At 41.8% G+C, this 71,758-nt stretch overlaps 2 protein-coding genes and 1 long non-coding RNA gene across 6 annotated transcripts; 1 reads left to right on the top strand and 2 right to left on the bottom strand.

The window, feature by feature from the left end:
* Nucleotides 1-4,776: 4,776 nt before the first annotated feature.
* LOC138427781 (uncharacterized) lies at nt 4,777-30,885 on the bottom strand. 2 transcript variants are annotated; one of them, XR_011252176.1, is made up of 6 exons: nt 30,641-30,885; nt 14,132-14,201; nt 7,408-7,534; nt 6,672-6,757; nt 6,448-6,535; nt 4,777-5,979 (listed from the first exon to the last, which is right to left on the bottom strand). It is a non-coding gene; the product is annotated as an uncharacterized lncRNA (long non-coding RNA). The 2 variants fall into 2 exon arrangements; XR_011252175.1 differs by lacking the exon at nt 30,641-30,885 and adding an exon at nt 19,325-20,247.
* On the top strand, nt 16,230-25,867 carry ANKRD1 (ankyrin repeat domain 1). The gene is made up of 9 exons (XM_069567711.1): nt 16,230-16,559; nt 17,231-17,410; nt 18,302-18,439; nt 18,806-18,913; nt 20,388-20,486; nt 22,023-22,121; nt 22,225-22,323; nt 22,451-22,549; nt 25,033-25,867. The coding sequence occupies exons 1-9, from the start codon at nt 16,533-16,535 to the stop codon at nt 25,141-25,143; spliced, it is 960 nt and encodes a 319-aa protein (XP_069423812.1). The 5' UTR covers nt 16,230-16,532; the 3' UTR covers nt 25,144-25,867.
* A 4,206-nt stretch (nt 30,886-35,091) lies between the features above and the next one.
* On the bottom strand, nt 35,092-62,969 carry RPP30 (ribonuclease P/MRP subunit p30). Of its 3 annotated transcripts, none has more exons than XR_011252174.1 (11): nt 62,818-62,946; nt 61,271-61,326; nt 60,693-60,749; nt 59,355-59,429; nt 56,481-56,552; nt 50,205-50,294; nt 41,298-41,414; nt 40,717-40,746; nt 40,269-40,306; nt 39,833-39,928; nt 35,092-35,637 (listed from the first exon to the last, which is right to left on the bottom strand). XR_011252174.1 is itself a non-coding variant. In XM_069567712.1 (11 exons), exons 1-11 carry the CDS (start codon nt 62,897-62,899, stop codon nt 35,528-35,530), a joined length of 807 nt encoding a protein of 268 aa, XP_069423813.1. In that variant the 5' UTR covers nt 62,900-62,969; the 3' UTR covers nt 35,092-35,527. The 3 variants fall into 3 exon arrangements, 2 of the variants coding, with proteins under 2 accessions (XP_069423813.1, XP_069423814.1); XM_069567712.1 differs by having other exon boundaries at nt 39,833-39,912; nt 62,818-62,969; XM_069567713.1 differs by having other exon boundaries at nt 39,833-39,912; nt 41,298-41,410; nt 50,201-50,294.
* Between the last annotated feature and the right edge of the window lie 8,789 nt (nt 62,970-71,758).

Raw genomic sequence — 71,758 nt, 5'->3', positions numbered from 1 at the left:
GTTTAAGCATTGCCTGGCTACCATGACCTCAACTCTGATTGAAACCTGTTACCATATTTGTTCATCCTGAATGCTCACACCATTCGTAGAAAATGCATCACAGCAGCAGGGCAAAAGGCAAAAGTGAGAAAGAGGAGGGAGACAGAGAGAGCAAGAGAGAAGGGCAAGCAGCCTGTGACTGAGAGCAATACACGGAGCTCCATGGAGACACATGCAGAGAAAAATACGTGCTGACCGACACACAGGGAATGCAAACAGACGCAGAGTTAGATCAGACAGAGGAGGGGAAAGAGAAAAGACCATGCAAGGAATGGAGAGGGAGAGATAGAAATTAATATCCACCCACCTACAGTTACACACACATATAGACATGCACACATACAATTAATTACACGTGTGTGTGCGTGTGTGTGTTTAACCCATTGAGACCAAAAAGTCATGTTGGTCAATGACCTAGTAGGGTCTCCATTCTACATCCCCACAGAGTTTGGAAGTATTTATGGGGTTTGGCATAGAACACAAAAGGCTCGTGATCTCACCTACATTCATTTTCCTTCGAGTGCTTGCAATTTATTCATTGCCTAATTTAGGCTTACCAGACTAAATATTCTAGATTTGTACTTCCTAGCTCTCAGTTTCCTTTATGATCAGCTCAAATTGTGCGCCCCTCAGAAGACATCATTTAGAACCTAGGTGCTTACTCCACAGACAATCTTCCCCCTTACTAGGGGCCAGTGGGCCCCTTTCCTCCAGTGACCCAAGCCCTGCTGACAAGATGAGGTTTGTTCAAGAACTGAACACTTTAGTTCCTTTCTTTTCCTTACTTTCTTCTCACCTTTGAGAAGCTTCAGCTGCACCCTCACTCTCTTCACTAAAGCGCGGTAGATGTGAGCAGAAGTAACTGGGTTTCTGTCTTTATTTCCATTTCTGTCAGGAAGGGGTTCAATTTTCTGGCATAAATTCCTTCCCTGGATTCATGCCTATGGTCCTGGAAGAGTTTAGCCATCCATCCTTTAAAGTTTGATTGATTTGTCATTTTCTGATGCTGGAATGAGTTTGTTAGGGGAAATTTATGAACACATTACCCTAACTGGCAAGGGCTTTGAGTGCTTGAGGATTTCCTGAAGAGACACTCCAAGAACCTTCTGTGGCTTTTTGTTTTTCCTTAGGATGTGGTGCGATTTTCACGGTCTATTTGTTATAATGCTTCCCTGACGTAAAATACTCATACAGGGTAAATAAACTCTCCCTGAAATACTTCGAGTCTTTCCAATCTAGAAATCTGAGCTTAAGCTCCTTGCTTTAAACACACTGCACACAAATTACACACTGGAAGAGACAGCAAGTTCCTCTCGGACCCAGACAATACTTTTTACTGAGTGTACCCATTCTTAGCAGGTCTGAGTACACAGATTTGGTTTTTAGACATTTTGCTGCTATACTGTTGACTGTATAAAAATTAATTATTGGTATAAATTCTCGCTGGATGGTGTTTTTCATCCTTTTCAGTCTCATTTAGTGCTTTTTTGCTTTGACTTTATTTTGTCTGATACTAACATTGCCCCTTCTGCATATTTTGGTTGCATTTACATGGTATCCCCTTGTCCACCTCTTTATTTTCATCCTCTCAGTGTCATCCTGGTATAAATGTGTCTCTTAGAAAACAGCAGACGTGTACGTCCATGCTCAGTTGCGTCCAACTCTGTGCGATCCTGTGGACTGTATCCCGCCACGCTCCTCTGTCCATGGGAACTTCCTGGCGAGAATACTGGAGTGGGAGGCCATTTCCTCCTCCAGAGGATCTTCCCCACCCAGGGATCGAACGCATATCTCCTGAGTCTCCTGCACTGCAGGCAGATGCTTTACCACTGAGCCGTCAGGGACACCCTCACAAAACAGCCTGGTTCATACTGTTCTACCCCATATAAGAGCAACTCTCTTTTAAAAGAGGCATTTAACTCCTTCATATTTATTGATTCGGGCATATTTCTGCCACTTCATTTCATGTTTACACCTATTTATTTACTAATGTGCTTAGCAAATATTTTCTCTGCTTCTTGTTGCTTCTCAGATATGGAGCCTTTGTAAATTGCATTTAAGTTGTGGCTGGAACCATGGTGATGTTGATGAATAATGAAAGTGCCGCTTTTGCTAGCATGCCTTGAAGAAAGAAAACTTGTCTTAAAGTTCATGATGTCTGAACTTGGTAAATCTTCTTGAAAGTGACTGCCATTGGGGTCTTGCTTAGTTGTGACGGGATTTAACTACAATAAAAGTGGTTTGGACTTAGAGCCAGCCTCGGGTTTGTATTTGCCCCTCACCCCCAACACACAGTTATGTGACTGTGGATATTTAATTAACCTCTGTATCCACTAATTTCTTCATCTGTAAAAATCCTGGGATGTGGAGAAGATTAAGTGAAGCAACAGGAGAGAGCGTTTTCCACAATTCTAGGCTTACTGCAGAGTCTTAACAATGTCTATATAAAAATAAAAACTCCACCTCTCTTGGTTTGTGGTGTGTTTCCTTTTCAGAGCTGGGGTCTGGTTGGTATGCAAGAAAGGGAGAAGGCATGTGAGCTATGTTATCTGCTTGTCATCACAAGAGGAGCCAAGTGGCAGGCCCTGCATTGAAGCGCATCCGGAGCACTGGGGTGGGCCTGGGAATTCCACGGCAAAGACTCTGAGATAAGCAAGCGCCAAGGGTGGGGCCTGCTGAATGGTTTGGGCTTCTACTGACCAGGGCCAGGGTCTTACAGGAAGAGAGATGATGAGGGAATCTGACTTCCAGAGCTGCCAAATAAGGAAGAATGTCATCTCTCTCTCCATTTCACCCGAGTAGGAATGTCAGCAACCAGAGCAACTCACCCCGCGCCATCTCGGGACCCCCAAACATGGTTTTGAAAGGTCCGAGGATAGCTCTGAGTTTCATGGTACATTAGGAAACATTTCTTTTATTTTTCAATATGTTTTCACACCATTCAAGTTTTTTTTTTTTTTTTTCTCTTTCTTCTTTTGCAAAACATAATTCATCAAGAGGACAGCTGTCCTTTGAAGGCAGGAGTTGCTTTAAACATCACAAAGCTCCCATGATCCCAGCCCCCTCCTCGCCCAGCCTGATGAGCTTTGTCCAGGTTGGGGGTTCTGATCTCTTACTCACCCAGACTGCCTCCCCAGGGAGCCACTGGGTTGAGCCTCCAGAGGTCATTTCCTTGCCAAACATTCCTTTTCAGTGAGAAGACGTTTTCATCCCCTGGTAAACAATTCCAGCCCACACAAAGCAGACAGGGGTGCCTGTCCCTCTTCTTGCTCTCCACTTGGTTCTGAGCCCATTCCAACCCCAGAGGCGTCAGTCTGCTCTATAAATTCCTTTGTGAAACCTGAGCGCCTGGGCTCTGAAGGAGAGCAAAGATCTTGGAGGGGTTGCAGTTTCCCTTCTCTCTAAAGATCTGCTTGTGTTGGCAGCAGGAGGGTATGTTCTTCCAAACAGGCGCTTCCCTTTCTTACGTGAATTCAGTTCAGAAAGCACTGCCAGGCTCCTTCTAAGCAGGATAGGTAAGGCCGCCTCCCTTGCAGGTCTACACAGGAAAGAGATGACAGGCCTGGGGAGAGGGTGGAGGATTTTCTGAGGTAAAGGGTCTGAAACTCTTTCTCCAAAGGTCACTATTGGGAGGGAAATGGCTCTGCTCATGGGAGGTGGGGGGCGGGCGTGGTGGCTGGGTCAGCCTTGAGATTCAGGTGATTTTTTTTTTTTTTTGAGAGAGAAAAAGATAGGAAGGAAGGGAAGAAAGAAAGAAAGACAGCAAAAGAAAGGATAGAAGAAAGAAGGAAAAAGAAAAAGAAAGAGGAGGATAGAGACACGTTTACTGGCGGGCCTTTCACTGAGCAATTGCGTCACACGCCCGAGTGCCTCACCACCAACTCCTCCAATTGCTTCCAGGGAGGTAGGAGGGGGGTTCAGGATTGGGAACTCATGTACACCCGTGGCAGATTCATGTCACTGTATGGCAAAACCAATACAGTATTGTAAAGTAAAATAAAGTAAAAATTAAAATTAAAAAAAAAAGAAAAAGACACAGAAAAAAATAAAATAAAATTCATATTGTATCATTTCTTAACATATATGTTTCCTTGATCCTAGAGTTTGGAAATGAAGTAGTAAGTCACTAACTGATAGAATCTTAGGAAACTCATCTTTGAAAAGCGATGCATTGTTTTGGTGGCATTACAGGAGATAAAAAGAAGGGAAGCAGCCAGCTGTGGCCTTGCTGTAAGACTTTTGATTTTTGCATTGTATGGGTCTGTTGGAGTTTGCGGTCCAGGTTTTCTCCTGGGGAGACTCTGAACTCCCGTGTGTCGACAGGGGCCGACATCCTAATGCTCTCATCAGAAATGCCCCCTTGCTTGCTGTTTCCAGTTGGATCGGCGCAAATGGTGGAAAGCAGGTCATGGGAAAGCCATTCTGGCTGAGTGACTTTTCTTTCCCCCAACCTTCTGCCCAGCTGGCAGCACCAGGCTGGTGCTGGAGCCTCCCCAGGGAGCTCAAAACTGTGCTGACAGGCAGGGCACCGTTGGGCAGCCACGCCTGCCCCCTGGCCTCCATCCAGCCCTCTGAGCCCAAGCTGGGGCCACCTTTCCTGTTTGTTTTTCATTAAACATTGTTTACTGAATGCCTACTATGTGCCAGGGACTGCTCTAAGGGCTTTTGGTACCCCAGTGAGAGAAACAGACAGACATACATCCCTTGCTTCGTGGAGTTGATGTCCTAAGGTTCCTATTTTACTAAGAGGATTTATTTATTTGTTTTAAAAATTTTAAAGGGACAGAAACATGGAAATACTACAATGAGTACCTGTATACTCTTCACATTCAACTGCTGACCTTTTAAAGCTATGCTCTTTCTTTTTCTTCCCACTTTTCTCTCTCAACACACAAACACACACACTGTTTTTTTAGCTGAACCATTTGAGAGCAGGCATAATGACACCTCACCCCTAAATAATTCAGAATGTATCTCCTAAGAATAAAGACATTCTCCTACATTATTTCAAAGTCACTATTACACACAAGAAAACTATCATTAAATCAAATATCATGTCTAAAATACAGCCCAAATTTAGATTTCAGTTCAGTTCAGTCACTCAGTCATGTCCGACTCTTTGCGACCTCATGAATCACAGCACCCCAGGCCTCCCTGTCCATCACCAACTCCCAGAGTTCACCCAAACTCATGTCTATCGAGTCGGTGATGCCATCCAGCCATCTCATCCTCTGTCGTCCCCTTCTCCTCCTGCCCTCAATCCCTCCCAGCATCAGAGTCTTTTCCAACGAGTCAACTCTTCGCATGAGGTGGCCAAAGTACTGGAGTTTCAGCTTTGGCATTAGTCCTTCCAAAGAAATCCCAAGGTTGATCTCCTTCAGAATGGACTGGTTGGATCTCCTTGCAGTCCAAGGGACTCTCAAGAGTCTTCTCCAACACCACAGCTCAAAAGCATCAGTTCTTCGGTGCTCAGCCTTCACAGTCCAACTCTCACATCCATACATGACTACTGGAGAAACCATAGCCTTGACTAGATGGAGCTTTGTTGGCAAAGTAATGTCTCTGCTTTTGAATATGCTATCTAGATTGGTCATAACTTTCCTTCCAAGGAGTAAGCATCTTTTAATTTCATGGCTGCAGTCACCATCTACAGTGATTTTGGAGCCCAAAAAATAAAGTCTGACACTGTTTCCACTGTTTCCCCATCTATTTCCCATGAAGTGATGGGACCAGATGCCATGATCTTCATTTTCTGAATGTTGAGCTTCAGGCCAACTTTTTCACTCTCCTCTTTCACTTTCATCAAAAGGCTTTTTAGTTCCTCTTCACTTTCTGCCATAAGGGTGGTGTCATCTGCATATCTGAGGTTATTGATATTTCTCCCAGCAATCTTGATTCCAGCTTGTGTTTCTTCCAGTCCAGCGTTTCTCATGATGTACTCTGCATAGAAGTTAAATAAGCAAGGTGATAATATACAACCTTGATGTACTCCTGTTCCTATTTGGAACCAGTCTGTTGTTCCATAAGCACTGTATAGGAGGACACACCATATGAAATGATACATGTGTGAGCACTTACTCTGAAGGGAATACAGCACTAAATGTCAGCCAGAGTATCTTTGTGAAGAAAAATAATCAAGATACTTTTAAGCTAGAGATGGAGTACTGGTGTGGAAGCAGGGAGATCTGGATTGGAATCCCAGTTCTGTGTGACTTGGGTTGAACCATTTAATCTCTTCTAGTGTCACTTGCTCCATTGTATTTAATTAGGGAACTGGGCTAGAGGTACTGAAACCCTTTGTATGCACCAAAATTCGATGTTCTGAAGAGATTAACAATATCTATTTATGAGAAGGGTTTTGAGTGAAAGGGGATTGTTCTTGTAAGATTTTAGGGGCAAAAACCTTACCTTTTATCTTTTTCTCCTCTTCATCTAACAAAACTCATTGTAAAAAGTGCTCAATCAACGTTTTTGGTGGTGATGATCTTTTCTGAAGCTAGAGTGAAAAAACAGACTGAACTGCCAAGATTTAGGTAAATTATAAAAAAAAAAAAACCTATGGTAAAATGAGAGCTTAAGCACTGGGATGTTTACAAAGGGAGGCCTCAGTCTTTAAAGTAGAAGGATCCTACCTGCTTGAACCTGGCCCTTCCTGATGGTCAGAGAATGAACTCAATGACTGCTTGGCGTTTTTCTTGGTCCTCAAGTTCTCTTCTTCCTAAAGAACCCAAACTTAAGATGTCTTGCAGCATTTTCTCCTTTATTAGGAAACTCCAAACTACACCAAGAAAAATTTTCTTCCAACACTCCTTACTTGAAGTCAGAAATCACATTTTAAAAATAATTCTCCTTTGCTTTAATAAATTGGCTAAAAAGGTTAAATGGATTTTCTTTCTATGTTTGCAGTGACAGAAGCACTTATCTCTCACCCCAAGTGAATGTCCTATGTAATTGGATGTGAAGTAATTCTAAAGTTGCATCAAAATCTTTTCAGAGTGTTACTATGACAATCAGACTTCTTTTTCAAAAACCATTTCAGTGCAAACTCTTCATCATCCCACCGTCCATTCAGTACAATTTCATCTCATGAAGTCAGTTTAGCTTTTCAGGAAGTTTAGGGGCAGAAAGGGCAAACATTGTACATTCACAATAGCTGATTCTCCCACACACCCATCCTCCTCTGCGTGGTAATAGGTAGTCCACCCATCCTTATCACCATCTCACAATGCTGGTTGTTAAAGGCTCTGCCTTACATATCTAGAGGTAGATAGAGTGGCTGAGACAGTAAAGAATCTGCCTGCAATGCAGGAGACCAAGGCTCGATCTCTGGGTCAGGAAGATCCCCTGGAGAAGGGAAAGGCTACCTACTCCAGTATTCTGGCCTGGAGAATTTCTGTAGTCCGTCGGGTCACAATCTGTATAGTCCATCAGACACGACTGAGTGACTTTCACTTTATGGGCCTCCCTTGTTGTACAGTCAGTAACGAATCTGCAACTAAACCAGGAAGAAAGAGGAATTATGAACAATCCAATTACAAGCACTGAAATTGAAGCTGTGATCAAAAATCTCCCCAAAATCAAAAGCTCAGGACCAGATGGCTTCACAGGAGAATTCTATCAGACATTTAGAGAAGAGCTAATGCCTATCCTTCTAAAACTCTTTCAAAAAATTGCAGAGGAAAGAATACTTCCAAATTCATTCTATGAGGCCCCCATCACCCTGATACCAAAACCAGACAAAGACAACACACAAAAAAGAAAACTACAGGCCAATATCACTGATGAACATAGATGAAAAAATACTCAACAAAATTTTAGCTAACAGAATTCAGCAATACATTACAAAGCTCATACACCATGATCAGGTTGAGTTTATTCCAGGAATGCAAGGATTCTTCAATATATGAAAATCAATGTGATACACCATATTAACAAATTGAATGATAAACACCATATGATAATCTCAATAGGTGCAGAAAAAGCCTTTAACAAAATTCAGTACCCATTTATGATTAAAACTCTTCAGAAAATGGGCATAGAAAGAACCAACCTCAACATAGTGGAGGCTATATATGATAAGCCTACAGCAAACATTATTCTCAATGGTGAAAAACTGAAAGCATTCTCCCTAGGATCAGGAATAAGACAAGGGTGTCCACTTTCACCACTATTATTCAACATGGTTCTGGAAGTCCTAGCTACACAATCAGAGAAGAAAAAGAAATAAAAGGAATCCAGATTGGAAAAGAAGAAGTAAAGCTCTCACTGTTTGCAGATGACATGATACTGTACATAGAAAACCCTAAAGATAGTATCAGAAAATTACTAGAGCTAATCAGCAAATTTAGCAAACTTGCAGGATACAAAATCAATACACAGAAATCACTTGTATTTCTATGTACTAACAATGAAAAATCAGAAAGAGAAATTAAAGAATCAATCCCATTCACCATTGAAATAAAAAGAATTAAATATCTAGGAATAAACTTAGCCAAGGAGACAAAAGAACCATACACAGAAAATTATAAGACACTGATGAAAGAAATGAAAGATGGCATAAACAGATGGAGAGATATTCCATGTTTGTGGGTAGGAAGAATCAATATTGTGAAAATGACTATTCTACCAAATGCAATCTACAGATTCAATGAGATCCCTATCAAATTACCAATGGCATTTTTCATAGAACTAGAACAAAAAATTTCACAATTGAAACTGAATGAAATTCAAGCAAAATGAATTTCACAATTCTTATGGAAATACCCCGAATAGCCAAAGCAGTCCTGAGAAAGAAGAATGGAGCTGAAGGAATCAACCTTCCTGACTTCAGATTATACTACAAAGCTACAGTCATCAAGACAGTATGGCACTGGCACAAAAACAGAAATATAGACCAATGGAACAAGATAGAAAGCCCAGAAATTAACCCATGCACCTATCTTATTTTTGACAAAGGAGGCAAGAATATACAGTGGGGTAAGGACAGTCTCTTCAATAAATGGTGCTAGGAAAACTGGACAGCTACATGTGAAAGAATGAAATTAAAACACTTCCTAACACCATACACAAAGATAAACTGAAAATAGATTAAAGACTTAAATGTAAGACCAAAAACCATAAAACTCTTAGAGGAAAACATAGGCAGAACACTCAATGACATAAATCAAAGCAAGATCCTCTATGACCCACCTCCTAGAGTAAAGGAAATAAAAACAAAAGTAAGCAAGTGGGACCCGATTAAACTTAAAAAATTATTCACAGCAAAGGAAACTATAAGCAAGGTGAAAAGAACCCTCAGAATGTGAGAAAATAATGGCAAATGAAACAACTGACCAAGGATTAATTTCCAAAATATGCAAGCAGCTCATACAACTCAATGGCAAAAAACACCCAATCAAAAAGTGGGAAAAAGAACTAAACAGACATTTCTCCAAAGAAGACATGCAGATGGCTAACAAACATATGAAAAGATACTCAACATCACTCATTATCAGAGAAATACAAATCAAAACCACAATGAGATATCACCTCACACTTGTCAGAATCACCATCATCAAAAAATCTGCAAACAGTAAATGCTGGAGAAGGTGTGGAGAAAAGGGAATGCTCTTGCACTGATGGTGGGAATGTAAATTGATACAGCCACTATGGAAGAGGGTATGGAGATTCCTTAAAAACTAGGAATAAAACCGCCATATGACCCAGCATTCTCACTCTTAGGCACATACCCTGAGGAAACCAAACTTGAGAAAGACACATGTACCCCATTGTTCATTGCAGCGCTATTTACAACAGCTAGAACGCAGAAGCAGCCTAGATGTCCATTGACAGATGCACGGATAAAGAAGTTGTGGTACAAACACACAGTGGAAAATTACTCAGCCATAAAAAGGAACACATGTGAGTCAGTTCTGATGAGGCGGCTGAACCTAGAACCTATTATACAGAGTGAAATGAGTCAGAAAGAAAAAGATAAATATCGTATTCTAACGCATATATACAGAATCTAGAAAAATGGTACTAAAAAGAATTTATTTACAGGGCAGCAGTGGAGAAACAGACATAGAGAACAGACCTATGGACCTGGGGAGAGGGGAGGAGAGGGTGAGATGTATGGAAAGAGTAACATGGAAACTTACATTACCATATGTAAAATAGCCAATGGGAATTTGCTGTGGGGCTCAAGAAACTCAAAGAGGGGCTCTGTATCAACCTAGATGAGTGGGCTGGGGAGGGAGATGGGAGGGAGTTCAAAAGGGAGGTGATATATGTATATCTATGGCTGATTCATGATGAGGTTTGATAGAAAACAACAAAATTCTGTAAAGCAGTTATTCTTCAATTAAAAAAAGAAGAAGAAGTAGAAAAAGAAGAATCTGCCTGCAATGCAGGAGACCTGGGTTCAATTCCCAGGTTGGGAAAATCCCCTGGAGAAGGAAATGGCAACCCACTCCAGTATTCTTGCCTGGAGAATCCCATGGAGAGAGGAGCCTGGCAGGTTACAGTCCATGGGGTCACAAGAGTTGGACATGACTGCACGACTGAGCACAGCACAGCACCTGTGTTAGAGGATTTGGAGAATCCACTCCGTGGCCCTCGAGTGGTGCTGCAGTCACGAGGGCTGTTTATTTCTATCTATTAATTCAGTGATTTTGAGATCTCAATAAAACTTTAGAGGCTCATAAATCATTTTGTTCAAAGCTCTGCTTTGGTAACTCGAGGAGTTGCGGGGATTTGCTCAACTAGTCCCAGGGCAGAGCCCGGATTAAAAGCCAGGTTCCCTAATTCCTCACCCCACATCATTCATCTTTCACAGCTTTATACATTTATATATACAAAGGCTGCCCTCCTTGGTTTTGTGGCAGAAGCAGCATACTATGTGGCCTGCGGTTTTCCTTAAAAAAACTCAGTAAAACTGAAAACTCCCCAAGGGCAGGAGAGTTTGACTCTTGAAAGCATTGGTATATCTCTAGCTCTAAAAAATGCCTGACACATAGTGCTGCTGCTGCTGCTAAGTCGCTTCAGTCCTGTCGGACTCTGTGCGACCTCATAGACGGCAGCCCACCAGGCTCCCCTGTCCCTGGGATTCTCCAGGCAAGAACACGGGAGTGGGTTGCCATTTCCTCCTCCAATGCATGGAAGTGGAAAGTGAAAGTGAAATTGAAGTCGCTCAGTCATGTCGGACTCTCTGCGACCCCATGGACTGCAGCCTACCAGGCTCCTCGGTCCATGGGATTTTCTAGGCAAGAGTACTGGAGTGGGGTGCCATTACCTTCTCCTGACACATAGTGGGGCCAAATAAATATTGATGGTAAATTTTATGTGTGTTTCCCACAGTCTTAGTAAAGGTGAAGTCTTTCACAATCAGAATTCTGATACTGGGATAAAGATGGCTTTACTGCCTCTATCTTCAAGGATATACATGTATATATTTATGTATGTATTCATTTAAATCTGTACCCTGGAGTGGTAATCTCAATGCTGGGTGGAAATTAGAACCAACTGGAAAGGTTTTGTTTGTTGGGTTTTTTTCTTTTTTAAGACAATACCTGGATATTAAAGTTTATATTCAGATTTCATTCACCTGGGTTGAGACCAGGGCATCGGTATCTTTTAAAAGATTTTCAGATGATTCTAAGATGCACGCAGCCTTGGAACCACCACCCTAGGAAAGGGCACTTGTGATATGCCCTAACTGGGAAATTACACTTGTTATGGTTGGTCAGCATTTGAAAAATGCTAATAAGATGCTCACACTCTAGAGGAGATTACCTAAGCACTTTATCTTTACCCCTAATTAGTATTAGAAGATTATTTGTTATTTAGCATTAAAATGTTCCTAATTATTTGTCATTGAAAGGAGATTTGAGATATGTGATTTGGCTAGGAAAGACTATAAAACTCCTACCAGGTGTTAGCTAAATACTTAGCCTCACTATGTGTCAGGCACTTTGCTATGTATGCTCTGTGGAGTCCCAGACTTATAGATCCAGTACTAGGAACTGGTCAGATCTTGTCTGGGGTCATACATGGGAGGTTCTGTCAGCTGATTAGGCTAGCAAGTTAGCTAAAGCCTACTGCTAGAACGACTTCATTGGCCAGGCGCTGTCTTACAGTGTAAATGGCAGGGGCCACTTTCAGAAAGTTTACAGAACAGTCTGGCTGTGTATACCTGTTGGCTGACACAAATCCATAAGTGGGGCAGAATTTGGCTGCTGCTGCTGCTGCTAAGTCGCTTCAGTCATGTCCGACTCTGCGCAACCCCAGAGATGGCAACCCACCAGGCTCTGCCGTCCCTGGGATTATCCAGGCAAGAACACTGCAGTGGGTTGCCATTTCCTTCTCCAATGCATACAAGTGAAAAGTGAAAGTGAAGTCGCTCAGTCGTGTCTGACTCTTAGCGACCCCATGGACTGCAGCCTACCAGGCTCCTCCATCCAGGGGATTTGCCAGGCAAGAGTACTGGAGTGGGGTGCCATTGCCTTCTCCGGGAATTTGGCTAGAGACATAATTTACAGCAAGGCACCTGCTGCTGTCAGGTATGGGGAAGAGACCTACAGCCTTCACCCATCTCTACCAAAGGAAACTGCTGAGATTTGCAAAAAGGCAGCTTGAAACTGGGTTGCGTACAGCAGTGTGCATGCAATTTTTATTCAGAGCCCTGGAGACAGGAGGACCTTGGTCTTGAGTCTATCCTTTGAGAGGAGAGGAAGGCAGATGCCTTCTGCTCAACATGTTCCCAGCACGTGTGGCTTTTCAAATACAGGTGATTCCATCCCTGGTTGGCAGGGAAGGGCAGGAACCTTGAACCTTGTTTGCTTCAATTCTATGACCTCCCTCTGGTATTTTTGAGGGTGTAACTGAACCTAGGCTTGGCTGGAGGGATACTTGGATTCCTAGTTGTGCCAAGTCAGCCATTTCTCAGAGCCAAGAGAGGTGAGGAGCAGCTGGGGCTGGGAAGGCAATTAGGGGGGATGGCAAAATGAGCAGTCACAAGTGCAGCAGCAGAGCAAGTGGCTTCCAGGCAGAGTCTGGCGACAGTCCTCAGAGTCCTTCCTCTTTGTATCAAGGTGGGTGTTCCGAGGGCAAGGAGTGTTAGTAACCATACCATTTTGGGTGCTATAAAATACCTTGGATTGTAGCAAATAAGAGACCATTTTGGAAAACAGCCTAAATGTCCACAAATAGGAGAGTGGTTAAATAAGCAAGGGTATGTCCACACACAGAAATCCATGTGGTGGTTGAAGATAATGAGACAGACTCATCTGTGCTGGTAGAAGATAATCTTTAAGACACATGATCAAGAGAAACACACCAAATCAGCACTCAGCAAGATTGCAATTAAGCAACCTTCTCTCTGCATTGTTTTAATTTTTACAACATATTTATGTTACTTACATAGTCAAGAAAACATAGTAAAAATAAGAAGTCTGAGTAGATAAGTGTACAATGTCCTAAAATTTGGAAGGACAAAACTGTCCTTGGAGCTGAGCTATGGCACATGAACCCTGGTGGTGCTGGGGCACATCTCTCAAACTCTGGGTGACAATAATAAACGCTTTAGACCCCACGTCTCTGCCCCTCACTTCCTTACCTGTAAATAGGATTATAATTCTGGTCTCATTGAAATGCACAAATCCTGAGAGGAAGGAGAAAAGGCTCTTGAGATGACTCTGGCCAATCTCAGGGACCATTTCCCTGCTCATTCTGGCCATAGGCGGTTGACACTGGGTTGCTCAATCATTCTAGAACCAATTTGTCTTAATTCGTCTTGATAAGGAAAGGTTATGCCTTGTTTGAGGTTGTGATCAAGTCAAATGTACAAATTTCAGAACTTACTCCACTAGGGGAACTTTTATGGAAAGGAAGCTCCTTAAAAGCAAGGAAAAGAAAACTCTCCTCCAGTTGCGAAGTTTGGTTCTCAATTTTGATGAATAGGAATGATTGAAAATACAATTTCATCTGATCCATTGTTAGGGAGCTAAGTGTATCTAGAATCTCTTTTGAAAAGCAAAATTCTCTCATGTTTTACGATGACCAATGGGATCAATGCCGGAAGTGGTGAGTGGAGAGGCAGGCAGAATTTACTCACCTGATGATACCTGGTCAAGCCTTCCTCAAACGTCATCCTCTGCAGTTTTCTTTAGACCTATTGGACTCTCCTGCATAAAACCAGGCAGGTTTGAGGGGATAATTGAATGACCAGATGAAGAAATAAGCTTGGAGTACCACCCCACCCACTTCCCCCCCACCCTTTTTTTTTTGAGATGTCCTAAACACTGGGATTTGTTTGGAAGGAATGATGCTAACGCTGAAACTCCAGTACTTTGGCCACCTCATGCAAAGAGTTGACTCATTGGAAAAGACTCTGATGCTGGGGGCGGAGGCGGGGGGAATTGGGGGCAGGAGGAGAAGGGGCAGAGGATGAGATGGCTGGATGGCATCACTGACTCGATGGACATGAGTCCGGGAGTTGGTGATGGACAGGGAGGCCTGGCATGCTGCGATTCATGGGGTTGCAGAGTCGGACACGACTGAGTGACTGAACTGAACTGAACTGAACTGAAACACGGAAGGACCTTTTAATAGGTCTTGGTTGGGCCCTGAGTGGGTCTAGGTCTGAACTACTCCGGAAAATGTGCTCTGGCCTCAGTGATTCTCTGTCTGATGGATGGAATCCAAACTCCTCAACCTAGCATCCAGCAACCAGCTGTGTGTCTGCAGCCAGTGACTTGACACGGTTCTGTGCCTCCATGCCCTCTCTGCAGAACGGAAGCACTGGCCTTGCTTGAACTTTGAGGGCATTAACAGCTCTGGGATTCAATATCCAAGACACTTCAACAACCCGTGACCCTTCCTAAAGGAGATCTCCTAAGGCTCCCCTCAGTTTGGGTCAGGCCTGGAACAAAGAGACTAAGATAAGAAATGGTAGGAAAAGTTTAATGGCTACTTCTTATTTAAAGGAACCAGTGAAAATGGTCATAGCTGTCTCCACCTCAAAGAAAACACCGGGAAATTTCATTTTACTAAAACCCCTTTTAGGATAGGAGACTAGAACAGATACCCAGGTAATTGGGAGGGTCCCTCTTCGTCAGCACTTTGGTGGGGACGCAGGTGGGGGGTGTCAATGTGTCATTCTGAAAATTTCAGCAAAACCACCCCCAGGCTGATGAGGGGAAAGGAGAGATTGGCAGCCATGTGTGCTGAGTGGGGTACGTTTGAGAGAGTGAGAGACACAGAAGGTCAACATAACATCTGATGAACATACTTCTCCATTCACACTCCCTTTCTCTCACTCTCCCCTCCTTTCTTTCACTGAAAAAAAAAAGTTTTAAAATGGCTTTGGGGATAGTAATTCTAGTTTCTCCTTGGACCGTAAAGAGAAGTAAACAGTTTTACATAATTTAACACTTCAGAGATGAGAAACCAGGAACAGAGGTCTTTTTCCACTTCAACCCAAACCCTTTGTTCCTCTGGCAACCTGTCTCAAACCTTTATCAGAATTACCTGAGTGCTTTGAAAAACACGGCCTCCTAGGACTCAGCCATAAATTGACACAGAATGTCCTGGAGTGGGGCCCAGGGACCTGCAGTTCTCACCAGCTCCTGCAGGTGTCTTTTCGCCACAGCAACAGAACTGCGGCTCAATGACCTGATCAAGGTCATACTGTTACTAACAATCGGCCTCATAAACTATCTCAGGACATTTTGAAACTTTTTTGAATAAAAATTGTTCCAGTAAGTATGCTGTTTTAGAAGACAGTAAGCATGTCATGTGCTAATTATGGGCTGTGACACCATAAAATACAAGTGTATTACTGAATGCTTTCAATTTCTTATAATGATGGTAAGGTGGCATGTCATGGGGCCTTTTTAGCCCTCGACATCACTCCAGAGGATTCCAAACAGATATAGACAAGGGCCACTAGGACCTGGGTCCTTTCCTCTCGGGCTGTTTACCCATGGGAATAGGATGTCCTAAAGCAACACTTCCCCCAAGTGACGTGTTGATAAGTCTGGTTATCAGAAAGATATTACTGGCGGTGTGATACGCAGGCCATTTACATTTTCTTGATAGGGTTAGTCATATGAAAGCTGACAAAGAAGGAAAAGGAGCAGCGGTGTGGCGCAATGTCAACAGACAGCTGTCCTCTGGCTCCCTGATAAATAGGATGACTTGCATTGCTGAGCGGTGCGGTCACTGCCAAAGGAATGGCCCTCTCACATTTCTTCCTGATTCACATATTCAGTGGGGTTACTTGTCATCCCCTCCCTCTCCTGCTTCCCAGACACTGAGTCTGAAATGAAAAATTCACCTGCCTCTGAGTTGGCCCTAGGGGGGAGGGGGGGCAGGGGTGTTACTTGGGTTCCCAGGTTGGAAGATTATCTCACCCAGCTCTAGCTATATAAGCTCACTGGAGCAGATGGGCTCCCCAGGGCAACTCAAGGGTTCATTCCTCAGGAGGAAAACAGACTGACGAACTTCGGGGCAACATGATGGTTCTGAAGGTAGAAGAGCTGGTATGTAAAGCACATTATTTTTATGCAGTGAAAAATGGTGCAGCCTTGACTTTTATTTGAAAATTGAAACGCTCTTTTCTTCCAGGCAAAATGCACAGGTATTCTGAAAAATGTCATATATGGAAAATGGTTGATTTATGTGATGAAATAAGTAAAATTAGAAAAAAAGGAGCTGGCAGTAATGAATTCTCTACATAGTCCCTATTTATTATCTTCTCCTTTGGTTTTATCACTGAAGTGTGGAATCATGTACAGTAATCAAAGTGCCTTAGGGGAGAAGTTCTATTGCAACAATATATATCTGGAAACCATAGGAAGGCAAGGGATCAACAAAAGTACTGAAAATGAAAGAGTTTTAACATCTTTGGTGGGGAGGTGGGGGGAAGAGGTTGGGATTTTCTTAGGAGAAACATGATTAAGTGGGTTAAAAGCAGATTTAAAGATACCAACCTAACCTAAACCTTGATTTAACCAATAGAAGAGAACAAGTATCTGAAGGTATTCCTGGAACACTGGGGCAGCGCATCACAGCCTGAGCTCTGAGAGTGCATTGCTCTGAGGCCACTGTCAGCAGGGAGGAAGGGCCAGGGGACCTCCTGCAGCATCCTTTATGGAGAAGGACCCCAGGACGGACTCTGCTATTCTCACCCTGCCACCTTCTTCCCTTGTAGGTTACAGGGAAGAAGAACGGCAGTGGGGATGCTGGGGAGTTCCTTCCTGAGGACTTCAGAGATGGAGAATATGAAGCTGCTGTCACTCGAGAGAAGCAAGAAGACCTGAAAACACTTCCGGCCCACTTTGTCAGCCTGGGGGAGCAACAGTGGGAAACTGAGAAACAGCGAGAGGCAGAGGTAAGGGCCTTCTGTGAAATTCACTAGTGGGAGGTTGGGGATGGCGTAGACAAAGGTGCCAGATAGGAGGGAGATGAGAGAGAAACCAAATAAATGCAACCATTCCAAAGGTATTTCTTTATCAATTTCTAACTTATAAAGAAGCAGCTTCTATGGAACAGGTTGTAGAAAATAATTCTTTGGCAAGACTATGACCTCTGGATTCCGAATCAATCACCGAATGGTCTACGACTGTGTTTTGACTGAGAGACTTGGAAAGAGAAAAGTGTCCAGTGAATTTCTGACGTCTTATATTGTCTAATTAATCCCAAGGAAGGGAGCCTTCTTTTTCTCAGTAATGTGGTTTGTGGTTCATGGATCATTGTTTGACTGTGGCAACTTTCTGTGTCGACAAAATTCGTTGCTGGGTGAATTTTCATTACTTACTAACCACAGATGTAGTCCCCAGACAGTCTGTTTCATGAGCCCCACTCAGTGAGCCACCTAAAAGACACTGGCATTGAAATTTAAGAGTTTGAAACTTATTAGTAAAGTCTTTTCAATTAAAAAAATTCATGAGCATGATAAAAAAAATTCTACAGAAATCTGGGGTCTGTTTATGGAAATAATTACAAAATCATCACTTAGAGACTAGATTCCATCTTCAACAAGAAGCTGGCGCTACAAGCAAGGGAAGTGAAGATAAAGGCAATTAGCTGAAAAATTTGACCCCTAAATACTTAATAAGAAAGCACTAAGTCCAAGTCCAAGATTTATTATAAATATTTTTTTAAATCTTTTTGCTCAAACTGTTCACATACTGAGCTCAGACCTTGCAGATTTTGTTTTGACACAACCAGAATGCTTGTCAGTAGAACTCGCCATATTTTGAAACATGGATTTCTTTTTTAGCTCAAGAAGAAAAAACTAGAACAAAGATCAAAACTGGAAAATTTAGACGATCTTGAAATAATCATTCAACTGAAGAAAAGGAAAAAATACAGGAAAACAAAAGTTCCAGTTGTGAAGGAACCTGAGCCTGAAATTGTGGTAAGCACTGCTTGGCTTCCTTGTGTCGTGGGCGGGGGGGGGGGGGGGGGGGGGGGGGGGGGGGGGGAGTTGGTCACTCAGCCATGTCTGACTGCAACCCAATGGTCTGCCTGTCAGTCTCCTCTGTCCATGGAACTCTCTGGGCAAGAATACTGGAGTGGGTTGCCATTTCCTTCTTCAGGGGAATCTTCCCAACTCAGATATTGAACCTGGGTCTTTTGTATTGCAGGCAGATTCTTTATCGTTTGAGCCACCAGGGAAACCCTCGGCCTTAGGCTACAAGGAAATAACTATCTGTGGAGGGTTTGACTGAATGTTGGAAAGCCCATGGTAACTCTCACGCTGTTTTTTTTTTTTAAACTTTAGACAGAACCTGTGGATGTGCCTAGGTTTCTGAAAGCTGCCCTGGAGAATAAACTGCCAGTAATAGAAAAATTCTTGTCAGACAAGAACAATCCAGATGTCTGTGATGAGGTAAGGCTTATACAAAGCACTGCAAAATCCAGCTTGTTAATTTTGTATTTCTTATGCTTTACTGCAGGCTTGCTCGTCTGGTGCCAGAAATCAATCCACCTGAAACCGTCTCCCCAGCTGCTGCCACATATGCCAGTAGCATAACAGGGGAGTGCAGTGGGCCAGAGAAAGAAATGCTGGATCAGTGCTACGGATTGCTTTATTTTTTTGCACTCTCATTTTCTTCCCACTGCTTTTTCAGTTTGCCTTTAATTTTGAGATCTTTGGGATAGACTTTTAGTATGGCAGGACCAACCACTCATGACTGGAGAAATATATTGTTAGCATTAGCTTTGACTGGACCCAAATATATCAGCTCTACACAGGGAATCTCTGGCCCGGAGTTCATGTGTTGGTTCTATCAGTACTCACTTATTTGATTCTTGGCAGCCAATCTGCATTTTCTGGACCTCCGTTTCCTTATCTAAAAAGAGAGGGTATTGGGATGGAATAATGCCTGATAGTGTTCCAGCACAAATAGCCTATTAATCCATCTGCGAGTGAGCTCAGTAGTCTCCGACTCTGCGACTGCACAGACTGTAGTCTGCCAGGCTCCTCTGTTCATGGGGTTTTTCAGGCGAGAATACTGGAGTGGGTTGCCGTTTTCTTCTCCAGGGGCCCTTCCTGATGCAGATATGGTATCTGCTGCCTCCTATGTTTCCAGCATTGGCAGGCAGATTTTTTTACCACTGAGCCACCTGAAGTGAAAGTGAAAGTGTTAGTCGCTCAGTTCTGTCTGACTCTTTGTGACCCCGTGGACTGTAGCCTGCCAGTTCCTCTGTCCATGGCATTCTCCAGACAAGAATACTGGAGTGGGTTTCCGTTCCCTTCTCCAACGGATCTTCTCGGCCCAGAGATCAAGCCTGGGTCTCCTGCATTGCAGGCAGATTCTTTACCCTCTGAGCCACCAGGGACACCACCTGGGAAGCCCATTAATCCATTATTTGAAGCCAATTTATCAGACATCACTAATCCTTTTTTGACTCCTTTTCCCTAAGAACTGGAATGGGGAATCATTTCTGAAGCTGAAAGAAAAATGTCTTTCGTTATCTTAAAAATGAATACTTTTTGATAGTCAACCTAACAGCAGTCCCAAAGGAAGGAAATAGCCTGAACTGCATGGCAGATACTACAGAAATTATGAGGGCACAAAACACAAGAAAGGGTAGTTTTGAATCTTTAAGTCCACGTGCCTCGACGAAGACCTCTAATCACTTAGAAACGTGTATTGCAGGAGATGCAAATTTCAGTTGCGGAATAATTGTTCCAGTCGATAATTTTAGTAAATTTGACATTTCTAACTCATAAAGAAGAACTCAAGTTTCTATCAGCTAGGTCATCAGAATCCCCAGCTTCCTATTTCTTAGAAAGGATTTATACTCAGTTTTATATGCATTGCTCTCTCTCACTCTTTTTAAAACCTCTATTCTGACAGTATAAACGGACAGCTCTTCACAGGGCATGCTTGGAAGGACATTTGGCAATTGTGGAGAAGTTAATAGAAGCTGGAGCCCAGATCGAATTCCGTGATATGGTAAATATATCTCTTTGTTTGGAAATGAGCCAAAGTAAGTAGACTCTGTGAAGCTTGAGAAAATCTACAATGAAAAATGGGGCCAATTGTATTGAAGATTGATCTGAGAGAACTAGGCAGAAGCTTATTTCTCCATACAAAGGGAAGTTGGGAGATGGAACTAGGTCATGTGGAAAGTATTTTCCATACATACTGAAAAGGAGAGGAGTATTTCAGGGAAAAGAAGGAAGTGAGAGCTGTTGGACAGAATTCAATATTCTCATCAAAGACCTGGGTCGTTATCAAGTCAGTAGCCTTACTGAGAAGTAATACAGTCAACTCTTGCCTTTCAGCATCCCTATCCTTCCATCATACGTGGCCACCTGCTCCTGACCCTTGGCTGCCAATAACATCTCAGAATTCTCTAGGTGCACACCTTATTTGATAGATGCTGATTGCCATCAGTGAGATTTGGGGCTAGACTGCCCACAAAATGAATTGCATCTATGGGAAGTTAGCTGCTATTCAGATCTCAGTAATTCAACCACTGTGATTTCTATGCAGACCAGTATATAGCATATCCTATGAAATGAAGATTGAGCTGGGGGGGGAAAAATGCTTTATTTATTTAAATACAGCTCAATTTGACTTTTCAAGCAGAGTGGAAAAGGGACTGGAAAAGCCCAAAGTATTTGGCTAAAACTGAACCCAGAAGATACACACACAGAAAAACAAGTAAAGAAACAAAATATAAAGTTTGCGTGAAAAGACACAAAAATTCATGAGCATGATATTTGGAGGGCCAGGGATATACGAGATTTTCTAGTGTGATTAAGTGCAGTAACCACAGACGAGGACGGCGGAGGTAGGTGACGGTGTGCCGGCGCAAACGGCGGCAGAGAGCCGGGAAGAGACAGGAAGACAATAGGGACACCGGAAGAGGCGTGTCTGTTCCAAAAGATGAATATTTTCGGAAGGAACTACTTTTCTGCCAGAATTTTAAAATCCGTACATTTGTCTGGAACTTTTGAGTTTATCTGGCAAAAGTGGTTAAACGTTCCAGGCACACTGTGGGTTGGTATAACTCTTCCGCCACTTACTAGCTGTGTTTCCTCAGGCAAAAAATTTGTATAATTTGGAGGCTCCTTTTTCTCATTTGCAAAATGAGCACAGGAACGCCCACTTCCCTATGCTGCCAGGAGCATCCATGCGTCTGAAGTAGGTGGCACCATGTGGGCACCACGAAATTCTCAGTACGTTTTAATTCTTATCCTCTCTTAAAAAGATTAGGTTTATCGAGAACCTCCTAATGACGCAAACATGCACATAGATACATACACAGGAGAGCATACACTCACGTTCGCACATTTCTGCCAAAACATTTGGCAAGAGATGTGAACTACAATAGTTAGAACTGGCAACCTAGACCAGGACAGCCCAGTGCCATCACAGATGCCCTAGCAAACCTGGTATTCCTAGGTCTTAGAAACCAAGAACTAATTCCTCTGACCAGGTTCCTCTTCCACTGAGTCATGTCCTTTTACCTCCCTCTTATAGCTTGAATCCACAGCAATCCACTGGGCAAGCCGCGGAGGAAGCCTGGATGTCTTAAAACTGTTGCTGAACAAAGGCGCCAAAATCAGTGCGCGCGATAAGGTAGTTCTACCCCGTTCCCCTCCTCCCCTTCACACCTGCGTTGGGGCCTGGGACACCCTTTGTCCTCACGCCCAGGGACCCAACGGGCGCTTCCATTTCGTAGTTGCTCAGCACCGCGCTGCATGTCGCGGTGAGGACTGGCCACTACGAGTGCGCAGAGCATCTCATCGCCTGCGAGGCAGACCTCAACGCCAAAGACCGGGTGAGTAGGCCGGCAGAGTTCGGCCTCCTAAAACCTTCACTCGTTTATTGGGATCACCAGCCCTGCTGGGCATCCTTTCGGGACCCACTTCCTGGCCTCAGGCCCACCATTAGCCTCTGTTCTCTAGGAAGGAGATACTCCCTTGCATGATGCCGTGAGGCTGAATCGGTACAAGATGATCCGACTCCTGATTACGTATGGCGCCGACCTCAACGTCAAGAACTGTGTAAGTACTCGGGCCAGGGGCCTTGTTTGCCGGCTTTCTAATGAACAGAAGTATGGCTCACGTACTTGAAAATAGCCTCACAACGGTAGCATTTCGGGGGTCTTTTGATGATTTAAATGCTCCGTTCCTTCCCATAAGGATATTGCTGACCTTGGCAAGGACGCAGGTCACCTAGTCAGAGATGGGTAATGCCTAACACAGCATTTAGGAATTCTTTTAAAATTTGGTATTGAAAATAGAAGATGGTCAATCCACCCACCTTCACAGGCACAAGCAGTGTCTGCCTTGGCCATCCCTGGCTGAGCTGGGCCGGGATAGTCAGGAATAAAGACACCCACCGTTCCTGAAGCTTTTGAAAATTCCGCAGTGGTCCGTGCAGCCGAGGGTCAAGGAACTCAAATGATTCAACACTGAATCCGAGTGATTGTGAACAGTCCTTCCCCTCTTACAACAGTGTGAATGCTACCACTTTCTTACAGAGGTAGCCATGCGTTTGCCTTTATTTTTGAGCTAATTTCTATTCATTCTCCTCTTTGGTTTAGTTGCGCATCCCTCAAAATAGTTTCTTATATTTAGGCCCAGAAAATGCTTGTATAAATCCCTTTTACAAGTACATGTTAATTTAGCTTCATCTGTAAGCCAGGGAATGTAACCAGATTTTCCTCATGGTCCAATTCCTAGTCAAGCATCATCTAATACAAGCGTTAAAAATACCACTGGGAGGAATGAGTGTAAAGTACTGAAGAAGTAATTTGAAAGAGGCTTTTGGAGAATCACTTTACAAAGAAAGGGGAAAAAAAACCCCAGTCATCTTTTACTGTGAATCATTTCCTCCTCTTACTGTGTTACTATAAGACTGAGAGGAATACTTCATCATTCCAAAAAAAACAAAAAACAAAAAAAAACCTGTCTTGGTGACAGGAACAAAATAAAGCAATAAATAGAGACTGCGTGGGTTGGGAAAGTGTTAACAGTAGGGTCCCCTCATCCTTGATATGGGATTGATCTTATCAAATAATTTAAGCCATCGGAAAGAGTAGATTCAACAAAACCCCCAAAGCTGCAGAAAATATAATTTTTTTCAGGCAGAGATCAAAAGCATATAGATTTGGAGAGACTGTGTAAATAGCCAGGGAATCACGAGATAAATTTCAATACAAAGGAGTTTAAGGAATTCATGGAAAAATAGCCCTAAATATACAAATAGGTCTCAGAGCTCTGCATTTTCAGTAAAAATCCAGCATAAAGGTTCTAGAACTATAAATGTCATTGACCCAATGGATGGATATTTCCAAAAAAGACTGCTAGGTTACTGGACACCATCTTGAAGGGAACTGTAAACACTACACTACTGTACCATTATTGTATCATTGTCCCAAACTCTGTCTTCACATCTGCTGATAAGTGTTCCCCACGGCACATGCTACAGGGTGAGAGGGTCCAAAATTAAGGTTGCAGGGACATTAACTCAAATCCGCCTAGGGACCAGGCAGATCACATAAATGACTTTATGGTGGCTGCAGGCTCTGTGCACATAAGGCAGCAGTCCTTCCCAAATCCAGTCCCTTCCTGCTCCATGAAACCATGGATATCGTGCGGCCAAGCCTTCCAGTTTTTTTTCAGAGAGATCACAGATTCAATTGGGAAATTTCCTAATTTCCAACTGTTGCCAATTAATTCCAATTTTTAAAAAATCTAAGCTCTGTTTGGGCCAAAACAGGTCTCTAGACTGATTTGCATCTCAAAGCTGCCAGTTTGCAATCTCTGGGATAAAGAGAGGCTTCTGAATAGATAGAGATGGAAAATTTTAGGACTTCTCAAATTGAAAGGCAAGAATTGAGAGGTGACATGATTTTAATTTTTGTAAATATCTTGAGACATAAAGTAAAAAAAATTTTGATCTCAAAAATCATTGATATCATCTCCAAGAAAAATAAATTTCCTGGGAGAGCCCAGTGTAACTTTTGAGCAGCTGTGAAAAACCTACTCCCTGGAGTGGTACCTGTGTAATTAAGCCAGGGTGTTGCAGCAGCTCATATCCCACCAGTTTTTATCAGTCAGGAATCATTTTCCAAACTGACAGGAACTGGATTTTGACCAGGTAGATACTGCTACCTCTCCATGCCCATTCTGCAGTACCTTGTATAAGTACAGAGGCATCTTTTGAATTTCACAGTGATTTGGCTTAAGCCTGCTATTCAGTGTCAAGGGACTAGGGATTTTTACCAACACCTGGGATACTCCCACAGTGGGGCAAAAAAACCAAACACCGCTGACCTGCTAATTTGAAATGCCAAAAGCATTCCTGTGAGAAACTGTAAAGGACTGGTTTGAAAATAAACTGCAAATCACAGTGGGAAACATAAAACACCTCAGTAACATGTACCTAGCCATTACCTCATTAAATACACACACACACACAGGAGGTGAACTTATAGACGCCTTCAACCTGGAAGTCAAATTCCCTCCTCTGTTTCGCTCAGGCTGGGAAGACTCCGATGGATCTGGTGCTACACTGGCAGAATGGAACCAAAGCCATATTTGACAGCCTCAGAGAGAACTCCTACAAAGCCTCTCGCATAGCAACATTCTGAGAAAAGCGATGACAAACGATTCCATTGGCTGCTCTTTACCAGCACATGGAAGGTGTTGCCCCAAAGAGCGACTCATAGAGAAATCCAGCTTCTGTTTATCAACCTGTTGTAAAGTGGCACCTAATGAGGTTTGGAGCACAGGGACGTAGGCATTGACATTTTCCGTAGTGAAACTCACTCTATTTATTTGTATTTATTCCAGTTAACTTATTTATTTACTGCGATACCACCGATACTCAGATCCTTTGTGATCATTCATTTGGTGAACAAGCTTAGTTTGTATGTGACACGTCAGAGCCTCCCCGTAGGTAGTTCTTACACTATGTTAACCAGCAATGCCTATGATGTATCACCTCACTCAGGTGAGATGTTTCAAGGTGATTTTGAAAGACAAAGGGGATTACTGCAGCCCTCTTTTCTCCTGCATTTTTAATGCTGAAGTTTGAGGCCATGGAAAGCCTGTAGCAGCAGAAGGGGAAACAGAATGAAAGTGATTCTGGGAAGACAGTAAAGCTGGCCAGTTGACGCCTGGGCCTGGTATTTCTCACCAAGTATGTACCAAGGTGAAGAGAATGTCTTGAGTGTACGTGGAAGGAACATGGGCCACTGGGCCGTGCAGAACCAAATGTGCTCAAAAAAGTGAAACTAACTGCAAACTGTAAATGTGTAAATGTGTATTATGTTGTATGTATATTTTATATTCATAATAAAAGCAGATTCTAAACCTCCTTCCTTCTTTAGTTCTGGTGGAAGGGCCATTTAGATGGGGTTTTGTCTTCCAAGCTTTTCAGATTATGAATGTTCTGTAGAACTGTGCTTCGCAGTATTTCATGTGTACACAGATCACCTGAGACTCTTGTTAAAATGCAGATTCTAATTCCTCCAGTGTGGGTGGGGCCTGAGATTCTGCATTACTGACAAGCCCCTGGGCAATGCAGAAGTGGTGGTATACCAGTCTTCAATGAGCAGCATGGCTGTGAAAAGTAGGAGGATACACAGGAGTTCAAGCTCTTTTGGCCCCAGTGATGGGGAGAAAGGGACCTCTGGTGGGCAAAATGATTACTACAAGTTAATGATTCCTTAAAACGTTCCCCCTGGGGTTTAACTAATCTGAGGTTTAGCAATTATTGTGGACACCAGCTACTAGTGTCAAAGCTGCCCAAGGACTTCCTAGGACTATTAAGGATGTGATCACAGAAATAAATACATGGTAACAATCTGCAGTAAGCACAATGAAGTAAGAAGCACAGCGTGCTGAGAGTCTAAGCTGCGGAGGCCCATCATTCGATGGGGAGGCGGGGGAAGGAGTTTCTACAAAGACTTCTTTGAGTGGGGGGACTTTCCCGGAGGAGTCTGAAGAATAAACTGGAGTTATTCAAGCACGGTGTTCTAGGCAGCAGAGAGAATGTAGAAAAGGGCAAGGTTATGGGGGACGTTTGTCACTTGTGGAAATGTTTGAAGGCCAGGGTGAAACATCTGCGCTGGTACCCCTACCAAAACCCACTTTAGATGGTATAATACTCATGACCTCTCAGCTGTGTCGCCAACACTTTGAGGGCGTGCAGGCCCAATCCATAACCAGAAGATCCTTCAGTTAGCTGATCATGGAGTTCTAAGGATGGTGTGAAATATTTCTGTGCCTTTTCTATCTGGTCTCTGAACAATTTGTAGCATCCACCTCCTGGGGGCCTCAGGAGCTTCATTCTGTTATATCCCCCCCTCTCAATACCCTTCTGCCACCCCCTGCCCTCCCTAGAGGATCCTGTTGGCTCTAACCCATCAGATCCTTATGGTTCAGGATCCATTTTTTCTAAGCAAAGCAGCTACTACACAGGCAGCATCTCCCTTGCTACACTGACGTCTCCCACAGCACAATTTGGGTGTTATTATGTGGCCAAGTTTTCTATGTCTTCCTCAAGTTCCCTTCCCCACAAGAACTGGAAGGTAAAGGAGAGAAGGAAGGAAGGGGTTAAAACACTTCTGTGTTCCGACATATAAAGACTTGCACTAGTACAGAAGTAGGGAGCATGAGAATCAAGACAGCATAAGTTTCAGTGTAACAAGGGCAGCTCAGTGACCTTTGCTACTTGAGAAGAGAAACACTTGAGGCAACAACCTTCGTTCCTGTCACACACGTGGTCAACATTTATAAGCCGTCTTCCAACCTGAGCCAGCTCTTTGCCCGCAGTCTATCACTTGTGTTATTAGTGAAGGGAATGGCCCGCTGGCCAGTGGAGAGTCTTGGAAGTTGTTGTAGACTTGCCCTTTGCCTCATCCCTCTTTCAAATAACCACAGGACTGCTTACCAAGAATACCACCTAAGGGGCTCTGTTATCTGTCCACTTCCTCTCGTCCCAGGGGCCACTCCTAGTTCAGGCTACCTATCACCTCCCTGGTTCCGAAATGCCTCAGCTTAACTTTCCTCCAGTGTGTTCAAGTTGCAGCCAGGGTGATTTTTCTAAAATGCAAATCTTGTCATTCTTCTCGACAAAAATTTTCAGTGACTGCCCATTGCCCTCAGGATGAAATAAAAATGCCTTACCATTTTCAAAAACTCTTGAAATCTGGCTGCTGTTAACTCTTTATTTTCATCCATTTCTCATTACTTTCCTGGCTAAACAGTAAATTTCAACTCAACTGAATTTCCAGCTTCTAAAAAAACCCTAGGCACCAGCTTTTGTTCTCATATACTGTGCCAACCCCCTGGAAGGCTCTTCTTCCCACCCCACTGCGTAATTTCTCCTCATTCCTCCCTTTCGGGGCAGCTGTTCGTCCTCCAGGAAGCCATCCTTGATCCTTACTTGGACTTTTTCGTCTCGTGTGTTCCTGCTGTACTTTTTTTTTTCCGTGTCATAACATCTATCATGCTACCTTTACCTCCTAAATGAAAAAATGTCTTCTCCCCTTGAACAAGCAACACATGCTCATTAATAAGCCGATTATGGAAATGACTAATGAAGAAAACACACATTCCCTATAACCCTAGTTCATGGCACTGATTATTTCTGTGCACATTACATATGGGCACCATACACTTAGCTTTATAACTTTATTGTCAATTGAACGACTTATTCCAGACATTTTTATAAATGATAGTCTTGTTTCAATGTACAACGGATCGTTTAACTAATCCTATCATTATTGGGCATTGAGGTTGTTTCCATTTTCCCATTTTAGACATTGTTGCAATGCCTATCCTTACCCATCCTTTACACCTAACCATTTCTGAAGAAATGCATTTATAGAAGTATCTATAAGGTTGGTATCAAATTATCCCTTAGCCTTTCCCCACAATCAAGAAAATACTCATGATCTTTTATTTTTTCAACCCAATCAGCAATGGAAAGATGTATTTTTGATGATTTTCCCGATTACTCAAAAAACGTTCAGCATCTTCAGGTTTGTTGAGCATTTTTCTGGGTCAGTTTTTTTTGCTCAATTTTCTATTAAGTCAGGTTCCTTGGAAGTGGCACTTCAAATGAGGATTCTTGTGTGATTTCTTGAGAATGCTCTATAAGGGACTGAGGGAGACAGGATAGGGCAGGAGAAGAAGCACGGAGGTGGTTTCAGAAGTCTCCCCTAAATCTCATTCCATGGGGAGCTCAGGAGCATAAACTGCACCACAGAGACCAGAAGGCCAGGCTGTAATGCCCTGCATCAGGCATCCAGCAAGCGCCAACCTCCAGGGGTGGGGAGAAACCTTCCCAAGCATTTCTGGGACAACCAGCCCTGGGCACTCTCTGGGGGAGGGTGAGGATAAACAATTAATACCTAACATCTGCAGCAGCTGTGGGGGAGGGGGTACCACCTGGTAAAAAGATTCTGGATGACACTAGCAGTATTTATCATGCTGCATATTTGCTTTTTAAAAGCAATCTCTTTTAAAAAAGCCAAGAATGCTAAACCTCGCTGGAACATGCATTGCAAATATACCTTCCCAGTTGTTTGTACTTTTCTAACACTACATTTTTATAGAGACAAACTGATTAAGCTTTTCTATTTTCTGGCTTTGGTGACTGTGTTTAGGTCTTTTCCAATCCAATCTTATTTTTTAAAAAATAATTCTTCAATCCACTTGAATTTATGTGTCCTGGGTATGAGATAGGGAGTGAACTTTTTCCCCTAAATGACAGAATTACAGTTGATACATAGTAGGAATATTCTACACGACAGGTTCTGCTCTGCTGCTGCAAAGTCGCTTCAGTCGTGTCTGACTCTGTGCGACCCCATAGACGGCAGCCCATCAGGCTCCCCTGTCCCTGGGATTCTCCAGGCAAGAACACTGGAGTGGGTTGCCATTTCCTTCTTCAAGGCATGAAAGTGAAAAGTGAGAGTGAAGTTGCTCAGTCCTGTCCGACTCAGCGACCCCGTGGTTCTGCTCTGAGCCTTCTACAAATTTCAATCTACTTAACCCTTGCAATACCACTACTGGGAGAAGAGAAGTGATGCAGAGTGGTTACGTCACTTGCCCAAGGTCACGGACAGTAAGTACTAGCAGTTCGGGCAGCACGTCTTCAGTCTTTGCACTTTACTGTACTATGCTGTCCTGCCTCTCCTGCTAAGTAACCAGTTGTTTCAACACTGCTATCTGAACAATCTGGTCACTTCTTGTAACTGGAGTGTTCTGGACTCCCAGCTCTTTCATTCATCTACATGGATTTCTGCACCAATTATACAGTTTTAGTTACTAGATTTCTGTTGTACTCTTTAATAATCACCATTCCAAGTCCCTCCCAGTGTTTCGCTACAGAGTTCCCTAGCTAGTCTCCATTTTTTTTCTTTCGAAATATGAAGCCTAAAAGCAAAAAGTAAACACAAACAGTAATATATACATTGTTTTGGACTTTGTTAAATTCATAAACTGGGGAAGAATTTGACCTCATCTCCCTTGACGTATTCCAAGTCTTAATTTCCCACATCCTCTAAGAGTTTTCTTCGTGAGTTCCATCATTTCTTGGTAACATGTCTGTGATTAGGACCATCTTTTAAAATGGTATTTTATAACAAGTTACTGTTATAAAATATTAATTAAAATTATTGGCTTTCGTATTTATAACTGACCACCTTGCTGAAATAAAGGTAGTCAGCTTGTTACAATTAAACCAGTTCATGTTCTAACAAAAGCAAACTTTAAAAAGCCCTGCCTGCTTCTCTTCAGTGGTGACCAGCCATCATGCCCTATTTTGAACAGGATACGTGCACATTCATAAACAAAAAGCAGGTACAACTGCAGATACATGACAGATGTATGCAAACTAAGAAGCACCTGCATTTCTCATCTCCATCCAGCTGCTTTTCTTGAAATGTTTCAAACAAGACTCACATTCTGCCGTAACTTTACTTCCTTTCCAATATGAGAGTCCTCAATATTATATCTGGCACAGATGGGGCTAATACACAGTCGGCTGAAAATGTAGATTATGGAGGTGCACCAAAAGTAAGTTGAATACACATCCCCTTGAAAGTTCCAAGTTAAAATATGTAAATGTTCACTCACGTGCAATCTTTTGTGCACTCACGGGCTTCCCTTGTGGCTCAGCTGGTAAAGAATCCGCCTGCAACGCGGGAGACCTGGGTTCAATCCCTGGGATGGGAAGATCCCCTGGAGAAGGGAAAGGCTATCCACTCCAGTATTCTAGCCTAGAGAATTCCATGGACTGAGCGACTTTCACATCATTTCAAAGCCTATTCTTTGAAGTATGGTTCCACTGATGGGAGATCTTCGTTTTTGAGTTCCGTTCTCTTTAAAGAAGAAAAGTGGTTATTTCATTTAGCTTTGATTTGAATAAGTGATATTGACCATCTCTCCATGAGTCAATTATTAGTCATCTGTACATCTCTGGAAAAATGTCTATATTCAGATTCTCTGCCCATTTTTTAATCGGGTTGTTTAGTGTTTTGTTAGTGATATGAATTTTTTAAAATATATTTTGGCTATTAACCCCTCATCTGATACATTAATATCTTCCCATTCAAAAGGTTGCCTTTTTTTTTTTTTACAAACTTTTACACACACACACACACACACACACGATACTTTTTCAGATTCCTCTCCTTTATAGTTTATTACACAATATTTATTATTGTTCCCTGTACTATTCAGTAGGTCCTTGTTGGCTCTTTGTTCATTTTGCTGGTGGGTTTCTTTTGCTTGCAGCCTTTTACTTTTGCATTTGTTTCCCTTGCCTGAGGAGACAACATGCAGAAAGATAATGCTAATACCTGTGTCATGCCTGACTGCCTCTTGGATGTGGCTCTTATCAAAAAGGCAAGAAATATAAAATGTTATACACAGGATGTGGAGAAAAGGGACCCCTCACACACTACTGGTGGAAATGCAAGTAAGAAAAATACTATGGAGATTCCTCAAAAAATTAAGAAGAGAACCACCATGACTCAGCTATTACACTTCTGGGAATTTATCCAACAAATACGAAAGCACAAATTTGTAAAGATATATACACTACTATGTTCACAACAGTGCTATTCACATAGCTAAGTTATGGAAACAACTTAAATGTCCATCAACAAATGAACAAATGAAGCATGGATAAACGTGCTGTGTGTGTATATAAGATAGACTACTACTTGGCCATAAAGTAAGAAGAAATCTTTCCATTTGTGACACCACAGATGGACTTTGAGGATATGATGCTAAAGGAATTAAGTCAGACTGAGAAAGACAAATACTAAATGATTTCATTCTTATGTGGAATTTATTGGTAAGGGGTCAACTGTATGGGGATGGGTGGAACCTTTTGGTAGCATGTATAATGTACACTGGAGGGAATGATGCTGAAGCTGAAACTCCAGTACTTTGGCCACCTCATGCGAAGAGTTGACTCATCGGAAGACTCTGATGCTGGGAGGGATTGGGGGCAGGAGGAGAAGGGGACGACAGAGGATGAGATGGCTGGATGGCATCACTGACTCCATGGACGTGAGTCTGAGTGAACTCCAGGAGTTGGTGATGGACAGGGAGGCCTGGTGTGCTGTGATCCATGGGGTCACAGAGTCGGACTCGACTGAGTGACTGAACTGAACTGATAATGTACATAAATTGAATTTACAATGTTATACACATAAAACTTTACAATGTTACATCAATTTAAAAAAGAAGAAGAAAAAAAATAGAAGACTCTGGTAAATGTCCACTGGATCTCTTCCAAATCTAGTTGTCTTGCTCACATCTATTTTGACAGTTCTTTTAAATGAGTATCTTTTTAAAATTTTTCAAAAGCATTAATTTTCCTGGGAATCCTTTTTTTTGCTCCTCCTAGTTCATCAGTTTTCATAATTTTAAATTAACTTACATAATTTTATAATGCTCAATAAATGCAATGGCATAAACAGATTTGTGAATACACACACACCTAACCCTTGGTGAATGCAGTAGGGTGAAGGAAGAAGCAAGTTGGCACTCAAGGAAGGGGCAGGCTCTAGGGTTCAGCAGCAGTGGCCATCTGTTTTAGGGAGGGCAGCAGGCTAATCCATCATATTACGTTCAGATGGGAGTAAAAAAATGCTTTATTTTAGAATCACGATGCTTAATACAATATATAAACAGAAACAAACGTGTATGTGTGAAGTATTCCTATACTTGTATTTTATTAAGGGCTCTTATTATTTTTTAAATTAGGAGTAGATTTCACATTTTGTTCAATGTCTTACTTGCATCTATTAAGATGATTCTGATTTATCTAATTTGACCTATTAATATGATAAAGTATAGTACACTGAAAAGAACTGAAACATACTTACATTTCTAGAGTAAATCTCACCTGGTTATGGGATGCATGGTTTTGCCAAAGTTTTATGTAAGCATCTAAATTCACAGGTGAATACACAAAAATAAACTCAAAATGGATTAAAGATCTAAATGTAAGACCAGAAACTATAAAACTCCTAGAGGAGAACATAGGCAAAACACTCTCCGACATAAATCAGAGCAGGATCTTCTATGACCCACCTCCCAGAATACTGGAAATACAAGCAAAAATAAACAAATGGAACCTAATTAAAATTAAAAGCTTCTGCACAACAAGGGAAACTATAAGCAAGGTGAAAAGACAGCCTTCAGAATGGGAGAAAATAATAGCAAATGAAGCAACTGACATAGAATTACTCTCAAAAATATACGAGCAACTCCTGCAGCTCAATTCCAGAAAAATTAACGACCCAATCAAAAAATGGGCCAAAGAACTAAAAGACGTTTCTCCAAAGAAGACATACAGATGGCTAACAAACACATGAAAAGATGTTCAATATTACTCATTATCAGAGAAATGCAAATCAAAACCACAATAAGGTACCATTTCACTCCAATCAGAATGGCTGCGATCCAAAAGTCTACAAGCAATAAATGCTGGAGAGGGTGTGGAGAAAAGGGAACCCTCTTACGCTGTTGGTGGGAACGCAAACTAGTACAGCCACTATGGAGAACAGTGTGGAGATTCCTTAAAAAACTGGAAATAGAACTGCCATACGACCCAGCAATCCCACTGCTGGGCATACACACTGAGGAAACCAGAATTGAAAGAGACCCGTGTATCCCAAGGTTCATTGCAGCACTGTTTATAATCGCTAGGACATGGAAGCAACCTAGATGTCCATCAGCAGATGAATGGATAAGAAAGCTGTGGTACATATACATAATGGAGTATTACTCAGCCATTAAAAAGAATACATTTGAATCAGTTCTAATGAGGGGGATGAAACTTGAGCTGATTATACAGAGTGAAGTAAGCCAGAAAGAAAAACCCCAATACAGTATACTAATGCATATATATGGAATTTAGAAAGATGGTAACGATAACCCTGTATGCAAGACAGCGAAAGAGACACAGATGTATAGAACAGTCTTTTGGACTCTGTGGGAGAGGGCGAGGGTGGGATGGTTTGGGAGAATGGCATTGAAACATGTATATATATCATATGTGAAACGAATCGCCAGTCCAGATTCGATGCAGGATACAGGATGCTCGGGGCTGGTGCACTGGGATGACCCAGAGGGATGGTATGGGGAGGGAGGAGGGACGGGGGTTCAGGATGGGGAACACGTGTACACCTGTGGTGGATTCATGTTGATGTATGGCAAACCACTACAATATTGTCAAGTAATTAGCGTCCAATTAAAATAAATAAATTTATAATAAAAATTAAAAAAAAAAGAATACAATAGGTATTTCAGCATGAATGACACAAATTGAAAGTATTATTGCCCTGTACCCTGGAGTTAAAGAATATGTGTTCTTAACAAACTAGAGAATATAACATAGAAGAAGCAGACTCACAGATAAGGAGAGTACTCTGAGGGTTACCAGTGGAGGGGGGAGGGGGAGGGGCAACACCGGAGGGGGAGAGTAGGAGGTACAAAGTAGTAGGAGGCATAAGACTCAAGGATGCATTGCAAAACACAGGAATACGGCCAGTATTTTTTTTAACAACTGTAAATGGAAAGTAACCTTTAAAAACTGTGTAAAAATTTAAAAATGTTTATGAATAAATAAAAGATTTTTAAAAGGAAAACAACAACAACAAACAAACAAAAAAAATTCACAGGTGAGTTTGGTGTAAAGCTTTCTCCAATTTTCTTAGTATCAATATAGCATAAATGTAGATACTTGTAAAAAAGGGCTACTTCTATTTAACATAATGATCCTGCTATTTAAAAAAATTTTTTACAAATTTGGTTGAGTCTAGTACTTTGAGATTTTTCCCTATAGTTTTATAAAAATCAGTATTAGGTTTTCAGGAGCTTCCAACTCAGAGGAATCCTATTTTAAGGACATCATGGAGGTAAGAAGCAGCAAAGAAGAGGCCAGTGTGCTTTTATGAGCACCTTCCCTTTCCTCCACAAATTTTATAGCAATTGCTCTTAGAAAGGACTTGGACTTCATGAACATAATGAAAGAGAGGCTTAAAACAAAAGATCAACTAAAAAGTCAATCCCTTAGCAAAAGTTTTAATAGTCCTCAAAATAATCACTTTTTGAGCAGTAAATCTAAAAAATAATAAGCCACATATACCAAGTGACGCTGAAAAGCATGAACTTCAAAATGGACAAGAAACATTTTTAAAGAGTCTCTTATATTGGAAGATCTTACTCAAGTATACCTGCCAATCATCACTTAATGCAAAGGACGAGCAAACTAGTCTTTGTTTTTCTCCTAAAATATATCTAAACTCATTAAGGGGACAGGGTTTTTTTGTTTAGTTTTACTAGGTTTTGTTATTTTAATGGCTTGAATATAAGATTGTTTTTATAGGCTAGTGACATCTGGCTCCAAGTGAAAACAGTGAATCATATGGGGGCTCCGTTTCTGTTCAGAGTGGCTGATGCACTCTGAAAGGGCAGAGTGTCGACTGAGATGGAGGGTTCTTTTCAGCTCTCACACTTGGCTTTTTTGCAGGCTGGAAGAGAATCATCATCTGCTTCTGATGTCCGAGGTTTCTTCACCGTGGAAATAATTCCAAAAGCAGTTTTTCTAGTTTCTATAAATCAAACAAGGAAACCAAGGTGCTTAAAGTTAAGATATGATTTAAAGAGGTGGTGTAACAAGCATCACCATGTTACTGTGACTTACAGCGGGAGTGAATGATAAACCTGTATGAACTGCTGAGTGCTGATGCCATTTATTGCTATCACCTCTACCTGCCCCTAGCTTATACAAATATCAGTATATTAACATCCAGTTCATTCCAAAGGGACTACCCTCAAGGGTAAAATTACAGGGCAAGTTATCTCTAACGGCATCTCATGTAGGAGAAACCAAGTTTCAGAGGCTGGGGCAGCACACGCGTAAAGCATGGTAGAGACGGATGAGTGAGGACAGCAGGTACAACAGCCAGCCGTACTGATCCACGGCGGTGTGTGTGCTCACTTCATTTTCTGGCCAGACCATTCACTATCTGTGTCCCTTACTAGATCATGAGTGTCTGTCTGAAGAATCAACCATATTGTATGGCCAACATACAGCAATGCCTGGCTATTTAACAAATGTTTAAGAAATACTTGTTGAGTGAATAAAGAATAATACACATGGTTATTGACCTCTTTTATGTTGGTGACAATGGACAAAGAAGAATGGAAATTATCAGATGTTTAGGTCAGGCTGGCAGCAGAGTTCAACTTCAGTCTCGCTAACTTCTGCTAAAAATGTACTACAGGGCCAGGCGCTGTGTCACCTACAGAGGACTCTGAGATGCCTAAACAGTGCTCTTTCTACCCATACTGAAAGCACATCAGGGGCAAATGCAATAATATGATAGGAATGGAGATCCCACAAGAAGTAACCCTGCCTGGGTGCACCAGGAAGGTATCAGAAAAGAAGTAACACTATCACAAAAGAAGGGAAAGAAAGAGGAAAGTTTTCCTTTGCAAAGATATGGAGAGAGAGATAAGAAAATAATACTTAGGAGACAAGATGACTGGAGTAAAGGAGGGGTGTGAAAAAGCCAGCGGGGAACAAGGCTGGAGGGGCAGTTTGTGAAAGGTCACAGTGCCCTGGAGAGATTCAAACTTAGTCCTTTGGAAACGGGGAAGATGAGGGAGGAAGCGAGACCCTCTGGTGACAAGAGAGATAAAACCAAAGGGACTTGATAAATACAAATTTAATGAAGACTTATTTCATGTAATAGAAGTCAAGTCATTTCTAAAAAGTTAAATATTACCTTCTAATTTATCAAGATTAATTTACCAGTCTACTAAACTTCTCTTAGTTATTTAAAAGCATTTTAATTTATAAAAACAGGGACAAAACTTCTCTCAAGGTCATTACCATGCCAAGATAATCAGAGAACCTCAAAACAAACAAATTGACCAAAATCTGCATTTCACCAAGAAAAATGTTACACTTACAGATGTCTATTTTATCACTATGATTATGAGTAAAAGTCTAAAAATCAGCAGAATAAAAAATAAGAATTAAATTGTGAAAAGCAATTAACAAAAATGTTTGTAACAAAACAAAAAGGATTAGTTTCATAATTATTTTAGTTCCATGTCAGAAATATTCGTTTTTTAATCACATGAACATTTACTTCTTAATCTAAGCCAACAAGATTATAAACCACTGAAAAACAAGATTTTTATATAGTTACTAAAGTAGACCCTGAACCTCTTTTCTCTGTCTTGACCTTAAAATTGCCATTCACTGGTTGCTAGAACCCCACAGGACTCCTCTAACTTTGATTCCTTATAGCACGCCTTCCAGTGTGGACGGCCAGCTACTACTGTGTGTCTCAGCTCTCCTGTTTCTTAGGTGTCTGCTCCTGCACTGTTTTCAACAGTTGCTCTCATGATAGGGTTTTCACAGCCTCCAAGAATTAACCATCTTTTGGTAGTGCTTCTGTGCAATGGTGTCCTTAAATGGGGACTCAGGATGATGCAGGTGCCAGTTGGGTCTTACGAACACAGAGGATAACAGTGAGGCTTTGAATCCTCTTGCCTCAGAATCGAGTAATTCTTTTCATGTAAACGTAGGCTCTCACTGTTTCCACTGTTTCCCCATCTATTTGCCATGAAGTGATGGGACCAGATTACATGATCCTAGTTTTTTGAATGTTGAGTTTAAGCCAGCTTTTTCACTCTCTTCTTTCACTTTCATCAGGAAACAATGGAAACAGTCAGAGACTTTATTTTCTTGGGCTCCAAAATCACTGCAGATGGTGACTGCAGTCATGAAATTAAAAAGATGCTTGGAAGAAAAGCTATGACAAACCTAGACAGCATATTAAAAAGCAGAGACATTACTTTGCCAACAAAGATCTGTCTAGTAAAAGCTATGGTTTTCCAGTAGTCATGTATGGATGTGAGAGTTGGACCATAAAGAGTGCTGAGTACCGGAGAATTGATGCTTTTGAACTGTGGTGTTGGAGAGGACTCTTGAGAGTCCTTTGGACAGCAAGGAGATCAAACCAGTCAATCCTCAAGGAAATTAGCCCTCAATACTCGTTGGAAGGACTGATGCTGAAGCTGAAGCTCTAATAGTCCGACCACCTGATGCAAAGAACTGACTCTGGAAAAGATCCTGATGCCGGGAAAGATTGAAGGCAGGAGAAAGGGATGACAGAGGATGAGATGGTTGGATGGCATCACTGACTCAATGACATGAGTTTGAGTAAACTCTGGGAGTTGGTGATGGACAGGGAAGCCTGGCGTGCTGCTGTCCATGGGGTCACAAAGAGTTGGACACAACTGAGCGACTGAACTGAATTGAACCTTAGGCTGAATTAATAACCCTAGTATCCCACCACGCTACTGTCTCATTGACCGCAATGTCAACTAAAACCATGGTAATTACAATTTATCCTGTAGATGTGCTATTAATTCTACAGGGAAAATAAGCATAAACTAGGACTGTCTGGGGCACAACTGGAATGAATGGGAATGCTGTTAAAGTCCACGAGACTTCTTTTAGTTTAGCTTCCATAAAAGCCTAGCTTTAGATATAACTTAAGTTGAATAGCTGAGGTTCTTGAAGTCAAGAGTAGATCTTCATATTTTTCCCTATTAAATTTTTAAAATTAGTTTCCCTTCTTTGTCTTAGTCTGTTTTAGACCACTAATTGTTACCCAAAATCTTGATGGTACCTTACATCACTTTAGACAAAAATAATGGCAGAACCACCAGTTTGAACTATTTCCTAATTTCAGAAAATCTTGATAAAAGTTCTAATTTGGTCATTCCCAGAGCTTATATGGTGGGATTAGGGTATGTATGTAATGAAAGAATCTCAAACTAAAACTGCTGAAAACAAAAGCAAAATCATCTAATTCACGGTAAGTCAATACAGCAACCAGTTCTCCCAAGCAGAAATCAGATCATTAAAATCCAGACATAATATACAAGCCCTCAATAACTTAACTATTCTTTTGTTAAATAACCTAGTCTTTATGTAGCAACCAATTCTGAAGCTTAACACTCATGTAGATGGTATCAAGTAAACTGCTTCCTGACCATTACCACTAGTACTAAAAATTACAAAGAGAATGAAGATAAAAGCAGCAGATCAAAAGTACAAATTTTTTTTTCTTTTAAAAAGCCTCTTTTTCATTCTCCAAAGTCCTGGCATATCAAACACTTCTAGTTCAATTTTTATCATCTGATGAATAAAAAATTCAGTGCCTTCAAGTAGTGGAATTAAGGTAAGGAGGTAGATATATATATAAATGAAATGTGAGTAAAAGAACGTGGAGTCTACACATACTTGAACATGGAAACAAAAATGAGAAAAGAACCACAAGGTGTAATAAATGTGCAAAGCTGTGATCTGAGTTTGCTAGCTGGATCTTTAAAAATGCATTTGGTGCTTTTGTGTTCCTCATTAATGGCTTACACGTATTTTTCACTTCTCTCAATCAGTGATTTTCAGCAGGGAAAGCATGTCCCTCTAGAAGAAAGGGCAACTAGAGGCCTATCAAAATGTAGGCAGGGATACATATGAAGAGCTTGAAGAACGCATTCAACACTCAAGGCAAAGTATATTCATTCCACGAACTACAGAACATAAAGCTTGACGTGAAGGGCAAGAAAAGCATTGATGCACATGGCTAGTGGGTTCAGAAAAGATGACTTTAAAGGAACTCTGAGGGGTAGGATAATAAAAGTTGATATGGCTCAACTGTTTGACAGAAGTGACTGGCTCTTAACATGACCACAGTGATTCTGTTGGAAAAACGTGCTCACCTCCATGCAGAAGCACCGCTCGGCAGTTGGTGGACACTGCGGCCTTGGCATCGCTTTCAGACAGCCCAAACAGCAACCCTCTGGGGGTCGTTAAAGCTTTTAGCCAAGAGTCAGCGGAGGACACCAGACCAACAGAAACATAACCAACAATGCCAGCTGCCCTGGCCCCGAGAGAGACACTAATTCTACAGTTCTTAGCCCAAATGGAAAAAGCATTTGAGAAAAGACTCATTTAACTCTAAACTTGTACTCTTCCCCTTCGTTTCTACTTTACCCTTCATCCAGAAAACAAAAGGATAAAGCACTTTAAGCCAGATGTAATTTGTTTTTGAAGCTCTTAGTTGATAAACTTATAGTTTTAAAACTCTTGTTAAAGTTTAATAGACCAAATTCCCTAAAAGAAAATTCCAATGACTTCTTATTCAGAAAAGGATACAAGTTTGCCACATCGTATGGGCCTCTTATTTCTAAAGGCTAAAATAAAATGAACAAAAAATAGATATGAGAGAAGTTATTCATAACATTTCAATGACTTCATCTGCAGTAAATAGGATGCTTAAGTGTCTAAAAATAAGGAAGTCAACTGCATAAATTTAAGTCATTATAATTTTGATGGATTTCTTACATTTTTGAAAATATAAAAGACCCTTGAAAAGCATTTTATAGCAATATAAAGCAAAGACTATTTATATAAACAAAATTTGAAGCCCCAAAAGAATGGGGATAAATAGGGATAAAATTGCTCTTCACTAATTACAATGAGCAAATGAAGTTAAAAATGAAAACACAACCTTTTATTACATTACTATTTTAATTTCTACCCTAGAAATCTTTTAGTTTTAAAACTTGAAAAGTGAAAACAAAGTACTTAATGCCAGACTTACCCTTTCTGCAGCACTAGATATAATTACATTCTACAAAACAGAAAGTAATCAACATTAATCTTAGATAAATGTGGGAAAAAACTGAAGAGTCTTACAATACAAATAACCAGCAATCAAATTTTAACATAAACACCAACTTCTTCTTAAGATAAGGTACATAATTAAGGTGATGGATGAAAGACCTCATGTCAAACTAAAAGCAGCCTAAAATAAGAAACAGAACAGGCCTTCCCAACAGATCTTAGGAAAGATGAATCAGTTTAAAAAACTAGTTGAAAAGGGCATGTAACCTTAATTCAACTCAATAATGACAAATAATTGCTCTCCAGACTATTCTTTCACAGCAGGTAAATGGCCAATTCTTTACTGAAAGATAAAGGCTTTCAACACATCTTCCCCACTTCGTGTTATTTTTCCCTAGGGTATTTTTCTTTCTCTTAAAACCTGCAGAGCCTGTTGAAATGGGAGAATTTGTTCTTGGGCCTTGAGAACTTTTTGCTCTAAGGATCAGCTGGATAATCCCAGTATATTAATAATAAACAATCAGATTTGAAAAACACCCTAAAATTATGGAACCATACCTTTCCTTTGCAGACCTGCATCAAATTGAGGGCGTTGGAAATCGTGTACCTTCTCATCGTGGAGTCTTTGATAGCAGGGCTATAGAGAAGTTCAAAGCCCACTCCTCGGTCAACTGCCTTCATAGGAAACACAGCAAAGGAAACTGTCAAGGCTACCATACGCTGCCTTACTTTATTTTCACTGAGCTTCCCTCTCACCTCCTTCCTCACCCCGTCCCTCCTTGCCTAACTCCTGCATGTCCAGGTACAGCTTTGAAAAAAGGCATATTTGTGCCCGGATGGCAACATCCAAGGGAGAAAAAAAGATCTTTGGCTCTACTTGATCAACAGAGTTTATGTGAGCTGTGGGGAAGCTGACTTTCTATAAACAGGAGCCATCAAGAGGCCGAGGAGAGCAGTGTCCCAGTGGTGGGGCAGAAGGGCTAACTACTCCATGAACTATCAAAAGGAAATCGGAGACGTGTTCCCTACATGAAGGGCAGACTGTTTGCAAATGTAGTAGACCACCTAATTTGATCCAAGAATGAAGAAACAAAAAATGAAGAACTCAAAAACATCCTAAGAGCAGGAGTAGAAGACATCTAGGGGAAGCGATTCAGTACGCATATGCTGAAGGAAGAGACACAGACACCCACGAAGTGCTATGTGCCAGGCACCGTACAGAGAGAGTCGTATGCATTTATTCAGCACCCCCAATGCCTAGAAAGCACTATGGCAGCGATAGCTACTGTCCTGCTCTGATCTCCCCATTTTCTTTATTAACGGAGTCAGTAGCTTAAGCGGGGCTCATGAATGCCCAGCAAAAACAATGAAAGCAGCCTGCATCCCTGACAATACTGCCCAGCTTGGAAGCTTGGCCTTCTACATGAGAAAAAGAAACTTCCTTGTTTAAGGTGTTCTTAATAGGGTGGAATCCACAGGTAATACCTTATTTAAAATTTTAGATAGATGAAATACAGACTCATTATCTGAGCTCCTGCTTCCAAGCCGATTTTAATGCCAACTGCCTTAAGCTCATCAACTGAGAGTTCAGCCTGGAAGAGGTGGCAACTAAATCCACTACTACACTGTTCTGCTTCCCTGAAGGGTGATTTGCATCTTCATCCATTTACAAGAGGGGTTTCAAGCCAGCTGTGCAAGGGAATGGTGAGCAGAAGTTTACACGGTTCTTCTCTTCTAGAAACTTCCAGTTTAATGGGGGAGACCATCAAATAAGTACACAAAAGTTAAAAACTTCCACTGTGCTAAGTAATGTCAAGGAGAAGTCTAGGTGTAGGTGAGGAAGGACTTAATCAGTTGAACAGCAGAAGAGTGAAGGCTTGCACAAGGCAGGGTGGAGGCGGGCGGGGTATATGAGGAGGCTCTAGGGCGGGAGGGAGTGGCGGGCGTGTGGAGGTCAAAGGCTGGGGAGGAGAGAATGGGGAGCCCTGTGGTGGAAGTGGAGGCTAGAAGAGGATGGGAAGGGCCAGCAATGCAGGTCTTTAGAACAGAGACAGAATTAATCTTAGTAGCCAGATAGAACGTCTAAGGACTTTCTCATGGAGGTGATGATTGGAGCCGCAGTGGCCGCAGTGGGCTTTTGAAGGAACGAAGTAAGTAAAGCAGGCAAAGACCAGGAGGCAGATGGGTTGGGACCTGTCCAGTGACGACGGCTGGAGGTCTACTCCTGAGTGCAAAAAGTAATGCAAAAAATCTGTCTTCTGAACACAGACTTCTTTTCTTCCATCCCCTAATCTTCCCTTTCCTTTTCTTGCTGCCTTGAGGTGCCCAGATTTTATTTTAGCTTCCCTATATATCTGATCCTAGTTTAATTACATTTACACACTGTTTTCCACACTGCAACCTCCCCCTCTTTTTCAGACAGCTTCTTCCTGCCCCCAGTTCTTCGTCTTGTGTTGATTATATCTGGGAATGGTGTCTGTTATGCTATTCTTTGTGGCACAAAGATATACCCTATTCACCCTATCTAGCTTGGACATTTGGAAGCTGGTATCATGATACTTCTCAGTAACACAGAGCTGTTCTTTTATATAAAAAGCATTTAATATATTAATATTCTGAGGGAATAAATAGTAGCTTATGGAAAAAAGGTCATACGATAATGCTGTTCACTATGGATTATCCATCAAAAAAGAAACCAGGGTTAACTTGGCAAACTGAAATTCACAGACAAACCAAATCATGTCTTTCAACCATATTCTCAACTATCCTCCTGGCTATTTCTCTAACCAAAACTACTAATTAGCCAAAGAGGCTTACTTACATGTACTTCTTTTCCTCATCCCTCTAGCTGCTGAACTAAAACACAAGTCAGGAAGATGCAAAAGGGGAGAAATAAAAGATGCAGGTGACACAGAACTAGGTGACCAGGCCCCAGAGAATTTTTGCTACTTCCCCTGCCTCCCACCCCCTTGGGACCAGAGCAAAATAAAAACTTTTTTGGGCATGGAGAGGGTAAATGGACACAATTATCCACTTAATTATTTTTTTAAGAAAAAAGTTCTGATTCTGATCTTAGTACATTAATCAAATTCACTTTTAAAATGGAAAGAAAACTCAGAAACTGAAGATAATGTGCTACTGAAGGCTGTGAACACTTCTTTCATAACACTTTATTTAAAAATTTTAGATAGATGAAATACAGACTCATTACCTGTGTTCGCTTCCAAGACCATTTTAATGTAAATTGCCTTAAGCTCATCAACTGATTGTTCATAACAGCCTTTTCATAAAGAATGCCAGTGCCTGCTTGATTAGCTTTTGTTTGCATCTCTGACCAAAGGTTCTGGAATAAGCAGATATTTCTTTACTAATGAGAAATAAGTCATAACGATGCTACAAACCAAGAGCAGGTGTGTGACGTGTGAAAAGAGATAGTGGTGGTAAAATTCCAAGAACTAAAGCAAAGCTTAAGAGAAAGAAGAGAGAAAGAAAATAGGGGGTTGATTACTGGGACAATATACAGATTCCCTGTTTATTTCGTAAAAATTAGTTCTTTACTGAATTGCAAAGGAGGACACTCTTGGTGTATCATTCTTTGAAATAGGTAACTTGTTCAGATGATTCACATATCAAGTAACACAAGAAAGCACCAAAAAGTCTTAATTGTATCTCTGCTCCTGTTTGCCCCACCCCCATCTCCCAGAATCACACTTAGTAATTTCTTATGTCTTTTCCCAGAGTTTCTTCATACAAATATAAGCAAATATGAACAACATCTGTTTTCCTCTTTTTTACCCCAAAGATAGCCTACTACACTGTGGTTCTGACTTGAAGGGTTTTCCATGTCAGTTCCTAACTTCAGCGCTGCTTTAGAGCTGCAGTACTTCACTGCAGAGGTATGGCATGCTTAACCAAGCCTCTGATAGTTTGGCGTTGTTCCAATGTATCTGTAGAATAAATGCTAAGGTGGGATTGCTGGGTATTACAGGTTGAATTGTGTCTCTTATGAAGGTTATGTTGGGGTCCTAATAATCAGTATTTAGGACGCAACCTTATTTGGAAACAGGGTCACTACAGATGTAAATTAAAATGCAGTCTTACTGGACTAGGGCAGACGCCTAGGCCAGTACGACTGGTGTCCTTCAAGATGATGACCACGTGAAGACATAGAGACATGCTGTAAAGACAGAGGCAGAAATCAGAGCATGCAGCTGCAGGTCAGCAACCACCGAAGACTGCCAGCAAATCACAAAAAGCTAGAAGAGACAAAGCAGGATCCCCCTACTGGTCTCAGAGGGAGCATAACCCCATCATGTCTTGATTTCAGACTTCCAGTCTCCAGAACTGTGAGTTGATGCATTTCTGTTAGTTTAAGCCAACCCATTTGTGGTACTTTGTTATGGTAACCCCAAGCAACTAATACACTAGGTCAGAGGGGAAAGCATGTATAATTTTGATAGCTGTTGCCAAATTATCCCCTCCCTCATATGGATTGCTCCACTTACACAGTTAAAATCAAAGGATGAGAACCCTTGCTTTCCCACAGCCTTACAACCATGTATCGTCAAACTTCTGGGTTTGTGCCAAACAGATAGGTGATTTTTGATGTGAATTTCTCTTAGCATGATGGATTTAAACATCTTTTCATATGTTAACAGCCTATTTGTATTTCCTTTCCTGTGAAATGTCCTTTTCATGTTCTTAATCCATTTTTTTGGATTTAGCATCTCTTTTTTAAGCTTATCAACTTCTGTGTGCATGCTTAGTCGCTCAGTCATGTCTGACTCTTTGCAACCCCATGGACTGTTGCCCGTGAGGCTCCTCTGTTCATGGGGATTTTCCAGGCAAGAATACTAGAGTGGGTTGCCATGCCCTTCTCCAGGGGATCTTTCCAACCCAGGGATCGAACCCAGGTCTCCTGCATTGCAGGCGGATTCTTTACCGTCTGAGCCACTGGGGAAGCCCTATCAACTTCTGGGAGCTCTTTATATATTAAAGAGACTAGCATTTGTCTATGACGTAAGTGAAACCATCTCCACAGTCTGTCATTAGTCTTCCCACTCTGTCTCTGATGGGTGGTGTTGCTTTTTGCCACACATTACTGCCAAGTTTGCTGGCATTGCTCCAAGCACTGGATCCATAAAGTACTTAACACATTTAGGTTCACAGTATGTGTGATGAAAAATAAAGTTTATAGAGCAGTCACACCCAACTCAAGGATATATGGAAAGATTCCTGGAACAACCTCATTGCTTCAGGTACTACTTACTGGATTTCTTTCAGTGGGGACTAACTGGACCAAGAAGACAAATGGATTAGGGCTAGAGAAAATGCTGAAGGGAAAACTTCACAAAGAGAGCATAAAACATACAATCATTGAAAACAGCTCAAAAAACTTTTGGTTGTTGTTGAATGGCAAAACACTGTTTAAAAAAAAAAATCAAAATGAAGGTGAAGATAGGTGTTTTGCTTAAAGAAAATTCTTCTCAAAACCTGAATTCATAAAGATGTTTTAAAATATGAAATTACTCTGTGCTTAACAAAGAGCTCTGCTGTAATTTTAAATCACATTTCCCAAGAGGAAAAGGACAGCAGATTTAGAATCAAAGCTTGAGTACAAATCCCAAGTTAACCTTTGAGAGAGATATGTACCTGTTGTGAGATGCAAGCTACCTGAGTCTCAATTACATCACCTGCATAATGGAGAGAATTCACATCTACCCCACCTTAAAGCTGTGGGCTGAGAGCAAGTGTGAGAGAGTTTAAACCTTAAAATGCTATTAGAGGTCATTTGGTTATCCAAGAAAAGGAGCTGAATTCAACTTTCTTGAAACCCAACTATAACAAGATAAAATGATTCTATTAAAAGTTACTTAGACTTCAGAGGAGGTTTGTAGGAGATTCTAGAGGGAATTAACATAACTGAAATTATGGTGCCCTAAGCATGTGGTGAAGATACCAAGAGGGATGAAAGCTGCTAAAAATTACATATAAGGAATGCTTTGGTATGTCTTAGCTCCTGGGCCCTGCTTCATAATTGCAACCTTCTTTTACTTCTTTTTTTAAAGCTGTATTGAGGAATGATTGAAAAATATAATGTATATATTTGAAGTATAGAGTGTGATCCTTTGATATACATATACTCTACATCAGGCATCCCCAGGCCATGGACCAGCAGCAGTACATGGCCTGTTAGGAACCCGGTCACACAGCAGGAGATGAGCGGCGGGCGAAAGTGAAAACCATCTATCCCTTCCCCCAAGCCCCGAGTCCGTAGAAAAATTGTCTTCCAAGAAAACAGTTCTTGGTGCCAAAAAGGCTGGGGACCATTGCTCTACAGTGTAGAATGATTACCAAGATCAAGATAATTAACACAACCATCACCTGATGAAGTTAACTTTTTTTTTTTTTCCTGTGGTGAGACTGCTTAGGATCTTCTCTCGACTACTTTTAAGTTACAATACTGGACTATTACCTACGGTCGGCCATTCTGTGTTATTAGAGCCTCGGAATTAGTTCTTTTTCTAAGTGAAAATCTGTACCCTTTGACCTAAAATCCACACTTTCTGAGCTGATAATTCTCACATGCCTTATGGCCAAGAGGTCAAAACTAATAAATTAAGTATCTTACTGCTCCTTTTTTTTTTCCTCACCACTCCATTCAAACTAAGATCTGTATCCAATACTGTGATCCTTATAAACCAAGCCAACCACTAATCATGGTCAAAGACAAATTCATTCTAAGGGCCAAAAGAGCATGCAAGGACCAGGACTTAAGATTAAACTGTTCCCCACGTTCACTGCATCTTCTGTATTTTCATAGGGAATATATTTCCATACTTTAAGGATACAGTTCCAAATCCATAACAGGTGTAACTATCAGGTATAAATAATATACACACATCTATACAACTGCTCTTTATTTACCCTGTACAGCAAACTCACTAACTTTTATTGTATCACTATGCTTCCAGCTTTTAATTTTAGTTAATTTAACTTTTAATTCCAGTTTCTCTTAAATGAAAGAGGTGAATGAAATTAACAGGGACTCTTCTGCTTCCTGACCAATTCACACCGCAGCCTACTTATACACTAGACAAAGACTAAAAATAAGGCTGCACAGCCTTCCCTCCACTCCATCATCTAGTTTTTATTAAACAACATATGTAAAATGTTCACACCAGATTTTAAAAAAAAGCAGACACTGTGTTAAATACTGCATATCCCTCTCACTTGTCAAATTTTTACTTTTCAGAATTCTTACATTAAAAAATGTGGGAATGTGGCCAAAAATATCCGTCAAAAAATAGTACCTTCCCGAACTCACAGATGGAACTGGAAGGTGGGCTGTCCTGGTGCGTCTCCTCCTCATGCCCCAGTGCCCCACTCCTCTCACTGTGGAGGTTGCCTGCCGAGCCCTGACAACCAGCTAAGGGTTAATGGCTTGCGGGATTTGCTTGTGTTCCCCAAGTTGCACCCTGACAATATGAAATTAGATGTATACTCGTTCAGCTGAAAATTTTAGGGAGGACCTATTAAAGAGAAGGTATTAGGGTAATTAAGAAAAGACCATGACACGGTTGGTGCTTCCTAGAAGCTTATAAGCTGGGTTGCATAGTAGGGCATGTTCATAAGAAACCAACAGAAAGACATCCCCAAAACTGCCACTGGGTAGCTTAGCATTGTTGCGGGATGAGAAGAATTAAGTGCCGTGAACTGCTGTCCATTCCATGGACTCGGCCTTAGCATCACATGTCACTGTCTCCTCCCAACCAAGAACACAGTATTGTATGTGGGTTTACTCAGGCAAAGTCATCTAAAAAATGGCCTTCCTTGTTCATCAAGGTGAAGAGAAAAGTAAAGAAGTTGAAAGTTTAAGAGCAACTTATGGGGGGTGCCATTTACATGTAAACTGGAAGGGCAAACTGAAGCTGGTAAAAAGCCCTGGCAAACTTCTGGAGACAAAGCCTGCTCCCGCAGGGGAGCAACAACATGTGAGGCCAGTAAGACTGTCCTCACCTCCAGTACTCTGTTAGTTTGAGCTTTCAACATGGTAGCTGGGGCACATCGGAGGTCTCATCTAATGGAAATCAATCTGGTCTGTCCCAACCCTGGGTCTGAAGAGCTGTACAGCTTCTTCTTGCCTTCATTTGACCATGTTTGACAAGTGAGCTGTTAAAACAACATAGATCTCCAATTCTAAAATGTGAGGATTTAGGGCCTTGTTTTTAAAAGTGTTTACTCATTTATTTATAAGTACTGCCAAGAACGTGGGGAAACAATGATTTGAGCGTGTTGTTATATATATGTTCAGTAGTATTCTCATTATTAATCAGCAAAGAGCTGTTTAATAGTTTTCCCTTTAAATATATAACTTTAAAATTTTGAATACTTTTCAAAATATTACTCCTGAATGCTTTATAGTAGCATACATTCAGGGGTAGAACATAAGCCATCTTAAACTTTTTCTACACCAGATTCAATTTTTCCATACCATACAGATCAATTTTCTCCTCCTTACCGTCTCTGCCTATTCTCAGCATCAAGCCAACTCCTTAGCAGCAGAGAGGGAAACAAAAGATTCTCCAGAGACAAATGAATAGGGGAGTTACCTATCTTGAAAAAAAATCCATAAATTTTTAATTTCCCAATTCTGACAGGGTTGGGTATGTAATCTAGACTGTTAAACCTTTTTTTCTCCTTCAACAGCACTTTTTGAGAATGGGAAACAGCTTCAGAAGACTCTGTTCTAAAATAGCATCCTGACTCCTCCCAGCATCCGGTTGCCAATGCAAATAGTCGACAGCTGTGCCAACCTTAGAGCAATCTCACTGTCATGACAGAATAAGACTTATAAAAAGGTGTGACAGATGGAAGATACCGAGTGGAAGAAAATGAGAAATCATGTAGAAAGGTAACGAGAAGGATTCTACAGCAGAGGAAGGAGGACAACGCGGGGTCACCTTCTTTGGTTACTACAAAAGTAACGCTGGGTTCTTGTGTGAGCCAGCGCAGCTCAGTGCAGATTTTAACTGGGCACAGACTGTGCCTGCTGTGCCTTCCACTCCCTGCCCTCTCCTGTCCCCGCCACTCCCACTCCCCTCTCCAGTTTGCTGCTGCCATGAGAACCCTATTTTTTCCCTCCTCCTTTCTTGGCTTCTCTGTCTCCTTAATATGCAACATGAAGACTGTTAAGTGTCCATTATTATTAGCTATCTGCTTAGGAAATTTCCTTCACACAGTTGAGTTTCTAAGGCCTTTCAAACACACCTTGGTAATTTACTAGTTATTTTTTATATTAAGCTTTCTTTCAGCCTTTAGTCAGCTTGCACAATAAAATCCTTTAAGTTGTCTATTTATTACTAGCCTTTGATTTTCCCCCTCTAAAAACAGCAGTTTCCTCTGCCCCTTTCCCAGCATGTTAAGGCACATCTAGAGATTCACAGAACAAAGTGTGACACTTACCACATTAATAGGGGGTCTTTTGAAGTAAAATGGCAGCTTCTCTGTTACAGTTATGCAGACTAAATCCACATCTAAATGTGTACAAGCGACCTGTCAAGAAGAAAACACACGTAAAACCAAAAGCAAACTGGCACATTAAGAATGTGGCAGGGTCAAACACTGGAGAAGGCAATGGCATCCCACTCCAGTACTCTTGCCTGGAAAATCCCATGGATGGAGGAGCCTGGTAGGCTGCAGTCCATGGGGTCGCTAAGAGTCCGACACGACTGAGCGACTTCACTTTCACTTTTCACTTTCATGCATTGGAGAAGGAAATGGCAACCCACTCCAGTGTTCTTGCCTGGAGAATCCCAGGGATGGAGGAGCCCAGTGGGCTGCCGTCTATGGGGTTGCACAGAGTTGGACACAACTGAAGTGACTTAGCAGCAGCAGGGTCAAACATGATATAAAGAAATGTAAACAGATATGGCTCACTCAAAAGACACTGTAGGGTTCTGTGTTCAAATGCATCCATTCTTTTGCAAAACCAATGGTTAGCCATTCACATTTGGTTTGAATGGTTTAGCGGTAATCCAGCTGAAGCAGGGTGGTATGTCTACAGAACATCTCAACAGACATGGTCCAGAGACCCTCTAATCCGTGGTCAGCTACACAAGGAGAGGTTGCTAAGAGAGGCTCAGTTTCTGGAAGGTTACTTCAGACTGTTCCAGAAAAAGGAAACTGTTCTGATATCAAAAAAAAAAAAAAAAAAAAAGCTAAAAGGAATGTATGCATGGTCCACTTTCTCCAGAAATTATTTATTTTTGTGCCAGCAATTGTCCCACATCTTTAGGTCCAATCAATCTACTGAGTGGTCAAAGAAACACTTACATGGCACTACCAACAGCATTTTGTTCAAATGCTAATAGAAACAAAGCATCTCCACAAATGGTCAAAGGAGATCTGTTGTAAATCAAATGATTCTGAATGCATTTTTTTTCAACTGTTAATTTCTCTTTCCTTTCTTCTCATTCTTGCTATTACTGTTGACACACTGCATTTACTTCCAAAAGAAATCTGAAACTGCTTATAAAAAAATACATGCAAGACAAAATAAATGGATAAGGAAATGAGGATAAAAGGAAGAACAGGGAAGGAAAATAAAGCTGAGGAGTGGTTACTAGCTTAAAAGTGCAGGCCAGAAGCTGCACATTCGGCTCTCATTTTGCCATTATTTGATTTACAGAGACAAAAAGAATTGGCTCTTCCCTACTATGACAAAAAATAAGCCTCACTATCAATGCCGGTATAGTCAGGCTTGATGAACAAATTCAAGCTGCCAGGGTGGCTGTGCTGGCAATCTAACATCAGTGGCAACGACCAAGAGAAATGGGTCGAGAGGGGGTGACAATGCCCTGTAGGGTAGGCCCGACCTTCAGCAATCACAGGCCTGTCACATCTTATACTTTTTCTTCAGAGTCCCTGCTCCACTCATTGCTACCCCCACTTCAGGGTTCCAGGAAGCAGGGAGTGATCGGAGGCTGCCTGGCTTTAAGATAGTCACAGTAACTTCGTAAGCCTGGGAAGTAACACTGCTCTGGCAGACACTCAGCTCATAAAGGACCTGTCCCATCTCAACTGCTACAGATGTCTAACTCATAAAAGTCATTGAAAATTTGCTAAGAATGGATGAGAAAAGCTCTGAATAGCAGGTAAAACGAAAACAAATTCAGCTTGCCATTTTTACACTATCAGATTGGCAAAGATCGTAAAGTTTAGTAATATACAGGTGACTCAAGAACAAACAAACAGGGACTCACAGGGTTTTCAAAACCAGTCTTGAAAAGCGTTTCAGCAATAGGTATCAAGATTTTACACACACACGTCAGCACATTTCACCTATAGGAAGGTATCCCATAGAGACCACAAGTGTGTTCTATAGCTTTATACCCTACAAATGCTTCAGGATTATTAGTGAAAGAACATCTGCTGCAGTGCCAATCACAAAAGGTTAGACACAAGTAAACGTTCCTCAATTTTACTTAAACAAACAGGGTCGCTTTACACAATAGAACACGCTGACTCCTTCTATGCAGTGAGGTGCCGCTCAAATGGATATTATGGAACCACTGCCAAGACACACTGTCTGGTGAACAAAGCAAGGTGTCAGGAAGGAAGGCAGGAAAGAGGGAGAGGCGAATGAAGAAGGACTGGGTAAAAATACTTCTGAAAAGAAACCCAAGAACTTCTGGCTGTGGTTGCCTCTAAAGAAAAGGGACAAGGCGTTTTAAGTAGGAGGATGGTGTACTTTTCCGTGTATACCTCTTTGCACTCTTTGAATTTATTATTACAAGCACAAATTATTTTTCTTTTCAAAAAAGCTGATTCATTTCTTAAAAGCCTGTAAAACAATCTTCCCCAGCGTAAAGCTAAATTAGGTTACTTGATTATGTATTGCTCTTTTTTCCCCAGGGTTAATTTTAAAAAAAAAATCCCTTGTGTTGGTTTAAATACATGCATTATAATAAATTTTCAGTTACAAAGGACAGCTCTACTTGGCACCTTAGACTTAAAATGTCTCAAACCAAATTCTTTTGTTATTTAGCTATTAATCCAAATGTTCAACTGATACACTTAGGTAACTATAAACTAAGAGCTAATGTTCACAGTATAATGAAATACTTTCTAAATCATTAAAAATGATTTACATTATGTCCAAATACTTGTGATTAAGAATTTGATTATAGTGGTTTTGGCAGGTTGTATATGAATTCATATCAACTGTTCTTAACCTTCCTCTGGCCAAAGACTCCTATGAGGATTTAAGGAAGGTATTCCCCAAATGGTACATACACACATACACTTATCTTAGATTTTATGGAACAAGGAGAATAAGAGGGAGACGGTTCAGTCTCCCCCAAATCCTTCATGGATGTCAGACTGGTGTTTTATGCAAGGAAGAGCCAGGCTTGCCAGTGAAAAGAGATGCCCATAAATGGATCCTCCCAACCTAACCCATGTTTAAAAAAAACAACCCTCCCCTGAAGAATTTGCTTAAAATGGAGATTACCAGGCCCTACACCCAGCAATCAATTCAGTAAGCAGGGTCTAATCACCTGCATTTTAACAAATTTTCATGGCAAATCTGACACCAGTGCAGCCAGACCACACCTTCAAAGGAGCCTGCAAAGATCTGCCCTTTCAGTAGCCTCAGGTGTTAGTACAATAACGCTCTGCAAAGGGTAAGGGATGGATTTTGGAAGCAGGAAGAAAAGAGAACTTCAATTTTCACTTATTTTTAATTCCTTCTCTTAAAATATTTTGTTCAGTGTTTGTATATTATTTCATAAAGCACACTGATATAATGGAGCATGCAAATAATTTAAAAGAAAATAAACACATACATATTGGGGATGTAGGACCAGTATTTTTTCAAATTGATATAGTATACACTCAAAGTAGATTGGAGGCCCCTGACTAAACAGGCTGAATTCTCCTCATTCTGTCCAGTCCTAAATGGGAATAACAATGGGAAAGAATATGAAGAAAAATAAATATGTGTAACTGAATCATTATGCTTCACAGCATAACACAACAATCAACTATACTTCAATAAAAATTTTTTTAAAAATCCTAAATGGGAATAACTAACTCAGAAGCTCCTGAAACTTCTATGTAACTCTCTCTGCCATATTCCATAGCCACCCCCATCCCAAGAAGCCCTGGCCAATGGACTCAGCTTACAACCTTTCATCTTTGCCTTATCCCCTGGGGTAACTATGGAGAAAAAGGGTTTATCGATGAGATATGTTTCAGATACTCTTGAGTGGAACTAGTACGTTAATTCCCATGGAAACAATGCTATTTAAGGTGGTTAGATTTCATACTACTAATTGTTAACATGTGTTTAGGAATACTTTTTTTTTTTAATATTTTATTTTATTTTTTTTTAAATTTTAAAATCTTTAATTCTTACATGCGTTCCCAAACATGACCCCCCCTCCCACCTCCCTCCCCACAACATCTCTCTGGGTCATCCCCATGCACCAGCCCCAAACATGCTGCACCCTACGTCAGACATGGACTGGCGATTCAATTCTTACATGATAGTATACATGTTAGAATTCCCATTCTCCCAAATCATCCCATGATTCATTTCTGAGACCTTAGTTTTAGAATATCCTATCTACAGAGACACTTGCCTACATTTTAAATAATCAACTTAGTAAACAAAATCACTTAATAAAACATAACCTGTTAAGCAACAAATTGCTTGCATTTGACCCAATTTCAAGCTTTATTACTAAAAGAAAAATCTCTTTTCAAATAGATTTTTTATAGAAAACAAGGAGTGCCAACTTCAACTGAATCTTAAAGAATGGGTAAGATATGGAAAAATGTTCTGATTTTAAAAACTTTTTTCTACAGTCAATTCCAAACAAATACTCTGCCAATTATTTATAGCTTTTATCCATCTTCCAGAATATTTCTGACTCTTCCACCCACTATCATGTGTTCGTACTTCTGACCTAAAATTTGAGAATAATCTGAGGAAAACAGTAAGATAAATTCACTGTATCAAATTATAATGCATTCTAACACCACAGTCCTAGTTAACAAATCATTTAGCCTGAATTTCAATTTTCTCTTCTACAAAATGGGGATAATAATAAGCATCCATCCCAATTACCCCCTGGGCTCTTGTTTTCTCTAATCACGTAAATGGCTATGGAAATGTATGCTTTTCAAAATCAATTCAAAACACAAGAGTACAATAAAAAATTAGGTATACTACCAACTTTCAGTCTACATTTTAACCAAATTGTTAATATTTAATAAAAAATTGGGTTGCTGTTTAACAAATCTGGACATATTCATGTTTCTCTTAAAGGTTTCCACACTGAATCAGAATCCCACGTGGAACTTAAAAAAAACAGATACCACGCTCAACCCCAAACCTACCTCATCAGAATCTCCCATGGTGGAGATCTGAGCCTGCCTGATTTTAAAAGCTTTCACAGGGGTCTCTGATATCTAAGATCCATTCGATCCTACTTCCTTTTTTTCTGAAATGAAATTCTAGAGAATTACTATAACTGAGCATTTTAGGAAGGGAGTCGCCAAAAAAGGGGAATTCATTGCTAACTTGTGCTGTTTCCCTGCATTAATATAAACAATGAAAATTGTGAGTGTACCTCAAAAACTAAATTTATCACACACGAGTCCCCTTAGTCAACAGCTCCATCTACTGGAATAAACTTAGGGGAAATCTTATAATTTTAGAACAGACTACTTAAAAATCGATTATACTGTAAAATTAAAACATCAAAGACCAGCTCCATAATATCCCCTTGGTGGATACACTTTTGGTAGATGGCTATTTTCTTGAACCGAGACAAAGTCAACATTCCGAAATTTCTAAAAGCGGCTATATCTCACTTTACACAGTAAAACATATTCCTGAAAAACTATTATTACAGTTGATTTCTTTTTTCCTGTGATCACTAACAACTCCCAGTGTGTTCCATCTCAAGCTGACAAAATAAGCATATACATTAAACAACTTTGCCTCCTAAAAAGTCACAGAAATGGCCATTTGAAAAGGACAAAAGAAATTCATAAAGGTTCTCTTAAACAAAAAGGAATAGTACCAGCAGATAGTTGATTCTGAAGGGTATCTAGAAGGCCATGATCATGCTAGCATATGGACCACACCTCAGAGCACACAAAGGAGAAAGATCTTTTATGCCACAGCAGAATCTTGTGCCTTTCTTCTGTAACAGGCAGCAGCAATTAGCAAGAACAGACACTGAAGTGGTAAGGAATCCACTTGCTAATGCAGGAGACACAGGTTTGATCCCTGACATGGGAAGATCCCACATGCCACGGGGCAACGAAACCTGAGAGCCACAACTACTGAAGCTTTCTTGCCCTAGAGCTCCACAACAAGAGAAGCCACCTGAAAGAGCAGCCCATGCAATACAATGAAAAGCAGCCCCCTGCCCACAATTAGAGAAAAGTCTGCACAGCAAAGAAGACCCAGCACAGCTCTAAGTATAAAAACGAACAAAAAGAGGAAAACGATGGATTCTCTTAATATCAGCCCATCAAATATCTAGCAGAATGAACAAAACAAAATATGCCACCCAAATACACTCTTGGGCAGTTCCAGGACTCCACGTATAAATGAAAAATCCTCAGTGTTTCCAGATGAGATGAAACAGGTCATCTACAAAGGTACAACATCAGACTTCTTACGTAAAATAATGAGTACTATTTTCTTTCACTGTTACTTACATGAAAAAGTTTTTCTGTCTTTGGAAAAACTGCAACAATGTCATATAGCCGGACTCTTGAAGAAGTTGCTCTCTAGTAAAATGAAAAGAATGTTACCGTACAGTAACAACACAACAACAAATGCATATGGGATTCTGACTAGCGTCCTGGCTGCACTTCTATTTCAACTTGTAATACTTATGCCGCTGACATTTTTGTTTTGCTTTGTATGTTGACAGAAAAGACCTTCTCAGCATATAAGACTCTAGTTATCAACATCCATCTCCCCAATCATCTCTCCTTCCTTCCCACATTGTCATGCTTTACCTGTATATCAAACATTTTGTTTGAGACACAAAAATCAAATTAGACAGCTCCTGCTCTTATAAGCTAGCGGAGGAGCTTGCCAGAAACTTACTGAGCACCTGCTATGTGTAGGGCACGAGGGATACCAAATCATTTAAGGCATATATCTGCTTTCAGTGGAGCTTATCATTTTTTGGTGAGATGAGAAACACACATGACTGACTATGATGTGATTAGGTTCACAATGAGAATATGGTTAAATACAAATTAAACTGCTAGATGTGTAAGAAAATAACCAAGAGTCCTCTGACAGAAGGAGAGAGATTTATCAGTTAAAGTTTATAAAAGAAAGTCTCAAACTGATACTGTATGCGTATGCATGTGAAAAGGCTGAAAAAATACATATTCAAGTATACAGTCACTGAATGATGAGATAATATGTGCCATTTTTTCTTTCCCTTTGGCACCTTTAAAATTTTTTACCTCTTATTCTGTAAAAAGAAAAAGCATGATAAAAATTAAAGGAGGAAACAGAACGGTTGAAGAGATGCAGCAGGTACTGTGCTTGAGCAGCTAAGTGAACCCACTGGGCAGATGCATGCCAAGACAGGGAAGGTTCCAGGTCTCAGAAAAAGTCAGGATCCAGTACTCTCTTCCTCTGTCTGACACTCCCACTTGGAACAGGGACTGAAAGGGGCCACCAGGATGTCCATGGTAACAAGAGAAAAATCAGTCTGTGACCATAAAAAGTCAACTCTATGTCTCCCCAGGCTTAGAGAACCAGAATGCAGCCTGCAGCTATAAAAAACTCCCAAATTTGGTTTTTCATAATTTCTTTAGCAATGCTAATTGTTAGAAAGGAGGCCAGCCCTTCCTTGATCACTCCTTTTCTATGAGAGAGGAGGCCATCCCAGCTAATGATGAAACAGCTCAGGTTCTCAGAGATCTCACTTTCTCCCTCACTGACTCTTCACATCAGTACCGGCTACTTGCAAGTCTCCACTTAAGAAACAGAATCTAGACAGCAGGTTCTCACCAGCCTCCCAAGCCTTCTGTTCCTCCATGGAGTGAAGTTTCTTAAGCAAAGTTAGCAGCAGACACTGGCTATATTTTCTCATAGCCCAGTCACTTCCATGGAAATGGCTTTTTGTAAGGCAACCAATGACCACCATGTCATTAGGGAACCTGCCTGGCCAAGACATGTTTTAGCCCTTCTCCTGACTGAGTACTCAGGCACACTGATGCTGCTCACCCTTCTCATGCTCCTCATTGTCCACCTACTCCTCAGACGGCCCGTCTCAGTCTCCCATCCTGGCTCACCCTCTCCTCCACCACCGAATACAGCTATTCCTTAGGATGCTGTCCCAGACCTTCTCCTCCCACATTATACTTTGACCGGGGAGTCTCATCCATTCTCATGCGTACAATACTCTCTACAAGGCGACCACTTCCAAATGAGTATCTTGAACTGGGGTCCCTCTTCCGAGGGCCACGTCCTTTTTCCCAACTACTCATTTGACAAGCTCCACTTGAACTCCTGCGGCTTCCCTGGTGGCTCAGTTGGTAAACAGTCTGCCTGCAGTGCAGGAGACCTGGGTTTGATCCCTGGGTTGGAAAGATCCCCTGGAGAAGGAAATAGCAACCCACTTCAGTATTCTTGCGTGGAGAATTCCATGGACAGAGGAGCCTGGTGGGCTACAGTCCATGGGGTCACAAAGAGCTGGACACGATCGTGGCTGTCTTCTCACTGGAACTCTTACAATAACCTACTGTGTCTCACACATGATGATCTGACACCTATTTCTCTTTGTATGTTTCATCCCAGGAAATGGGACCATCTACCTATCTGGCTGCTCAGGCCAAAGCAGGGAGTCACCACCTTCGATCCAATCAACATCAAATCCTGTCAATCCTCCCCTCCCCTACCTTTATCCCCTTTGATCCATTCTCTATAATGCAAATCTCAAAACTGTACTCCCTTAGTTAAAACCTTCATAGGCTTCTCCTAATTGCTCACCCAGACCTACCCTTCTAACATCATCCTAGGTTAGACAGGTCATCAGGCTCAACTCAACTGGCATTTCATTTCCCACCATGCACCATGTTTTTTTGGGATTCAGGACCTTGCATAATTTATCCTGTCTGTGGGACTATCCTCTCCCTCTCTGGCACCAACAACATTCACTGATTCATATGGCCACAGTTTGAACATCAGCTTCCTCAGCTTGGCCTCCTGTTACACACTCCTAGAACATTCCTTATTTACTATCTCCCACTTTTTAAATGTTCTTCTCATTTTCCAAAGGACTATATCTGTATTATTCATAGCAACATCACCAGTACTCTATGTCTGGGTCATGTAAGTTCAATGAATACCAGTTGCTGGAAGACTCTTTAAATCTTTAATCCTTATACATGTGTCATGAATAGAAGAGACTATTATACCATGTGAATTCTGAGCTAAGGAGAGCAGTCAAGTGTCATACACTGGGGGCTGGGGAAGATCTAAGAATGAGGTGAGTTGAAAAGCAAGTGTTCAACATTAATCAATACAACTTACAAGACCAAGAGAGAAGAAAAGTAACTTACCAAAACATTACAGTGAGACGGATCCGAAACGATAATTGTTAGTCTAGTTAAAATTTTAATTGGTTTTGATTTTCCCTGTAATAAAAAAAGCACAAAATACAGATGACTGATTTTCCTCCTTAGCAGTGGAAAGTACTCATTAAAAAGTACTAACAATAAGGAATAGTGAAGATCAGTAAAGCCCTAGCCTTAACTCTCAAGGAATTTATAATAGAGGCATACTTTATTGTTTTGCTTTGTTGTGCTTCACTGATATTGTCTTTTTTTTTTTTAACAAACTAAAGATTGGTGGCAACCTTGTATTGAGCGAGTCTATTATAATGCGTCATTTTCCAACAGCATTTGCTCACTCACATCTCTGTGTCACATTTTCGTTATTCTCCCAACATTTCACATTTTTTCATTATTATCATATTTGTTATGGGGATCTGTGATTACTGATTTTGCCTAAGTCCTAATCACTAGCCTGCCAGGGAATTCCCTGATCTCTGATGATACTATTGTAATTTAGAGTCAAAAATCACACACATGTAAGACATTGAACTTGATCAGCTCTTGAAATAACAACAACGGATTGAGAATATTACACAAACTTTTAGTTAATAAAGCAGTTGCAGGGTATGAGAGGACTCACTCCAATTTTGAAAGAAGATTTACTGTGGGTAAAATACTATCAAACAGCATTGCATGCTACAGAGAAATTGTACTGAAAGTAAGCAAGTTCATGCAGCAAATTCATCAGTCTTATTTTAAGAAATTGCCACAGCCACCCCAGCCTTTAGCAACCACCACCCTGATCAGTCACCAGCCTTCAGCATCAATGTAAGACCCTCCACTGGCAAAAAGATCATAACTTACTGAAGACTTAGATAATGGTGAGCATTTTTAAGCAGTAAAATATTTAAAAATTCAGATAAACATTGTGTTTTTTTAGATATAATGCTGCTGCTGCTGCTACTAAGTCGCTTCAGTCGTGTCTGACTCTGTGCGATCCCACAGACGGCAGCCCACCAGGCTACCCCATCCCTGGGATTCTCCACGTTGCTGCACACTTAATCAACAAGGTAAGCATAAACTTAACATGAATCAGGAAACCAAAACATTCGTGACTTGCTTTAATGTGGTAGTTTGGAACCAGACCCACAGTTTCTCTGAGGTATACCTGAATAGCTAGAGAAAAAGAGACGTACATAATGTTTCATGGAAAAACTAAGTCTTCATGGAAAGGTAGGACTGGTAGACAAAGGAACGGGCAGTGCAGGTTAGAGAACCATACATATGACTGGGAACGCCTGAACTGGCTGAGTACGTATTATGTTTCTTAAACAAAGCACTTACCTGTACAATTGGCAAAGTTGTAAAGAGTTCAGAAACAGCTACTGGTTTTTCAATTTCCTACAACAAATAAAGAATAATTTTTCAGAAAGCTTATTTCTAGCATGCAGAAACACTAAATAAGCTGTGTGTATGTCCATGTAAAGACAGTTGAAGCCGAGTAGGAGCTGAGAACATCAATGGAAAGGAAGGGTGAACAACAGTTTTTTAGACTGAAACAATCTGTAAGGAACAATTGTTGGCCTAAGGAGAGATACACATATTTACTAGTATGTTCGGAAGGGAAATCAATCAGTAATGAGTCCATGACGGTAAAATAAAAAAGATGAACTATTGTGATTAAAGTTTAAACAACAACAATGCACTTTTTAAAAAGTTACTTATCAGATCGACTTTAAGAATCTTTACACCATACCCCAGCACTTCACAAAAAAGTTATCATTTGTACAGATATGTATCAGCTCAACTATTAACATATAAAATAATGCACAAAGAGTGCTCATCTGTAGCTTCCACATTACTGATACACACAAAATAATTATAAATGCTGGTTATTATTAATGTCAGAAATCCTATTTTACCTGTTTCTTTTCCTTAAATTCAACAACATGATTGATGGCAACAACTGAATAGCCCACTGAAAAGAAAAATTGAACATTCTTGTCAAATACAACAACCTCTTTTACACATAAGCTCATACCAATTCATGTCAAGACTACAAGGCAGAAGAATGGTTATGAGTATGGATTCTGGAGTCAGATTTGCCTGTTCTCAAACCTAAACATTACCACTTAAAAGTTACTTAACCTTAAGTTTCAGGTTGTTCATCTGCCAAATGGTGATGATATCAGGATTCATCTCATACAACTGTCATGAGAATTAAATGAGATAACACATGCTGGATGTTTTAGAACAGTGCCTAGCATAGACACAGGGCTTTGTTTGACTTTGGTGATGTATTATCAGCATGATAACAAAGACCTTTATCTTTGCCTATCTTCTTTCAACCATTATTCTTTTTCGTGTCCCTATGTTCATTTTCATCTCATCAAATTTATACTTTTTTCACTATCAACTTCATTCTTACTTTTCCGTTGTTTTTTTCTTTTGCTTTTTACCCTTTCTACTTCTTCAGAGACCCTTTTGCTAAGGTGAAACAGGATGACCACTAATTCACACCAATGTCCACGTTCTCCTTTGAGCTACCCACCAAGAGACTGAGAACTCTCTGAAGCCAAGGCCTGGCTTTATCAGCCTCAACACAGCACTGCTCTGGGCATGTGGACTTCAAAAATATGTTTAAATCATGACTCCAATCTTTAAGCTATTTAAACAGCAACGGTGACGACAGGATATTAATATTAAAAGATAACGCATATTATGGTCAAAATAGTGGTCTCCCCCCTCGAGTTTGTCCAAGGTCCTTTTCTTCCTCTCTCAAATATTTACTGAGCATCCATTACTTAACAGACCCTGAAGAAACCTCTTCTATTTTGAAACCCTTCTACGCCCACTTAGCAGTTGTGATTCACTTCAATAATTAAGATAAGGTCTTAACCTCTCTCGGCTTTTGTTTCCCCTGGGTTCAAACAGGAGTAACATTCTAGCCATTCTGCTCTCCTCCCACCCTCCTAGTAAGTCCTCCGCCCCCACTTACTCTCCGTGTAAATAACATTCCGACACTCGGAACCACATGTCCCCATTCTCAGGGCCCCCACAGGACTCCCCCTCTCTGCATCAGTTTCCCGCATTTGACAGCATCAGGACAATGTCAAGAGACTTAGGAAGGGGCGATATGAAAGGCACTGGTGTAGGCGTATACTTGGGAGCCCCGTCTTCTTCCATCCATCAGCTGTGGGGCCCATGCAGATCCCCCGCCATGTCAGGGCCTCAGTTTCCTCAATTCGCAAGACAGAAGGAGCTGGACTGGGTAACATCTCCCCAGGGCTTTCGAGTTTCCCGCGCCTCGGGTCAGAGTAACACCGCAGGGGCATCAGTTTCTAAGGACACGCCGGAGGCCCCAGGACACCAGAACTAGGCCCGCCGGGTCCCTCCAGAGCATGGCTCGACAGCCTAGGGACAGCGAGACAGCGCAGGCACGGCGGCCCGCGCAGCCCGGGAGACTCACGGTGAGCAGCGTTCTCCACGAGCCCGCGCAGCGCCTTCAGGTCGGAACCCGCCCGCAGGTCCAAGTCGGCAAACGCCGCCATGCTGAAGCCACGTGAGCCCCGGCGCCGGCGCGGCCTCTGGGCCCCGCCTCCCCGGGCATGCCGGGAACTGCAGTTCACCGGCTCGGCCAGCCCCGCCCTCCCGCAGTCTGCGGGTCTCCGCCTCCTTTCTTGCCTTCAAGTACCAGCAGAAGTTAGCACGCGGAGATTAGCAGCCTCGCTTCAGCCCTTCGTCTTCTTCCAAATGAGAATGTCTGGTTTCTCCTGGGGTTGGGCCGTGGGGGTTCACACCTCCCACCCTTCATCCTTGGAAATAATGTAGAAAATGATTCTTTTAAAATGGACATATACACCATTAATTGAGCGCCTACTGGAACCAAGTCCTTTTGCTAAGGGCTGGAAATGCTTTAAAAGTAGTAGGGAACTTGTTCTTTTTTCCCCGTTAAAGGCCATTCCGTAGTTTAAAATGGACTTAACGGAAAATGGGGAAACTGACCTAAAAGCGGATTGCCAGGGGGAAAGGTCTTTTTCCTCTGTCTGAACTGGGGGTTCACAGCGCACTACTTCCTTATACTCAATATCCTCAGCCACCAGATGGCAGGGTTCTCTCTAGGATGAGAGGTTAGCTCCATCGCTGGTTTAGCCAAAAACTGGTTAGACAAGAGAGGGTGTAATTGAAATAAGAAATGTACAATCAAATTCCACACAATTGATATTTCCACATTTTTGAACTTCGTGGAAGTGAACTCTTCTTAAATATTGATCAATGATCCGAGAACATAAAACTGTGAAACTGTAGTTGACATCAGATGACGTCATGTGGTTGGATGGCATCACCGACTCAATGGGCGTGAATTTGAGCAAACGCTGGAAGACACTGGAGGACAGAGAAGCCTGGCGTGCTGTAGTCCATGGGGTCACAAAGAGTTGGACATGGCTTAACAACTCAACAACAACAATAGTTAACATCAGTGCTTTTTCGAAAGGATTTGTGATGAAGGTTCTGGTTACTGCCCTACCACCCACCCACACAATTGTTCTAGGACCCATTCCTGTTTCCTCCTGCATGACCAATAGACAAATATGGCCTCAAAAGTTTGGTCTAACAAATGAATTGCTCTGTGCTCGACTGAATAAGAAGAGTCCAATAACTAGGGATTTGGATATCCAGATAAGGCCTAATGGGTGTGAAAGTTTCTAAACAGTTCCAATTTCTGTGCTAATTTGTCACAGACAGTACACAGACAATCTCTAGCTTTACGCCACATCTTGACTTGTATTCCTCTCATGACTTTTCCCCTTGGTCTCAGAAGGGAATTTTAAGAGGTATCTGCCCTATGTTATCGTTGTTCAGTCCCTAAGTCATGTCTGATTCTTTGCCACACCATGGACTGCAGCACACCAGGATCCCCTGTCCTTCACTATCTCTTGAAAGTGAAAGTATAAATTGCTCAATCCTGTCTGACTCTTTGCGACTCCATGGACTGTAGCCCACCAGGCTCCTCTGTCCATGGAATTCTCCAAGCAAGAATACTGGATTGGGTTGCCATTTCCTCCTCCAGGGGATCTTCCTGACTCAAGGATGGAACCCAAGTCTCCTGCACTGCAGGCAGACTCAGATTCATGTTCATTGAGTGACTGATGCTATCTAACCAACTCGTCCTCTGCTGCCCTCTTCTCCTTTTGCCTTCAATCCTGTCCCTAGAATTGCATGTAGCAGCAAGCAATTCTCCTTTCGGCTAAGTTTGGTGAAGAAGAAATCTTTTGCTTTCCCAACACTTGATATATCCTGCTGCTGCTGCTAAGTTGCTTCAGTCGTGTCTGACTCTGTGCGACCCCATAGACCGCAGCCCACCAGGCTCCCCCATCCCTGGGATTCTCCAGGTAAGAATACTGGAGTGGGTTGCCATTTTCTTTTCCAATGCATGAAAGAGAAAAGTGAAAGTGAAGTCGCTCAGTCGTGTCGGACTCTTAGCGACCCCATGGACTGCAGCCTACCAGGCTCCTCCGTCCATGGGATTTTCCAGGCAAGAGTACTGGAGTGGGGTACCATTGCCTTCTCCTGATATATCCCAAGTAAGAATAAAAATTTACTTCTGCAAAGAGAATGAAGTCATCTAAAGCAAACCATTTGCTTTTCATCAGAATATCTGGTGTTAATTTTACAGGATCTTCACCAGTTGTTACAGAAACTCAAGTCCCTGAGCCTGATACACAGTGAGGCTAAACAATACCAAAATGTTGGAGTTTAGAACAGAGAAGGCTTTATCAAGGGCCATCTGAGATGGGTGGCTAATGCTTAAAAACCACCAGCAACCCAAAAGTTTTCAGCAAAGCCCTTTTCTATGAAAGGTGAGGGAGGCGCGTAGTTAGCTGTTGCAAACTTCTTGGGGTCAGATCATGGTGAGGTAATGATGTTCCTGTAAACTTCCACAAAATGAATGTTATTCTCCGTCCTGACAAGAAAGAGCAAGGTCCCAACCCACAACTTTCACCCTCTGAGGTTCAGGTCCTGGCTAAGAGGAAGCAGAGCTCAGCTGGAGGCGTCTTCAGAGCCAGGTTCCCAGATGCTGTCTAGCTGTCATCGTTGAGGGAGCCCGGTGCCCAGGACTCACCCGACCCTCGCTCCTCAGGCCACCCAAACGGCAGGGGCCAGGTCCCCCAGACTGGATCTTATGCAGACGGCTGCTATTGGGTCACAGAGCTGGGGTGGGGGAGCAGTTCACTGCCGCTTAAGGCCTGGGTCTGGCCAGTGGGTGGCCTTGGGACAGGCTCTGGAGCCCTCCAGGACACTGCCCCATGCCTGTTTCCTGGGCCCCTCCAGTTCACCGGGCCTTGGGCCAGGAAGCGAGTTTGAGGGCCCTGGGAAAAAAGCTGGGATCCACCTCTTACCTTTCTCTCTGCCTGACAGCCACCACTCTGCCTGACTGGAGTTGGCTGAGGGGGCTCACTAAGGGTCACTCTGACGGCTGCTTGTGGGCGGGGCCCACTGCAGTGCTGACCAATGGCTGAGCAGGACCCCTAATGGTCCTGTGGTAACCTTTCCCTGGTAACAGGGTAGGGGGTTAATGGCACACAGCAACGGCCCGAGTGCTAAGGGCTGCACTCAGTCATACTCTATCACACTATTGTAATAGAGTGCAGCCGAGTGCAGCCCTCGGCACACCGCCATTGCTGTGTGCCATTATCCCTGCACCCTGTTACCAGGGAAAGGTTACCACAGGACCATAGGGGTCCTGCTCAGCCACTGATCAGCACTGCAGTGGGCCCCGCCCACAGCAACCAGCTATCAAGGAGTGCCCCTTAGTGGGCTCATTCAGCCAACTCCAGTCAGGCAGAGTGGTGGTTTTCAGGTGGAAAATCAGGTAAGAGGTGGATTCCCTGCCTTCTCCCCAGGCTCCTCCAGCTCACCTGGTCCCGGGCCAGTGAGTAAGCTGGGGAGCCCAGTGAATAGACTGGGGGTTCTGTCCTGTAGGACTCCAGAACCCTTATCATGGCCACCCACTGGCCTTGCCCAGGCTGTGAGGCAGCAGTGAACCTCTCCCCCAAGCACATCTCGGGGACCTGATAGCAGTTACTGACCATCTGCCTGGACTGCAGTCTGTGCGACCCTCTCTTCCCTCCCATTTAGGTAACCTGAGGAACCTGAGGGCCAGTTGGGTCCTGGGCATCTGGCTCCCTCAGCAGTGACAGCTAGGCAGGGAGCTGGCTCTGAGGGAGCTGCCAGCTGAGCTCTACCTCCTCTTAGCCAGGACCTTGACCTCAGAGGGAAAAAGTTGTGCCTTGAGACCTTGCCCTTTCTTGTCAGAACAGAGAGTAACATTCCTTTGGTGGAGATTTACAGAAACATCGTTACCTGGCCATGACCTGACCTCAAAAACAAAGGATCTGACCCAAGAAGTTTGCAATGACTAACTACACCTCTGCTTCACTTTTCCTAGAAAAGGGCTTTGCCGAAAGGTTTCAGGGAATTTGGGGTTTTAAAGGCTTGAGCCTCCCATCCGCTTGCATGGCCCTGTAATAAAATTTCTCTGTTTCAAACTATGACATTTTGGTGTTGTTTGGCCTCACTGTGTGTCAGGCACATGAACTTACGTTTTGGTAATACTATGACCACAAGATCTAGATTGGTCAGAAATATGACCAATGTGTGGTGAAGGTGAATAAGATGACTCATTATTTGATGCCAGCATTAGACAACCGAGAACTTCTCTCTTTGAAAGTCATGGTGCTGTTGCTGTGAACTGTACCCTTTAGAATTCATTCTTCATCTTCACCCTGGGCTTAGATAACAAGGAAGAAAAAAAGGGCAAGAAGGAAAATGAGCAGATGACAATCATTGATCACTTTACTGAGGGCAAGCCTATTTGCTAAGTAATTACCTATATATCTTATTTACTTTTAAAAACAGCTATGAGTTAGGTCCTGCTTTTTAGTAACATCTACATTTTATGTCTGAGTCATCTAAGACTTAGTTCATCATGGTAGACCTACATGTGGATCCCAGCATCTTCATCCTGGGCTTTGGTGCACTATCTCCCAGGCAAAGCTTGGCGTACTGTCTCCTGGGCAAAGCACGCAGAAGGAGAGCTGGAGGATGGGAAGGGAGGGGGGAGAGAAGAAGAAGGAAAGGGAAAGTGGAGGGCTGGAGAGAGAGGAAAGAAGAAGTAGGGAGGGAGAGTGTCGGGGAGGAAGGAGGTGGAAGAGGGGAGGAGGAATGGGAAGAAGAAAAAGAGAAGATGGCATTGGGAGGGGAGCAGAGAAGAGGGGCCAGAATTTGGCCTGGGGTGAGGTGGGTTGGTGTAGCTACAGCAGAAAGGATAGAAGACCTTGGAAACTTCGGACTGGAAAACAATAGTACTATATGATTACGTTTTTCCTATCTACAGTTTGATTTAATCCTCGCAACCAGCCAGGTATTGTTATTCCTATCATATCAAGGAGGAGTCCTGAACTCAAAAAGGATGACTCTTCAGTTATTTCCTCTTCCTTAGGCAGCTGTGAAAGAGAGAACTGGCTTTAGCATCCAAAGCAACTTTCCAGCCCATCTGGGTCTCCCTGCAGACCTCTCTTTCTTGGGCTGGCCCTCAATGTCAGTGCATGCCCTGTTGGTCTCTGCCCTTGTACTCTTCTCACTTGGCTCACCCTTCCTGACTGAGCTCAGAAACACTCCTCCACTCACCCTGTCCTCTGTCAGCTTAGGGTGAGGTTGGGCAAGGCAAGAAAGCAATACTACAACATGACTTGTGCAGGTGTGTCCAGAACATCTGGCAGAGTCTTCTCTTCCAGACTGAGGGGGAGGTTTGAGAGATTTGGAGAGGACATACAGTTTACTAGAGGAGGTGATGCTTGAATTAAATTTTGACCCATGAAATTGAGGAACAAGACACAGAGGTCTGAGGTGTATCCAGAACTGGCATAAAGTAGGTGGTACTGAGTCAAAAGTTGCAAATTTAATAAAGCAACCCATGGCTTTGTGTTTATCTTCATAGCCACATCAACCCAACTGTAGCACTGATGAAGGTGAAAGTCACTCAGTCGTGTCCGACTCTTTGAGACCCCGTGGACTGTATAGTCCAAGGAATTCTCCAGGCCAGAATACTGGAGTGGGTAGCCTTTCCCTTCTCCAAGGGATCTTCCCAACCCAGGGATTGAACCCAGGTCTCCTGCACTGCAGGCAGATTCTTTACCAGTTAAGCCACAAAGGAAGCCCAAGAATACTGGAGTGGGTAGCCTGTCCATTCACCAGTGGATCTTTCTGACCCAGGAATCGAACCAGGGTCTCCTGCACTGCAGGTAGATTCTATACCAACTGAGCTATCAGGGAAGCCCTGTAGCACTACTGGGTGTATTCAGTTACCTAAATACAGAAATTAACTGAACTATGCAATGGCACCCCACTCCAGTACTCTTGCCTGGAAAATCCCATGGATGGAGGAGCCTGGTGGGCTGCAGTTCATGGTGTCGCTAAGAGTCGGACACAACTGAGCGACTTCACTTTCACTTTTCACTTTCATGCACTGGAGAAGGAAATGGCAACCCATTCCAGTGTTCTTACCTGGAGAATCCCAGGGACAGGGAGCCTGGTGGGCTGCACTCTATGGGGTCACACAGAGTTGGACACGACTGAAGTGACTTAGCAGCAGCAGCAGCATGCATATGGTAGACAGGTAGGGTACACTAGTAACTCAAATAGAAGCCCCTCTCTTGTTCCCAGTGATGGTGCTCCTGTGCAGATCAGAAAAAGATGCCCTTCCTCCAGGCAGATTCACATTTGCCCCTATTCACCGCATGGGTGGTAGGTTTGCTCAGTGAACCACCTGCCCAACTTTTCCTAGGGACCCTGGTAAAGCTTACAGTGTGTGTGTTCATTCTCTCCAGTCGTGTCAGCTCTTTGTGACTCCTTAGACTATACCCCACCAGCCTCTTCTGTCCATCCATGAGATATTCCCAGCAAGAATACTAGAGGGGGTTGCCATTCCCATCTCCCGAAGATCTTCCCAATCCAGGGATTGAACCTGTGTCTTCCATGTCTCCTGCATTGTGGGTGGATTCTTTACCGCTGATCCACCAGGGAAGCCCTTAGAAGCGTCAGTCCTATTGTTCAATTCAGGTCTTCAACAGACTGGAATGAAGTCCACCTACATTATGGAGGTTAATCTGTTTTACTCTGTCTACTGATTCAAGTGCTAATCTCATTCAGAAAAAACTCAAACACACAGCCAGAATGTTTGACACTGATCTGGGCACCCAGTGGCCCAGTCAAGTTGATAGAATCGTTGTAGGAATGATGCCTTGAAATCATCCCATAAGTGAAGAAAAACTGCTCAGGCAACTACATTTTTTTTTTTTTAACTGAAGACTAGTTTGCAAAGAATATTTATTGAAGGCACAAGAAAGAGCAGGTCCTAAACAGAAACTAGTATTCACAAACAATACAACTAAAAGTCTATTTTCAGTATGTTGGAAATATAGCTTAGAACTTTCAGGGTAAATTGCAAGAAAAAGCTAGGTTATTTCTGGCATATTCTATTACAGCTGATAAGTAAGTAGATATATAAAAGCTATTGGTGTGGTTTGAGAATTTTGATATGACCAAATATCTTTTGAAAATGCTGCCCAAACAAGGCACATCATTAGGAAGTGGCTTATTTTTGTGTATGGAGAGAAATTTTGACCATTTTAAAGTAGATGTGTCAGAACTGGTAACCATGACTACAGATGGGACTCCTGCAGGGGTCAGTGTTAACATCAGACTCATGAAACATACGCACAATGTGACAAGATTTTGTCAAGCCAGAATTTTAGCCAATTTATTGTCCTGTAGATCAGAACCACTTTCAGCTTTAAACTTAAAAACTACACAAGTAATAGCCATAGTAATTAACTATAACCCACACAATCTGTGTTCCAAAAAGCTGCAGCGCATATAGTGGATGCTGAGGAAATTTTGAACTGCTGAAAGAAATTTACTTTACTGATGCTGTCAAGGAAAAAAATCTCCGTCTTGGTTTACCAGTGGAGGCTGGGCCAGATGTGGTTCTTTTGGTCCATGCTATAACCCCTTTAAATACTCTTTCTCCCCACCTTTTGAAAAATCATATAAACTGATTTATGTATAGCAAAATTTTGTTTTGGGGAAACTCATCTGACTAGGAATAATTAAGCTCATTTTTGGCCTAGAAATTGGTTTCCAAATATGAAAATTATGGTCTAATCTCATAGTGCAGCACTAAATTGTGGAGCTGAAGACTGATCCAAAAAGGGTGCTCTGATTTAAACCTTGAAACTTTTTATGCTAATACTTCTTAATTTGCCCTCTTCAATTAATGTCACTAATGTAATTTTAAATTACAAAAGAAGTTTTGCTATTTAAACACTTACATAATAGCCTCAATTCTGCATCTTGGCCCAGAAAACCCAAAATATTTACTATCTGACATAAATTATGGAAAATGTCTGCTGAACCCTTTGCTATTTTTTCAAATTATTTTATTCAAGTATGGTTGATTTACAATGTTGTGTTAATTTCTGCTGTGTAATAAAGTGATTCAGTTTTATATACATGCATTCCTTTCATATTCTTTTCACAAGATAGTGAATGTAGTTTCCTGTTCTGTACAGGAGGACCTTGTTTTCATCTGATAAACAGTTTTTATTTATTTATTTTTTTAAGTTTAAATTTATTTATTTTAATTGGAGGCTAATTACTTTATTATTTTTTTAATATTTATTTATTTATTTGGCTGCACCAGGTCTTAGTTGCAGCATGTGGGATCTAGTTCCCTGACCAGGGATCGAACCTGGGCCCCCTGTATTGGGAGCTGAGAGTCTTAACCATAGGACCAGCAGGGAAATCCCATAATTACTTTACAATATTGTATTGCTTTTCCATACATCAACATGAATCTGCCACAGTTATACATGTGTTCCCCATCCTGAACCCCCTCCCTCCTCCCTCCCCGTACCATCCCTCTGGGTCGTCTCAGTGCACCAGCCCCAAGCATCCAGTATCATGCATCGAACCTGGACTGGCTATTTGTTTCATATATGATATTATACATGTTTCAATGCCATTCTCCCAAATCATCCCACCCTCTCCCTCTCCCACAGAGTCCAAAAGACTGTTCTATACATCTGTGTCTTTTTTGCTGTCTCGCATACAGGGTTATCATTACCATCTTTCTAAATTCCATATATATGCGTTAGTATACTGTATTGGTGTTTTTCTTTCTGGCTTACTTCACTCTGTATGATAGGCTCCAGTTTCATCCACCTCATTAGAACTGATTCAAATGTATTCTTTTTAATGGCTGAGTAATATTCCATTGTGTATATGTACCACAGCTTTCTTCTTAGCCATTCATCTGCTGATGGACATCTACATTGCTTTCATGTCCT

This window comes from Ovis canadensis, chromosome 22 (genome assembly GCF_042477335.2).
Source record: "Ovis canadensis isolate MfBH-ARS-UI-01 breed Bighorn chromosome 22, ARS-UI_OviCan_v2, whole genome shotgun sequence".
NCBI lineage: Eukaryota > Metazoa > Chordata > Mammalia > Artiodactyla > Bovidae > Ovis > Ovis canadensis.
The sequence above is the reverse complement of the archived record's forward strand: the minus strand, read 5'-3'. Positions and strand labels throughout refer to the sequence as shown.

Coding starts and splice junctions, on each gene's coding strand:
- ANKRD1 (XM_069567711.1), top strand. CDS start 16,533: ATGATGGTTCTGAAGGTAGAAGAGCTG. Junction 20,487..22,022: donor AGATCGAATTCCGTGATATG/GTAAATATATCT, acceptor TCCCTCTTATAG/CTTGAATCCACAGCAATCCA. Junction 22,324..22,450: donor ACCTCAACGCCAAAGACCGG/GTGAGTAGGCCG, acceptor TCTGTTCTCTAG/GAAGGAGATACTCCCTTGCA.
- RPP30 (XM_069567712.1), bottom strand. CDS start 62,899: ATGGCGGCGTTTGCCGACTTGGACCTGCGGGCGGGTTCCGACCTGAAG. Junction 41,415..50,204: donor AAAGACCCCCTATTAATGTG/GTAAGTGTCACA, acceptor TTTCCTATGAAG/GCAGTTGACCGAGGAGTGGG. Junction 39,913..40,268: donor CCATACGATGTGGCAAACTT/GTATCCTTTTCT, acceptor AACGACCCCCAG/AGGGTTGCTGTTTGGGCTGT.